General features: G+C 47.0%; 1 protein-coding gene across 1 annotated transcript; it reads right to left on the bottom strand.

Annotated features, from left to right (window-relative positions):
• Positions 1-319: 319 nt before the first annotated feature.
• On the bottom strand, positions 320-40,149 carry PAPLN (papilin, proteoglycan like sulfated glycoprotein; the record flags this gene model as incomplete). The annotated part of the gene is made up of 27 exons (XM_084262936.1): positions 320-495; positions 1,041-1,216; positions 2,548-2,656; positions 3,219-3,346; positions 3,982-4,119; positions 5,530-5,668; positions 6,574-6,698; positions 7,549-7,686; positions 8,330-8,978; positions 10,166-10,295; positions 11,204-11,321; positions 11,435-11,723; positions 12,240-12,326; positions 12,892-13,048; positions 14,357-14,533; positions 16,113-16,320; positions 18,322-18,387; positions 19,093-19,219; positions 20,338-20,461; positions 20,974-21,146; positions 22,382-22,462; positions 23,178-23,301; positions 23,603-23,733; positions 25,310-25,412; positions 25,691-25,751; positions 27,324-27,439; positions 40,093-40,149. 27 exons carry the CDS (start codon positions 40,147-40,149, stop codon positions 320-322), a joined length of 4,107 nt encoding a protein of 1,368 aa, XP_084119062.1.
• Positions 40,150-60,948: the final 20,799 nt, after the last annotated feature.

The following is a 60,948-nucleotide window of genomic DNA, read 5'->3' as shown; positions in this document are numbered from 1 at the left end:
GATGGATCTTGAATCTCTCCAGAGTGTTCCCAGTGTCATCTTGTTCGGCGAATGACATCAACTACCCTTAAGTGAGGAGATGGGTTAGCTACGGCAAGGCATACGGGGAGGGCAAAACCAGTCTGCAATAAACATGAGGGTGGTGGGTCTCCCACCTTCAAACAGTCGCACCCACCGCACGCTGTTCAGTTTCCTCTCTGAGGTTCCCAGCAGGGCAGAGCTCCCAGCAAGGTCTCATGCAGTAGAAGGACCGAGCTCAGACTTTCAGTCCTGCCATTGGTCACCTGTACATACATTCATGCGGCCACTGCAGCGTGCGTCACCCACGGCTGTGGGCAGGGCTGGCCTGCGGTGCATAGCGAGAGCAGCTGGCGCAGCAGAAGCTGGAGTAGTATTCGTTACTGCAGAGCTGGGCCTGCACGATCAGGTCACAGTTGGCCAGGTGTGGCTGGTCCACGCAGTCCCTGCTCAGGTCTACAACGTGATTCGTGGTAGCTGCAGCCAAGCAAAAGGTGAAGGAGCTGTAAATACCTACAGCTTATCCTCTGCTTTTGTTTCCCTCCCAAAAGATAGAGCATGGTTTTACCCTCTGCCAGTTCTAAGGGGATTGTTTTAACATTCTCTCTCATCTTTGATGCTGGACTAAAGTAACTAAAGCGACACACCTCTCACAGGAGGGGAATGTAGCTTCTGGGCCTGATCTCCCAAGGACAGACCACTCTGCACCCTTTGTTAAGCCAGCTGGACGGTGTCCAGAGTCCAAATATGAATCTTGCAGCCAACTACTTAGTCAAGCAACTATGACATTTTGGCCTCAGGAAGTTAATTTGGCTCCTTGGTGGAGGGGGGACGTGCTTCCACCATCCCGCTTTTCTGCCCAGGGAAAGCAGGACTCCTCGGGTAGCACAGCCCAGGGTGCCCAGCTGCTCCCCAAAGCCAGTGGTCGGCGGTGGATGGACACACACAATGGACAGACTCGTGACAGCAGCCAAGAGGCAGGCACGGTACTGGGTGAAGCAGGGAGGACGGGTTGTACTCACAGCGGGGCCTGCTCCTCAGAACTTTCACTTCCGTGCTGGCACTGACGGAGTTGCTGCTGCTGTAGGCGCTGCACGTGTAGGATCCCTCGTCAGCATCCTGAACATTGGTTATAGTCAGGCTTCCATCCTGGGACAGGTGGATGTGGTGGCCATCTGCCCGCATGGGGACTCCGTTCCTGTGGCGAAAAACATTTCGTACCGTTATTCCCACCCAGGAAGGGGGGGTAAGGACCTCTCTGTGTTCTTTGGGAACTGATGCTCTCTGAAAAGGGGTGAATTCTTACAAATTCAGCAGGAAGGAAGAAGAAATGTTATTCTCTTACAACCCAGCTCTACAGACGAGTAGTACCAGGAGCCTGAGTGAGTCTACATCCGTTAGCCCACTGTCTGCGTGGGAGGTAGCTAGCTGCCTGCTCTGCAGAAACCCATTGCCCTTTCCACTATTACACATTTTTGAGGTTTGAGGAACCAAGGGAAAATCCAGGGTGCCTTTCCCTCTCTCTGGATTGTGGTCTGGCAGTGCTTGTTTGGCTGGCACTGGTAGCAGCGCATATTGCTTAAGGAACATACCAGGTGGTAATGAGCAATGCACCCTCTTTCCTCTCCCTTAAAAGCTTGTTCAAAAAAACCCCCACCACGTTTAATATACCAGCAAGATTGTGTCTGTTCTGTTCTGTTCCTCCTGGAATACTCTGTGCCCAGTAGGAAAACTGCCTGAATTATGAACTCCCAGTTACCAGGGAAATGAAATTTGTTTCGCTGAAAAGGGTTCCGTTCAGCCTCGGAATCTTGCATCGTTTTGTTAACTCAAATACCAAACTGTGGCATGGAAGAAAAGCCCTTTGTGAGCTGGCCTGCTTCAGTCCTACCCCTTGGAGTAGAGGGACATAAACAATGACCAGCCCATCTCCCTGGAGCCTTTGCAAGAAGGCTCCAAACCAGAACTGATTAGTTTCAAAGAGGGAACCAAATACTCACCGAACACTTGCACGAATCCAGTTTCACTGTAAGCCATCAAGAGAAGAGGGGACAGCTTTTCCTTTACCTCTATTAAGACACTTTAAATTCTCCTTTGCTCCCACTTGACAGTAGAGGGAGAGAACTTCCCAGCAGGGAGCTGGGAGAAAAACTCCTGTTCTTGCAGGGGCTAAAATGTTTGCTTGGGTTGGGCAGAGGGAGTTTTATAAAGCCAACTAGAGGTCTTCCTCCAGTTACTCGCTTTAGTTTCTGCTGCTGTAAAGTGACAAGCTTTCCAGCACACAGCCCTTCTGAACTCTGGGAAGTCTTAACCTTGCCTCCTCATTTGGCTGGAACATGAACCTGGTGACCCCTACATCCCACAGGGATCTTGTCCAGGATTTTTAACAGGCAAGTTATTAGGAAAGTGTAGTGGACTCTCATAACTGGGTGTCTTTTACCTGGCAAGCACCCTGTGTTACTGTTTGGAGAGCAAGTGGTGAGGTTCAGGAAGAGAAGCAAAGGGAAGTCCTGTCTGATTTTTGCTCACCTTGACCACCTTATATTCACATTGCTGCCAGTCACTGTACAGTGAAGCTGAGCGGTTCCTCCCTCAGGTACCACGATGCTCGGCAGAAGACCGGTGATCCTCAGCTCTCCTAGACCAGAAGGGAAATGGTCACTAGCAGATAGACAGTGCCACTCTGCTGCGGGTGGTAGGAGCATTCCCTCATGGGAAAAATCCAACATAAACTGTGATGACCTGCAAGCCCCTAAGCCTTGAAATGACACATTTGGAGCTATGGCACTGTGGATTTCCTAAGGGCTTTGGCCCAAGCAAAGACAATAAGCAAAAGCCTTGAAGAGCTTTTTCCTCCAGCTGGACACAAATATCACACGCGCCAAAGAACCATCTTAGTTCCTCTTGCTCCAGCACCCATTCCACCCAGCAGTGTCCCAGGAACATGGCCCCGAGAGTGGCTGTTATTGTGCTCTTAGTCCCTCTCTCCATCTGCCTGGAGTACCATGTTCTGAAACACGCACAGACCACCACTGGGTAGACCGACTCACTCTTCCCTTGCCTCCAAACTGCCTGTTAAACATTAGGTGTGCAGCCACGAGACAAGAAACCTGCACCGCCCAGCCCTGCCTGCTTCCCACCCGTGTGCACATGCGTGACCGTGGACAGACATGTCACACATGCCTGCACCCACCCAGTACCTAGAGGTCGGAACAGGACTTGGCGCTGGTCCTGGTCACGTCCGTTCGAGGCAATGCAGGTAAAGAAGCCGATGTCTTCAGAGCTGACCAGGCTGATCACCAGGGCGCCGTCTGGCTGCTGCCTGTGTCTGGGGAGCAAGACAGACAAGAAAGCCCCTCAGCCGGTGCTTGGATCAGGATGGGGCTCCAAGACACCAGAGCCGAAGCTGAGTCTCACGCACAGTAACACTGAGCAAAGGTTTAGGAACAGCTCAGTTCAACCTGCAATGCAAGCCCTGGTTCTCAAGTCCCAAGAAAAAGGCTCTGGAAAAGCTCACTGCTAAGGTGGGCTTCTGGGAGCAGAGGGGCAAGGGGAGCTGCAGGGGAGCAGCACCAGTAGCTGTGCAAGTTCAGACACCCCGATTTCTGTCTTTGCTGCGAACCTCTGCCCGGGCTGACAGACCAGACGGGTTTTGGCACGTTTGCTTGCCTTCTGCTAATCTCATAGATGAACAAATTTCAGCTTTGGCTCATTAGTAGACCCAGTATCACAGCTGCTCACCGGAGGGTTCAGTGTTCAGGCTTTGAAGTGCAAGGGAGGCTTGGGCAGCCAGGCAGCACTGTCTGGCACCAATGGAGGAAGCTGGCCAGCATCAGGCGACAGGCCCTAGCCATGCAGCCAACAGCTCCATTCTCTCAGGAAGGAGACAGAGAAGGCATGGCAGAGGCTCTCCTCCACAAGGAGGTGGGTATGTGGGTACGGTGAAGCTATCTGGGAGCTCACCTGGGAGAGGAGAGGGGCTGCCCATCCTTCTGCCACTCAATGGTGAGAGCCGGCGATGCTTCCACTGTGCAGGGCAGTCTGACTCTCTCTCCGACGCGTGCCTCCACTACTGAGGGCTCGCTCTTATCCATTCTCAATCTGTAAAGTCCACAAGCACAGCAGGAGTTGCAGAAAGCCCATTGCTTAACATTGGACTTCAGATCAAGGCCTTTGCAATCACAAGCTTTATTTTTTGCCTCCAATGGTACGGGGCAGTCTCTGTGCTCCCGTCACAGCTCTGACTCTTGCCATCACCAATGTTCACTCACAACGCTTGGAAAAGAGCAGCCTCCACCAAATCCCGCTCCAGTGCAGCATAACTCGGTGCTGTACCCCTGCCAGCCAGCTTGACCCTTTGGAGACAGCAACCCCATTTCTTACAGCATCCCTCTGGATAACAGCCTGGGAAGTGTCAACAACATGAGCACATGGCAAATGGTAGAGAGTCCTGAACAAGGCACCAAGTGAGCTTCCCCCGAGGTGCTTGCCTGGCATGCAGAAGTGAGCAGATTACTTTTTGGGGTGTGAAGACCCCATCACAATCACCTGACTGCAGGCAAAGGCCCAGGAGCTGACCATCCACTTTGTGCAGCGGAAAGGCTGAGGTCAGGCTCTCACAACACTCATCTCCTCGTGGTCTTCGCTCCCTTGTAACTACAGCTAAACAACATTTTAGAAGAGAACTAAACCTTGATGTTCCCAGAGTCACATAAAACATCATTTCCCCCACCCCCATCCTCTGACCTGAATTCTTGATCTCAAAAAACAAAACCAAAGAGCCTTAATTCAATGCTCTTAACTCAATGAATCACTTCTTTCTGCTTTTAGGCAGAAGCAGCTAAGGAGGTTGCTGGGGAGTTCAGCAAATTGGCTGGGTTTTAGGCTGCAAACTCAAAGGGAGGGAGGGATCAGAGCACGGTCCCATTTAATCTGCTCCCCAACACGCTGCATTTAAAGCAAAAATACTTTGTACCCTTTTATTTCTGTGGGGCCAGAAACATGCAAGGAGCTGCAAAATATGTCACCCAGTACACAAGGAGATTATTTTTGAGCCAAATTGGTTTGTTCACAAAATATTTAAAATAAATGGGTGAGGGCTAAAGTAACAGGAGCTTTTTTAAATATAGGTATGTCTCCTTTGTGCTAGTTCAGCAGTTCCCATTCCAGAACAGGTTTCTCTTTCTGCCTACGTGAACTTGAGCAGCTAAGGATGCTGCCCCTGATATTTCTACTGCTGTTTGAGCACAGTTCCTCTGCTGTCAGCCTCCCTGCGTGCCTTTGCTCTGATTATCCTCCTTTCAAGAGACCCTAGGGGAGGACAGAAGACTCCCTGTGATCGGGATCTTCGCCCGTTCCTGTTGTCAGCAGCTCAGTACTGCTCGTTTCCCAACCGTTCCCCAGAACAGCTGACCCAGGACCTTTCCAATCTTTAGCCCTTCTACATGACGAGATGCCATATGGTTCATCAGCTGGACGTGGCGGACAAACCGTTGCTGCGTGTGACCGTACCTGTATGTGGATTGCTGATGCCCAGAGGCACCAGCTGCCTGTACAAGCTCCCTGCTTCTGGATCGCTCTCGAGGCTGCTGGTTTTCCTTGTGAAGGACCCGACCTCTCTCACCCTCTGCCAGAACAAGGCTCTGGTACTCTATTCAAAACAGAATGCCATGTGTGAATAAAAGAACCCTTCTTACCATGACCTCTCGCGTAGGGTTTCTGTGAGCTTGCTGAACCAGAGCCAGAGAGCCCTTCAGCCATCTGCTTCCTGGCTGACTAGTGCAGTAAGCCTGCACTGTCTACTAACGAGAGTCACAGACCGGTGGGCGAGCAAATTTAGACTCCTTTCCCTGTCAATGAGTATGTTGCACCATCCCTCAGGCCACAGTGCCTTCTGCCCCACGTGCCACTGCTGTGACAAAGTACGCTTCAGGGAATGCAGGGCATGGGATGCCTTGCTGGCCCATCTTTCGAGACTAGTCTTTCATATTTTTTTTTTAACTTTTTTTTCTTAAAGAAGACCTGTTTTTCAGAACAGGGAATCTGTTACCCAGCAGGACTTGTTGGGGTAAAACACACAACTAAGTGCACCAGCTATAGCAGACTGGTCACATTGTAGTGTGAGATGGCAAACCCAAGAAACCTCAGAAGAACCCTCTTCTGGAGGCTCCTTTCTGGGACGAGACAGCGGACGGTGGCAGTCAGGGAAGAAGGTGCACCCACTGTGCTGGAAATGGGGCAGCTTACCTGCAAGCCACAACTCAAGGTATGGGGCGACACTGTGGGCAAAGAAGCGCTTTAGGGCTAAAGTTTTATCACGAGGCAACAGCAAAAGCCCTGCTGCCTCCACACCCCCTCTTGGCACAGTGGGGGAGACTGACTGCTTCAACTCGCTCTTGGGACACCATTGCCATGGAGCAAAGGCAATGCTGCTAGCACAGTGCTACAGCAGAAGAGGTTTTCGTGCAGCTGGCTTTATAGCTTCTGTCATCAGTAACCATTAATGAGGAGTCCTAAGGTACCTCTCTGGTCCTAAATGGAAGATAAGTAAGTCACCTATAATTCGTAACTGAATCTGTCGGCTCTCCGTCCTCCAGTCAGAAATGAGGCATGTATAAGTCCCAGCATCCTCTGGTTTGACATGGCTGATCACTAAGGAGCTGTCAGACTGGTAGGTGTGCCTGCAACAGGAGCAAGAGTTAATCACCTCTGCCTGGACACGGACAGCAATGGGCCAGGGCAGAGCAGCCCTTCATGCTGACGTTACATAAACCACCACACAGTGCCCTCCCCACCCTGGGGAAAAACAAAACCCTGTTGACCACAGAGGGGTCACAGGCAGGGGAAATAAGTGCTGCAGAAAGGTCAGGAACAGAGAGGAAAATGAGATGGGAAAACAGGGAACTGCTTTCAGCAACCCTCTCCCATTGGGAAGCAAACTACCCTTCCAGGCAGGAGCTTGAGCCCTAGCAAACAGAAAAGCAGAACTGGGCTTTTCTTAACTGGGATTTCATAACACAAAGCGACCGGCTTTGTGTTATGAAAAAACTGTTGCTGGAAACAGACTCACCAGCAGAAACAGGCTTTGAAAGTAGTTTGGTTTTTAGAAATCTATCTTAGTTAGGAGAGCTACAAACTTCCACCTGGAGGAACACTGAAATACTTGGCTTCCCCCTGGACTGCTGAGTTAGCGCTGCCCTAAGATGAATCCAACAGAGATGACACTTTTCTGCATTGCTGTCCTCATCAGCTTCCATCAGTGCCTTGTTCTGAGACAGCACCTCTTCTCCCCGTAACACTAGCCCGCCCCTCAATACTACTGCAGGCTCTATCTGTTTTTGCTGTGCACGGACCAGGTGGATAGTTTGTCCTCTCAGGTCAACACATGGACTGGTTTGCTTACTGGCCCCTGGGTTTGGCAGGGTTTTTAGGAGTGTTAACAGCAATATTACAAAGAAAGCAGACAAGCCTATCTGGCGCTCTGGCCAGCAAGAAGTCCACCTGCTCTGCAATGGAGGGAGCTGAACTCACCTGTCAGAGGAGATGGGTCGGTTGTCTTTCTTCCATTCTACTCTGGAGAAGGGGGACGTGCCTCTCTTGCAGACCAGCTGGACATTTTGTCCCACAGCTGCTGTCAGAACAGAGGGCTTGGCTTCCTCCAGGACGGCTCTGAAAGAAAAAGTGATTCCATTGGCACCTCTGCTGCTTTCCTTTCCTCTAATGTGAAGCTCTCCCTTACATGGCAAAGGCTTCCCTGTGCAGACTGAATGCTACAGTATCTCCAGGAAGAGAGAGTCCTACCACCCCTCTCCAGTGAAGGAACTCGATCTAGCACTTTGCAGTTCTGATTTTCAGAGTGAAACTGCCTTGGATCCTGACCCAAACCCTGCATCTTAAAAGTCTTCTCTAGAACTACCTGCTGCTGCTCCACGCAGTGCCAAGATAAAGGCTCTGAAGTCGGAGCGTGAGCTGAATTTGTTGGTCAGAACAAGGGAAACATCTCTGGATTCTCATTTACAGTATAAGAAAGCCTCCCAGACAAAGACCCCAGGATCCTGCAGTCTTTTCACACACCGTACTTCCAGTGCTGCCAGAAAGCAGGAAGAGCACAAGGAAAGAGACAGCAGGTCACTCTAGGGCCTGAATAACTCAATTAACCGATGGGCCACATGTGCAGCCAATGCCTTGTGCGGTGTTCCCAGTTAGCTGGTCCCAGCTAGGCCAATGTTTTCACTCCAGGGGAAGCTGCACTGGTGCTTCACAATTTGCCGATAGAACGGGGCTGGGGGGAGGGCATAAAACAAATCATCACCTGTGCAGAGCCCGCGCTGAGAATGAGTCTGCAGAGACCTGGTGCCCAAATCCCTCTGTCATGGAAACATCCTCTCCGACAGCCTCGTGCCACCGCTTGCCTTCCCAGGGCAGCACCTGCTGGGCCCCGCTCTGCCCCTCCGAGGGCCGGGACACTGCTGTGTCCCACACATGCAGCTGGCTTGGGCGCTCCAGTCTGCTGTTCTGGGTGCCCCAGTGTGGGCTCTCCAGCACACCAGTCCTTGGCAAAGACTCTGCCAGCACCTCGCTCCTCCGGCTGTCCTGCCTGTGGCTGTCTTGCATGGGGTGTGAAGCCCCATGGGCTCTGCCCTCTTGACTGCGACTTGCAGATGCTCGCAGGGCTGGCCGCTGCTGACTCCGAGTATCCCCTGTATGAGAATGGGAGCCGGCGTGCTGGCGTTGCGGGGCTCCTGTGCCAGAGGAGGGCTGGTGCTCCACAGGCCTAATCCCACCAGGGTTGTGGCACACTCTCATACACTCCTCCTCTGAGGCAAAGCTGTTTTTATTGCCATGGCAGCCGCCATACCAAAACCGGTTGCACTTGCCAACCACAGTCACGAAGTACCAGCGAGTGGTCCAGTTGGCGCAGGGACCGTGGGCACTGGGCAGCAGGCACACCACAGGGTACGCTAACAGAAAGAGTGGAACAGAGGGAGATGTGAGGCTCTTCATGCACAAAGGTCTGGGTGATTCAAGCCACCCATCCAGATGATTTGATGGGCCTTGTATGCAGAGGGCAGGTGGGAAAGCAAGACGCTGAAGTGCTCATATGTTTCTTTCTGCCCCAGTTTTGCCACCAGTGGAAGGAGAACCCACCTCAGGTACATTTCTGAATCTAGATACTAGATGGATGCTCTGTGGGCTTTCTTGAGGAACCATGCAGCTGCAAGGTTCTGGAGCTTCCTCCTCTGCAAGGGGCATTTGGCTGCTGTTGGCACATTTCCAGCCCACAAAGCAAGCAAATTAGACCCAGTTGTGAAGCCTCATGCATTGCAGAAGTCCCCTCCACAGGAGCACAGCCCAACGTGTCTACAAATGGAGCCCTGTGCTCCGAGTCATGGGTATCACAGCCACATGCTGACAGACACCAAATGGGGGCTCCAACCGAGGGGTCTTTTACTAAGCTGTGGTTGAGCAGAGAGGACCCAGTGAACTCTCCCTTTCTGCACAGCAGCCCCACAGGGCTGGTCACCTAGCAATTTCTGTGCTGCAGCAGGCAATGCTGAAGCAACAGTTCTGCAGAGGATATAAAGGACCTGAAGGAGCAGAGGGACTTTTGCCCAGCAGCTCCAGTGCCCTCACAGTACAGTCAGGCACTGTAGTGAACTCTGCTGCCCAAAAGCATCCATGTAGCCCTGAGCAACACCTCCATCCTTAGCTGTAGCTCTCATTCCACCCCTGTCCATGGGCTGTCTGAAGGCTAAGCATGGCATCGATTCCTCAGACAGGTCCTAATTCTCCTAAACCCACTTAACTAATTTGGGGGACTCCAGCTTGGACCAGGGTGTCCTCTCAGGGACAAACAGCTCTCCAGAAGTCCTACAGACTGAGAGAGATCACACAAGCACACATCTAACTATCAGCAGAGGATAGCAAGAGTACCTGTGGTAGCTGACACAACTAAATCATCTGGTTGCTTTCCTACGTGCCCTCCAAGCTTCCCCTGCCCCAGCCACCAGGCAGAATTTCTTCTCAAAGAGATAATTTGCCACATTTCACAGAGAGCAGAGCCTCTACACAGGCAGCTTCCAGACACTACCGGATTCTGTAGGACTCTTCCTATATCTCTAAACCAAAAAGCTGAAGCGTCACTTACGGTCGTTGGGCCTATTGAGACATCCTTCCCCTTGAGGGCCTGAAGCTGAAGCAACATTGTCAAAACAGCAGCCGTACATGGAACCGCGGCACTCGCCCGAGGGGTGCTGCTGGGACAAGGCCTGGCTTGCCTTAGAGACAGGAATGGAAAACCAAACGTTACCATGCAGACATGAGGACAGTAGCACATGTGAGGCAGCGTGTCCAAGCTGTTTGCTGCAGAAGGCCAGATGTTAGAGGAACTGCGATTTGTGTGCCTCCTGGAGGCTTCCGTACTGGAAGAGGGTGGGAAACCTGATTGCCAGCCAGGAGCCAGGGCTGCACTTTTCTGCAAGACAGACCTAACCAGCTCAGCCACAGGACAGATTTTTCAGTGTGCTCCACCAAGTACCCTAAGCTATGGGAGGAATTACCTCCTGGACTATTTTGCCCTTAATCTGCAGAGTTGACAGAGGCAATAAATGGTGGCCATGTTTTCCCCATTTTGGTGAAAACATGGTGGGGGTTGGTCTCTTCTCTCATAAGAAGTGATAGGAGAGGAAATGGTTTCCAATTGCCCCAGGGGAGATTTAGGTTAGAGATCAGGAAGAATTTATTTACTGAAAGGGTTGTCAAGCACTGGAACAGGCTGCCCAGGGAAGTGGTGGAGTCACCATCCCTGAAAGGATTTAAAAGGTGTGTAGATGCTGTGCTTGAGGATATGGTCTAGAGATGGACTAGGCAGGGTTAGGCTGTGGTTGGACTCTATGATCTTGAAGGTCTCTTCCAACTCAAGTGATTCTGACTATGGTCTTCTATCTCTCAGGCATCCCCCAAGCACCCACACTGCCCCCTGCTTACAGAGGATCACAAGTAAGATGCCCCAAACTGAAGAGGAGTGAGGTGGGCCAAAGGGCTTGATGCTATGCATGGAGTGTTGGTCTCCAGCATTACTGACAGAGATAAAGCACAACAGAAACCCACAATGTGAGACACCAATGTCAAATCTGAACCTCTGTATCCGATAGATGCCTACAACACAAAAGGGGTTTGTTCTTACTGTTGGAGCAGCTGCAGTGGGCTGGTTTCTGCTTACAAGAACATCATCGTAATGTTGTGGGCATCCTAGGTTGTTTGGTCCCTGGGCAGCCGATACTCCATCAGGACAGCATCCATACCTACAGGCAGAAGGCACAAGGGCTGCAGCAATACCTGACCTGTACCTGGCTCAACAGGCACAGCCTGTAAACTTCTGTAACCCCCAGGAAAGGCAAAAAGTACTTCCAGCTACCTGTTTTGGTGACAAGTGCTGAAGGAACAGCCTCTCCCCAAAGGGCCCAGGGCCGCAGTGTGCCCATCCGGACAGCAGCCATGTGGGCTCTGGTGACAGTCCTGAGAGCCTGTCCCTGCAGTAGGGTCCTGAGAGAGGTTGAGCTGATGGGAACCTGGTGAGCGTGGTTGGGATTCCCAGTGAACAGGCGACAAGTTGATGCCACGGTCCTTGGTGGATGGGATGTGGTGATTCCCTGAGTTACTATGAATCACAGAGCTCCCAGGGAACATCCTTTCATCACCAGAATCTGTGGAGAGAACTCCTTAAAGCGTGTAGGTAAGCAACAAAATCTGGTCAGTTTTCCCCATCTCTGCTCTTTTTCACTTGCCCCAGGCTACAGGGCAGGCTTTTCCGTATCAGGATTTCACCTGAAGGTGTGTCTTCTGGCCTACTTTTCTGGATTTGGCTGTCTGCCCTGACCATTCTTCCTCTTGTCCCATGAGAAACCACCTGGCACATTACTGTGGTCCCCTCACATGATCCTTTCTCCTTCCTATGATCTGCTTTGGACAGCATTTCTCAGCCTGCACTTCAGTCGTGCTGTCAGAGCCTGGGATCTGTATACAGTACAGTGTCTTCTGTGTGGCCAGATGCAGGTACTGCTCACTGTTGTGGAAAAGAATCTATGTTTTGTCCCTGGCTCCACAGATTTCTAGAAGCCCACGGAGTGAACAAGAGAAATGAAGGAGCAACTTTTCCCTTACTACAACCTGTCTCAAGCCCACCATCACCAAAAACCCAAACTAACAAAATTCTTCCAAACCTGTGGCAGGGCTGTTGGGGTTGTAACGTGTCAGTGAGGACTGGCGAGTGACATCGTATCCCATAGTGTCCTGCATACTGGGGACCTCTGCAGATAGAGACATAGACAAAATAAGTGCAGATAGTTCAGCTCTACATCCTATGAATCCAGGAGCCAATAGGAGCCTGAAGTCAATGAAAATGTTTCTCTTCTCCTGGAACAGCTGCTGAGCAGCAATAGGATTCAATTAGGCTGTCAGGATAGCGACCTGTGGTGAGCAGGCAGACAGACAGAGGTCAGCGTTTCAGCTCTGGCACGAAGACTAGACACACACCAAGCAAAATCTTCTGAGCAGTTGTGCCTCCTTAATAGCTGATCTTAGCCCAGGTTGCCATCCTTCTTGATGGAGAGTCCCAGTCTGCAGCACACACTGGGACAGAGCCATCACAGAACACCGAATTCAAAATGGACACGCATAAGCGTTGTTCCCAAGCCTACATGCATCTCAAACAGCCCAGGTACTGGGACTCTGGAGATGCCATGGCCATGCACACAGAACACCAATGCACAGGATGGAGCCAGGCAGAGAACCTGAGCTGGTACAGAGCTGGGAACTTCTACTCCTAAGCAAAAGCATCTTAGGAAAAGCTAGGTGTGCAGCAATACCACTCACGCTGTGGCAGGTAGCAGGGCTGCACGTTGCAACTACCCAGGGTGGCTGGTTTCTGTGGCTGGATGGCTTTGCACGTCTCAGGACTGTAGGATTTGGAGTCGCCGTCAGCACAGATGACTTGGCGTGTCCGGATGCCTGAATTGCAGCTCTTGGAACACTTGGGCACAGAGAGAAGGCAAGTGAGCAGGCAGCAAGAGGCCAAATGCAGAAATCTCACAGACCAGAAGTGTGAAACAGCTGCATGATTAGCTGCAGGCTGAGCACAGCTTCCTCCACCAAGAGTAAGCAAGCAATGCTTCAGCTGGATTCATCCCAACAATTAGAAAACCATACTTTAAATCATTTGACCAAATGTCACACTCCGCCCTGAAGCATTAGGCTCTGAGCCTGTAACATCCAGATGATCTGCTGTTACCCACAGCGGTCTGGCACAGAGCTGGACTGAAGTGTTTCAGCCTGGCCTGAAGGCATCTCAATACCTTGGGGATCCACCAGCTGTGAGAGGGGCAGTTTTGAATGATTCATTTAAGAACAACAAATGGGAAAGCAAACTGGTGGCTTCCTTGTAAGCAGCTAACTGGAGATCTTCCCACTGGAAGCTGTGGATGAAGAGGGAGGAGTGAGCAGCAGCTCAGGGGAAGAGAGAGGATGAGATATCTGCATAACCCACCTGCTTATGGCAAGCTCTACAAACGTGGGAAGAGTATTTCTCTCTCTTACTCATGTGCAGGTAGGAGCCCTTCTGATATTGGAAAGTCAGGGGCCAGGAAAGATCAGATTAAGGAATGCAACTTACTTAGCTGTTATTAAAACTTGCCCCACTTCTTATGAAGAACCAGGTGTTGTAGTATGTTTTAACTCAGAACAAGCTGGTCTGACCAGCACAGAGGGAAAATGTATGTGGAAATCAGCTGATGCACTAGATCTACCCCTGTATCTCCTCCTCCCAGCACTTTTCCCAGGTAGAACAGAGTCTGGCTCTGTCCATAAAGACAAAACTAACCCAGCTGAAGCACAGTTCATCTGGACAATTACAAAAATACACATCAAACCATCTCACCAGATGCAATGACCAGTCCTTGAGCCCAGAATTCTAAGCTATGCTCAGCCAGAACTGTTCACAGCCACAGAGCAAAGATTTGGGAAAAAGCAGCAAGAGTGGATCATTTCAGCTTATTGGCTGCATTTTGCTACTGTCACTGAAACTACGGTCTCCCTTCCCTCCCGCCCCCCTCCCCCCAAAGGCTTTATTTTTGCAGCAGCTGCATACAGAGCAGGCAGGAGATTAACCAGAGCGTTACTAGTGCCAGTTACAATGCAACCGTGAGCCAAGGGCCTGGTAATGAAACAGCACATACTCCCAGCCTCAGCCAACGTGCAGACTCCACGCATCAAAGCTTGCTTGTGAGAGGCACAGCAGCAGATACAGCCAGTTATTTCCAAACCATGAAGGTATGGTGCTCACCAGGCCCCAGTCTCCAACGTGCCAGCCAATTTCCTGGATGCAGTTCTCCTTAAGGCAGGGCTGGGTGGCTGATGGCTTTGGCTCCATTAGGCAAGCAAAGTCCTGAGCCTGAGCACCCTGCTGCGTTCTGCAGGTGACAGTCCGGGTCTGGACCCCTTCCCCACAGCTGGCTGAGCACTGCACAAAGGGGGACAACAATTACAAGGAAGCACCTGGTTTCCACTTGCATTTCCAGGCTGTGCTCCCTAATGTTGGAGTAGACACCATGCCTAAAACCACCAACCATCATTAAAATCATCTTCTGGGGTGGGAGAGTTAGAGGAGTAGTTATGTCCTAGAAGAGACAATAAGGTGTGGTGGAGGGGGACTGAGAGATCTGCAGCACACTGGATGATTTTAGCCTAGTCACATGATTTCTTTTGATCTCCACCAAAGAAGACATGGAGTGTTATTTTGGGAAAAATATCAATACTGCAGAATATGTTGAGAACAATGAACAGCAGGAAGTAACCTGGAACTTCGTGTTATTTACTCCTGAGTAACTTCAGCTCGAGGTAAGGAATTCAAGGGAAGATAAAAAGATTATGCTCCTGTATTGCTCATGTCTTCTGCCTGAAGACCTTGTGCTCCATTTTTGTGGTGTGAAGCTGCGATACAACTTCTGTACTGCTAAGCAGTTTGTGTTATTTCCAATGTTCTCTTAACTTCACAGTGGTGTTTCCTGGAACCCAGCCTACTTCTCCATGAATTATCAAGGTCTCTTTCAGAGAGCATTAACTTGGGGACAGTCTGAATCACTTTAGATGAGCTTCCCAGCTGTGCTTCAGCCACTCATTTACTAAAGTGACCTTTTATCTCTGAGTACATGAAATGCAGTCGCTTTCGAGACCCCTGGAATGAATCACTTCGGAATCAGTTTGTAAGAACACGACATTTGGTGCCTTCCTCAAACGTGGTGCTATTACTCTGCAACCCTGAAGTCAGTATTCAGTCCTCCCATCTCAGAGGGAGGGAGGGAAGGACTCTGCAGCCTCGGCAATCATGCCTAAGCAAAGTTGCACTCTATGCTGCTGCACCGCTCAAAGTACCACCGCAGGACCATAAGGCTCACATTGCAAGCATCCACATGCTTATTCTGAAAGAGGAAAACTCACTTGTGTGTTAAGGACTAAACAGACACTACCTTTACTTTCTCAGCCCTTGGCCTATAAGAAGCCTTCTAAAAGCCTGGCTGACAGCACTGCATGCTGCTGTGTAAGCGGTTTCCTCTCCTGGAGATACAAACACACACAGGCAGCAGGAATGTGCCATGGAGAAAAGCTCTGCACAGCAGACAGCAGGTCACCAGTGCCTCAAGAGTATCCTGCTTACTGACTCTTGTGATCTTCCTACTGCTGCCCAGGGCTCGTACCACGAAGGCCACAGAAACACCACAGGCAGGAGGCTCCAGATCCTAATTTTAGGGAGGACAGAATGTCACTGCACACCATCAGGGGATGGAGAGTGGCTCTCATGCCTGCCCTCTGCCTTCACTGAGCTGGACTCAGAAATGCAGCCAACTGTCACATCTGGTGGGTCTGATAAAAAGACAGGAGTGAGGAAAGGACTGCAGGGACAAGCACTGTGCCCCCGCACGCCACCTATCCAGGTGCCTTTCGCAGCTCCCGAAAAAGAGCCTGGCACTTTGTCCCCAAGTTTTGGCAGATTCCCCTTCAACACATGCCAAGAGGCAGTGGCCTCCCAGGCACAAACTCACCTCTGACCAGGGCCCTGCACTCCAGGTCGCGCACTGTCTCATGTTGCAGGGCTGGCTGCTGTGAGGCTGCTGCGCAAACGCCATGCACTCAGCGCTATCCACCACCCCTTGGGAGCTCTGACCATCGAATGCCACGCAGTAAACGGAGCGAGTCTGGGTGCCCCCACCACAGGTAGCCGAGCAGGATCCCCACTCCCCAGTTTTCCACCTGCAGGTCAATGGAAACCAGCAAACACATGTAAGCCCAGCTAAACTGCCCAGAGGCACAGGGGGCGTCAGCGCTGTGCCTCAGACAGGGAGAATGTCCCCTTGCAGAACAGCGGAGGCGAGATCCCGTTTGGGCTGGCTTAAACGGCAGTGCAAGCGCGAGTCCCACTCCAGAGACACAGCCCCAGCAACAAAACACACATTTCTCTGGAAGTACAGTGATCTCCCAGAGGGGGAAGATTTCTCCCCCTGGGCTTTGGAAAAGTGTCATGCCTGGAATGGAACACCAAAGAAAATGAAATGAACCAGATCAGATCAGCTAGAAGAAGAGCAACCCACACCAGCCCAATGACCCACTGCACTCCAGACATTAGCAGAAACAGTAAAACTGAGCCAAGCCCTCACTCCGCCTGCAAACCATGCCAGGCACTCTCAGAAGTGCTTGCGAACTTTTTACTGGCAGCCAGTAGAAAGCTGGTTTATTTCTCCCATTGGCCAAATCCTCCAACGGCAGCACAAACAAAAACACCCCAAAAACTTTAAATATTTTGCCCTGTGTTTGTCTGCTGATGCTGTCACAGAAATGATACACCCTTGCTAATGGAAGGGGAAATTTCCACTAAACAATCTGACTGTTTGGATGCTAAAATCCCTGCCCTTGCCCACTCTTGTGTCTCAGAGCTGTCCAGGTAGCCAGCAGTACAGTTTACATGACCTGGCTTCAGGGACGACATGATGCTCCACTCCAACATGCTGCACAGTCTGAAGGCGCTGGTGGTGCAGGGGGAACATCCTGGTGATTTGTTTGTCAGCTGCTACCTCCCCTTTGCAGTCAGGTAAGCCCCAGCCAGGGTGTGAAGGTGGTTTGCGTTTTCTCCTTTAGCCTCCCAGCTGCTTCCCTGGTCTCCCCTCACCAAGTTTCAGTCAGCCAGTTCACACTCACACCCTACCAAAAATTCCACAGCAGACTCAGCCAAGAGAAGACATGTTCATCTTCTTAAGGTACCAATTTTCCCTGTTAATGGTGCAAGTATCAGCCCCAAACTCAATGCCCTTTGCCATAAAACAAGACACACTTAGGAAAGGGAGCTCCTACAGCAAGCAGAAGCCACTTAGCATAATGTAGTTGCAGGGCTCAGAACAATTTCATCAATCCAAAGTTTTTTGGAAGCTCCAGTGGGGATTAAAAAAAACCCTAAACAAAACCAAAACTCTTTTCTGCCTACTGTAAAGCAAAGGTGCTGTTTTAGAAAGGCTGAATCAACTCGGTGGGCTCACCTACAGCTTCCTTCAACTGTGAGTCAAGACGTCTTGTCTGACACTTGTCTGACACATTTCCAAAGTCAATCATCAGGCTGGGACTGTCAGAGGGCAAAGCACTGCAAGTCCTAAACTATTAGCAGCTTGCTGAAGGACAACTGTTTTGCTTTTTGTCACTTTCACTCCTCACACCTCAGCGTATGCTCTAAGTATTGTATCTGTCATATCTGTGTACTCATCACAGTACATAGGCATTTTTCTGTAGGGCTCATGCCAAAGAAAGAGCTTTTGAGGAACCCTGTGGCTTTTGCCTTGGCACTCTGGGATGCTGGCCAATGTTTCAATCTCCCAAGCCCTCATGCTCTTTTACTTTCTGTTCTTTTTTTTTGATATCTTGATAAACCAAACAACAAATCTTCTAGAGCATCCCTTCCCCTCTCTACCCTGATTCCAGGGAATAAACCTATTACCAGGATAAGCAGTCAGACAGTGAAATAGCTGTCCCCATATCAGCCCCATAAGAGCCAGGAGCATACACAGCCACCTAAGGAAAGCTGCCAGCCAGCACCCTCTACCATCATTCTCATTGGCAAGAATCAAAAGCAAAGTACCACGTACTGCTACCACCAGTACTGAAGTGGAAAGCCCCCACATCTCCACAGACTTCAGTGGGCAACCAGACGGAGAGCAGAAGAGAGCAGCTGCCTCTCTGTGCTTTCTGTAACCTCCTCCTCCTCATTACCTCATCATCTGAGAGCTCCGCGCTCCGCTGCGACTCCAGGCTTGTGGCAGATACACGTAAGAAGTCCTTTATATACAGAACAAAGGATTTAAAGAACTTAAAGCAAGTAACTACAGGTTACCATGTATTCAGAAATGTTCCCAGGCTTCCAGGTGCCCTCTCACCCACAACAGGACTTTCACAGGCCTCCACTGCACCCGCCAGATAATCAGTGAGATGCACAATTCAGGCTCTGGTTACTGCTCTGGATGCTTGAGTGAGCCAACTCAAGGCTCTGTCAGCAAGGGACAGGATGCAAACGGCTGGGTAAAGGGGTTTGAAAATGCCAGAGGACAAAAAGATTCCAGGGTTCAGCTCTCTCTAAGGGCAAGAACACTGGGAATGCAGGAATGACATAAAATGACACAAAATTACACCAGCTCTGACCTATTAATCTGCTTTTGCTAGCTCCAGTTGAAGAGAACAAAACACACATAACATGCTTCCTATCTCCTACATGGGCTAGAAGACCATATTCCACCATCACATGCCAAAAAGCAAATTTAATTGGTCTATAAAATGAACATAGGACACATCAAGCCTTATGCAACTCAGAAACGCTCATCACAGTGTTATCACTCGTATCCTTTGTCTTGGGCTTTCTCTAAGAAGTGAAACCTTTCCTTGGAGAGCATTATGGTGGGAAGGAATAGCAAGAGTGCCATTCTTTTTCCTGTCTCCAAAAGCACCTAAGGAAGAAGTCAGAGTCAAGAAGAGGAAAGGAAATCTTACCGTTTTGTCTGGGGACAAGTCTGACGGCCACATGTCCTGTTATTGTCTGGTTGTGGTTTATTCCTGCACATATAGTCTGGGTAAATTTCATTGTCTATGGTACAAAACACCAAGCGGGACTGGAAGCCTGGAGAAGAAGAGAGAGAGTATCTTGGTTCACACAAGCCACCCAGGACTGTGTTTGAAATGCACCTGTGTTGGTAAGACAAGTTTCTAAACTCATGCACAGTCCACACCTGCCCCTGCCAGCCTGGAAAAGTCAGGTGCAGCCCTTGGTCTGTCACTGTATGTATGGAAGATGCATCCCCACAGTGAAAGTCCAGTGGAAGGGCAAGAGAGAACAGTTCCATGTCACTGAGGGGCGTTGTGCTGTGATTCGAGTGGACTGTGACTCGTAGGAAGCACCCTACCCACGTACTGCTCATCAAGAAACCTTGCATGGCGTGTGCAGTATGCAGCAGCAGAACTGAGGGTCTCCTGTTAGACCCAGAAGGTCAGTCTTGTGAAGACTGAACACTTGCAACTCTTCATGCATCCTACAGGGTAAGAGCACTGAAAAAAACCAATATCAGCTCCTACAACCACAATATTGCAAAGACTATTGAAATGGCCAACAGCACAGAAGACCAGAAGAGGCTTACAGAAACTCGATGGACTTTCAGCTGGAGGTCTGGGGTTTTTTTCATTTGTTAGGAGTTTTTCAGTTTTGTTAGGGATTTTGTTGGGTTTTTTTGTTTGCTTGCTTCAAAGCCATAACTTTGTTCATGAAAGTATTTGTAAACTGAACATGATGTGACAGCCCAGGACATCTGACAGTCCCCCTGAAAAGAAGGAAACTTCCAGGCTGTGGTAGAGGGGAATGATGTGACTCAAGTTATGTGGGACAGGTCAGCTTGGAGCAGACCTCCCAAGTGGTTGAAGAGGCCTGAAAAGGATGTAAAGAACTGAAGCAGAACAAAATAAAACAAAGGCTACCTATGAAGAGCCTTTACAGATCCTAGTAACAAGTCTAAGGACTAGGACATGGAAGATAAGACAGAACAAGGCATGGGACGCAGTCCTGTTGTGAATCCATGTGAGACCCTCCCTTGACAAAACCTCATCTGCCCCCGACAGATACTGGTGCTGCCTTCCAGCAGGAGACGGATGACAAGCAGCTCCAGAGGGCAGCACACAGTCACCACTGTCTTCACAGTGTGGATACAAACCCTGCACCAGCCCAGAGACCAGGTCCTGTCCCCTTACCTCCGCCGCACTCGGAGCTGCACTCACTCCAGGAACCGTAGCTCCAGCTGTAACCAGAGGCCTGTCCTTGCACGGGCAGGTGGTACTCGTACTGTACCCCTGGGTTTGGCTCCTGGCTGATGAGCTGCGGAAGCACGGGATAAAAGCAGGGACATAGCAGCAGCAGCACTTCTGCCCTTCACAGCACTTGCCCACCATGTCGAAGGGTTCAAGCTGACCTGCCTCCCTCCTGTTCATGGAGCACTTATTCTCTAGGCTGCATTTTCTCCCCACCTTCTATGCTGCTCTGGAGAGCATTATTTTTCAGAGAAGAGTGTGTTCATCCCTCTCAGAGACAGAAGATCCATCTGCTTCAGTAACAAACAGCAAGTACCCTTGCCTGACTTGCAGCACACTCTAACAAGCAGAGCCTGTCCTCACCCCAGCCTCGTTTGGTGCTGACTTTTCACTCCCTTAAAGTCAGAGCTCAAGGGAACAGGCAGGAAGCCAACATCAAGCCTTGCCCTCCACCTTTCTGGGCAGCAGAACCAGAACCCCATCCAGGTCCTGTCACTTCTTCCTCATGTTGTCCCCAGCGATGCATTCCCACTGCACAATGCAAGGGAGCACAAGCATCAGCAGGGAGCAGGCACTTACCTCAATGACGAGGGGTTCTGTGGTGGGGCCCCGGGCATGGAGGAGCTCTGGGGCCAGATCACCCTCTAAGCCACGGTCATAGTGCATCACTGTGCTGGCTATGTGCAGCGCCCGGCTGAAGCTGATAGTCCAGTGCCCATTCAGATAGTACTCCCCTCGCACGTTCTTGACAGCTGGACAAACCCACATGCCGGAGAAGAGAAGGCAGTAAGTAACACGCCTACAACTGGACACTTGGCTCCAGATACCAGGAGTCAGGGCCTGCTCTAGATGCTCAGGGTACTGGCAATACACAGAGCTCTTGGCCCTGCTGTTTGAACCCCAGCTCCTTTACATCAGTACGGTAACCCTTTAAGCGTGGTGACAACCTAATATGGCAGCATCTACCAACACAGCAGAAATCCATGCATCAAAAGAGGACCATAAGAACTCAACAAGGATGCTCCTGTTTGCACACAACCCTGCATCAGAGGCAAAAAAAGAAAAGGAAACAAACAAAAAAGACTATTATCCTCCAACAGTACTGTTCCCCCACAATGCTCTTTGGCAAGGAGCTGCTCCATGTTCAGACAGTGATTCTTGCCAGCTTTGCTGCAGACCAGGCACTTTTTTCTGTACAACCAAATGTATCCAGTATGTTCCAGCCCTGACTGTCCCTTCCCCACTGTTAGTCACGGAGGCAAAGCCTATGCCAGGTTATGTCCCTCTTGTGATTAAGGTGTGGGGTTCACACCCCTCTGCACCACAACCCAGTTCATTGAACATTCTACTGAGGAGACAAAGACTTCGGTGCTGCATCCTGTTTCCTACAAAGGAAAACCACCAGACTCACTTGTCCAAAGCATCGTGCAATTGAAGAGGCAGAAAGCAAAAGAGTATTTGCTTTCTCCACTGGGATTTCCTCAGCCCTGCCAACAAAGCAGTGAGGACGTTTCTCCCTCCTTGTTACCCTCTGCAGCAAGTCCAGAGTTTGAGGTTGTGCAGACAAATGCACAAAAGATATCTATGGGGAAGGGAATCCCATCCCAAACACTCAGGTGACAGGAGGAGTTAGGGTGTACATCCACCAAACAAACAGCAGAAGTCATAGCCAAATTTTGCTATATCAACTAGACTACATCTAAATTCCAGGTGGATAGTCTGAACATGGTTCAGGTCTTTTTATTCCCCACCCAACAGCAAGATCTCACTGGAGAGAAAATGAAGTAAACCTGCCAGCCAGAGCTGAGCATCACTAATACTTCTAGGATACTCAGTATTCAGACCATGATTTTCAGAGAGCTTTTCCCTCTGCCCTATCAAGCCCTCGAGGTAAGCATCCCAAAGCCCCATGTACCTGAAAACCAAATGTTAATGCACTGGCTGGAATCCAAATGGACTGAAACACAGGTTCTGACATCAGTCTTACCCAGAAAGTTCCTGCTGGGCTTAACCTCCTTAATTTGGATGCTCGTGGCTCCCACAGGGATGATGAAGATTTGATTGTACCCTGAAAACAAAAACAAAACAAAAGAAGGAAGGGGATCATTTAATATCTATGAATGCCACACAGTCACTCTTCTGTGCCAAAGATGCTCCTGTTGCCTGGACAATTGGATGAGCTCTTTGGCAGTGTCCTGAAGCCTTTCAGCCCTCACTTTACCTGCATTCTGAATAGCTTCACCCAAAAGCATCCACAGTTCAGTTCATGGGTAAAAGGTTCCAACTACACCTCAGAAAAGTAAGCTGGGGGGGGCAGAGAAAGGACCTTTTTTGGGGGTTTTAAATTCTTTTGAATTCCATCAAGTCTTATATTGGAGGCCAACACAGAGAGATTTGATCACAAGTGTAGTAATCTTGAAATTACTCAAAATTGGCCAAGCACAGAAGATGCAGTCCTGTTCCTAGTTTTGCACTAATCCCGGTGGGGCTGTCAAGACACTGGACAGGAGATACAAAACTACATTCACATGTTACATTTACAGCACCTGCTGGAGACCAAGCAAGGAAAGACACCAACTGAGACCAAGGAAGGATTGCCAGGATAAGGCCATTGATACATTTGCTGATGCTAAATCAGCTAAAGAGCCACATGCCATGCAGACATCTCCAGTGAACATCCAAGCCTGCCTAACAACAATCATGTGAGCAGATGTCTCCACCAGACCTTGCAGGAGCCTGAGTATAGGTTTCTTACCTGCCCAAACTACTTAAATACTCTGTACCTTTGGGGAGGCTGGGCACATCAAAAGTGCCCTTCACACCATAGCAGGTGCTGCCATCTCCTCCACACTGCAGACACTTGTCCTCTTCCTTGGAAGATTCCAGCATGTTATCACAGCCCACAGCCTGTCAGAGCACAGGAGCATTGATGTGAATAAATTGTAATGACAAAGGAAAGAAATTAAAAATGGCCAAATGCTGGACTGATCTAGTGAGAAATCATGAATCTAGAGAGTCTGGGAAGTCAGGACACCTTCTATGTCACATTCAGAGACAGATAAATACCGTTCACATGCTGCTCAGAACCTTGGAAAACAAATTATTCTCCTTTTCTGGTGCTATTTTGAATGGCCAAGTAGAACAAGGGGAAGGGGCAGGAAGACTGACAGTCACGATGGTGAATGAAGGCAGCAACAAGATGACCAACCTTACAAGCTCCCTCCACACAGATGTCCCGCTTGCCAGGTTCACAGGTGGTCCCATCTACCACTGCTTCCCTGTGCCTGTAGTAGAAGTTTTCTCCTTTGGGAATACAGTTTAACTCGCACTTATTAGGTGCTGGTAGGAGAGAAAAAACAAATGTTATAGAGTAGCTTGATGATATTCATCAGGCTCCTCTATCAGAAGCATGGTTTTAGATTACAGGACTAGAAAGAGATGAGTGGAATGGTATTAAGTGGCAGATATTGAAGAACTTTCTGGGTCACAAAGTGCTGGGGGCTAGAAAAACACCCTGGTAAAACCTCACTGTATGCAACCATTTCCTCAGGCACCTTGGATGGACAGTGGTGGAGCAGGGCATGTTGGGCCAGCTGGATATTTGGTTATTCTTTAGTATTCCTCCATTGGAGCACAAGGCTTTCTAGGTTGAGAACAAGTGCTGGTACAGAACACAAAGGAGCTGTTATCTTAACAGCCAACCAACAAGACTTTAATCCCTTATAATGTGTTAAACCACTAGGAATAATCACAGACTGGTCTGTGTTGGAAGGGACCCCAAGGATCACACAGTTCCAACCCCCCTGCCACAGGCAGGGACACCAACCTCCAGGCCTGGATCTACACAAGGCTGCCCAGGGCCCCATCCAACCTGGCCTTGAACACCTCTAGGGACGGGGCATCCACCACCTCTCTGGGCAGCCCCTTCCAGCACCTCACCACTCTCTCTGTAAAAAACTTACCCCTAATATCCAATTTAAACCTTCCCTCCTTCAGCTTCAATCCATCCCCCTTTTCCTGCCATTGTCTTCCCTGTTAAAAAGCTGATTTCCCTCCTGTTTCTCTGCTCCCTTCAGGGACAGGAAGGCTGCAGTGAGGTCCCCCTGCAGCCTTCTCTTCTCCAGGCTGAACAAGCCCAGCTCCCCCAGCCTCTCTTCGTAGGGCAGGTGCTCCAGCCCTCTGATCATCTTCGTGGCCTCCTCTGAACCCTCTCCAACAGTCCCACATCTTTCTTGTATTGGAGCCCCAGTTCTGGACACAGGACATCAGCTGGGGCCTCACGAGGGCAGAGTGGAGAGGGACAATCCTGTCCCTGTCCCTGCTGCCACCCGTCTTCTGATGAAGCCCAGGATCCCATTGGCCTTGCGAGCTGAAAGAGCACACGGCCTGCTCATCTTCAGTTTGTCATTCACCATGACACCCAGGCCCTTCTCAGCAGGGCTAGGATAATGATAACATACCAAAGTTCAGAGCAAGGACCTGTGGTTCCTACAGTGCCTTCTGAGCTGGTATCTCAAGAAAGCACAGGCCAATTGAAAGAGATGTCATATTTCCTGAAGCACTCATTAATTATATGTATTTGTTTCTTCTGTGCCCTGCTAATATTCCTTTGCCAATATTGAAAAATACAGCAGAGCTTTGGCACCTCTAGTACTTTAGGACCTAGCTGCAACCAGCTCCAGCTTTCTTGAGCTGGAAAGACTGGCTCTTACAAGAGACAACTATGTGTTACTGCAATGGGAGCTCTCTCTGGGTCCATGCATCCAGAGAGAGCAACGTTTTGCTGCTGGCAAAAAGATTGTTTCCATGCCACCTGCTGCCTCACCACTAAGGAAGTACCTTACAAGGTACAGTCACTTCAAAACGTACTGTTGGTAGTTAGGGATGAAACATAACCCTAATTGTTTATCATTACCTCCATAATACGGAAGCCATTTGTATTTCTTTCCTTGGAATTCAGTCCCATCGAACTCTGCACACTGCTCTGCCCGAAAATCCTGTGAACCTTCTGGGCAGCTCTGTTTAGAGGAGAAAATATTTGTGTTGGGCCATTATAAGAAGGAGGAAAATTAAGTGTACAACAAAAAATATATGGTTTTGATTCATGATTGCTCCCATATAAAACCAGGGGCATATATTGAATATGCTTTTGAAGGGGTGCTGTTAACGAAGAGCATTCAGCGGTGATGTCAGAGAAAGAAAAACGAATCATGACATATTCCTTGTGAAGAAGAATTACGTTTGTCTGGGGAAAAGGAGCAATAGCCAGGCAAAAACAAAGCACAGAGCCCTGTACCTGAATGTTGCATGACTGATAGCTTCGAGTTGGTCCAACACAGCTGGAAGCACCTTCTGTCCTGGAAGACAGAAAACCAACATGAAGCTCTCTGAAGAATACACACACAAAACCCAACTTATGGCAGACTTTACAGATCACCTTCAGATGGAGTTTCTTGAAACTGAAAAATATCTAAAATGCCCTTCTTTTCCACTAAAGCCAGCTGGCACCTTCTAGTGCCATTTTCTACTATGGCTTGTGTTCTGGCATTGCCCTTGTCATTGCCCCTTGTCCTGTCCCCACAGACCACTGAGAAGAGGCTGGCCATTTCCCCCTGTGTCCCACACTTCAGATATTGATAAACCTTGATCCGATCCCTTCTCAGTCTTCTTTTCTCAAGGCTGAACAGCCCCAGCTCACTCAGCCTTTCCTCACAGGGGAGATGCTCCAGACCCTTAATCACCTTCGTAGCCCTTCTCTGGACTCTCTCCAGGAGATCCCTGTCTATTTTATACCAGAAAGCCCAGAGAGTATAACTCTTCAGGGTCATGTTTCCATTAAATAGCAGAAGCAGAGCTTTCAGTACTTTGTCCACCGCTAAACAGTTGAGGCATCCATACCAAACCAGAGCAGCAGGACGGCAGTGGCCAACTCAGAAAAGGTACATGTCATCTATCATGCTGTTTACATGCACGCTAAACCCATTAGCAGGAAGAGCTAAACATGCCAATGGGAAATGTGCAAGACCCTAGTTCCATCAATGACTACAGCTGAGAATTATGGAGAATAACAGTTATGGAGGAATTGATCTGAAAAGCCAACCAATGTCTAGTATCTAAAAAGGAGAGAAAACCTCCCCAGGGATGCTGGCAGGTGTCTACCATCACACACAGCTTTACACCATCACACACACCATCACACACAGCTTTCAGGAAAGACCTTTCTTCACTCTGTCTGGGAAGCACCAATGCTTCATAACTCTGGATCCTTCTACTTAAAAGCCTCTCTCATTTTTCTAAATATAAAGAGGTTTCCCCCCTCCGTGGGATATTACTGAGAGTTTGGCTTCTCCCCCACCCTACCCCCTCTTCGTTTTTATCCACAACACAATCTCTCAGGCCCATCATTCCCAACAGGGGCAGTCCCAATAATCATCCTTACCGCATCTAACCCAGCTGCAAATGAGATGGCACAGCATTACCACTGCTTGAGCCAACTCCACTCTTCCGTTTCTTCTGGGGCAATTTACCTTCCTGGGAAATCATAAACCTGAAAATATCTTGGCACAGCCACCAGCTCTCAGGAGAGAAATCTGCTGCTCTGGGCTGCTCTCTCTCTCCCCCAGGCCTGCTGTGCTAGACCTGACCGAGCTGCCACACCAATCACTCGACTGCACAGCCTCTGATCTCACAGAGAAACCGCTGTGCTCTAGCAAAGGAGCCAAAAGCAAGAGTGTGTGGAAGCGAGTACTATTCAGAACAGCAGTGACCAGACCAGAGGTGAGGATCATCTCAAGGAGACTCGGTCATTTACTTCCCTGGAATCAAACGCTACGCCGTTTCTGTTCTGGGTGCATATTGGAATGTAAGAGCAGGAACTCAGTAACAGAAATAAACAAGCTTAAAGACAGAAAAAGGAGGTTATCTCTTACCTTTGGGAATAGCAGTGTCGTTGCCGAAAGCTGACTCCACCGCCACAGCTCCGACTGCACTTGCCCCATTCACCCCAGCTCCCCCAGACATCAATCTGCCGTTTCCTCTGGTGGCCCTACAAATAAAAAACAACCCCACAGACATATCAGACATGACAAGAAAAAACCCAGTGAAAACAAAGGAGAGCTCCCATATGTTCTCTCAGGAAAGACACTGCCTTGCTGGGCTGTACTCCTAGTAGGAGAAGTGGCAGAGAATAATACACCTCCAGTACAGCTTCCTGAAGCCACACAGCACATCCCACTTTGTAATACCCCCTACACTGTTAATGCACGTCGATTCACAGAACCTCAGCACTTGTGAATAACTATCTGAGAGGGTAACATCTCCAGCAAGGCGACGAAGGCAACCCATTACTTCAGAGACTGTGAGCACCATCACTCCACTCCTGATCAACAGAGCCACTTAATCCCAAATCCTTGGCTCCAAGCCATGTACTTAAGAGGAAACACCAAGGAACCCCCTGGAACAAACTTTACTGGAAAAAAAATCCATCCATGGACTTTTTTTGCCCCTTACTTAAATATAACCAATGATGAGATCTGACTGGGTCTAGGCCATCATTAGCTGCAGCCTTAATTAATTCTGCATTGAGAAAGTCTGAATGGAAACTGACATTAATATAGCAAGAAGTTACAAGTGCAATGGGACCAAGTGAAATACACTGCCTTGGAAGCCCACAAAATAATATATTTTCATGAAAAAAGGTCCTACTGCAGCTGATGGGATGCACATACAGCAGGACATGGGAGGTTAGCAGGATGAACAGCAATATCCCGAGAAAAGAATAATTGCAAGACGCAATGGGTTTAAATCTGCTTGGGAAAAGAAGGTAAAAGCAGGGTTACGCAGGGAGGGATGCTGTGAACACAGTTTATGTATGTGTTACACAACTGAGAAGGTAACACATATCATTTGGGCAGTTAAATATTTATGGTAGTGAGGAGTGGGCACGCAGAGAAATGACAGGTGACAAGTTATTAAGATATAGTCCCATTCCCTTCTTCACACGCAGTATCCTACCAAGTCTACACAACCCCTGGGTCTGGGTCCCAATCTGTCCTCTAGTTTCACACACCTCCTTTTGGCTCGAACACAGTTCCCATCCTCTACATTTCCCTGCTTGTGCTCAGCTTCCATTCCTTCCTCCTCACTTTAAAAGCACAATGTCCACTTCAGTTAACAGGTAGCTGCTTATACATAACCCATCCAGGTGTCCGCTAGAAGTAGGGGGTAGCCGAATAAGCTATCCCAGGAAGCCACCACGGGTAAAATGGCTGCCTCAGTCCTCCCGTCGTTTAAACAGCTTTTGTGAGATTCTACATGAACTCCCTGCCTGACGGGATGTCCCTGAGTCAGTCTTGTTTCTCCCTTTCACCCTCTTCTAAGGACTAATTCCCCGGTCCTGGCAGAGTAACAGTCAGAGATATCAGCTGATCATACTTACGCACTCCCTATCAAATTACCCACAGCTATCTCGCTGCAGGGTCACTCCAGCTTCTTCCTGCCTGTATCACCCTAACGTGAAATACTTTCTCCATGGCCAGTGCTATTTGATTCCCGTCACACAGGTTTTGTGCAATTCTTTCTAATATCTCAGCAAGCAAAATCACATAATCACAGAATGTGTAAGGTTGAAAGGGACCTTTAGGGGTCATCTAGTCCAACCCCCCTTGCAGCGAGCAGGGACATCTTCACTAGATCAGGTCACTCAAAGCCCCATCAAGCCTCACCTTGAATATCTCCAGGGATGGGGCTCCACTACCTCTCTGGGCAACCTGTTCAGGTGATCTACCACCCTCATATTGAAGAATTTTTTCCTAATATCCTACCTAAATTACTTTTTTCTAGTTTAAAACCATTACCACCTTGTCTTACTGCTACATGCCCTCATGAACAGTTAAAAAAAATCCTTCAGGACAAGTTCTGGTTCAGTCTAACTCTGTTTGCTGTCCCTGTGCTCACCCCATGGTACTGCCCAGCTCACAGTCACTTCTACATTCCTTCTCTCTGCCAAGTCAACATCCCCCTGACCCCCTGCCAAACCCTCCTCCCATTCCAGATACTAAGCTCGTCTTCTGCATTCTCATTCGCCTTTGCAGGAGTAATCCCATCAATACAGATACAACTTTCAGCAAAGTATCTTACGTTCCCTAGTTTTTCTTCCAGACACCTAATTCCTCCCCCTGTAATCCTTCCTCCCTTACTCTCAAAGGAATGAAACACTCTACCACTCTGCTTCTCTGCAGCCTCATTCCTCTCTATCAGCTGAGTGATTTAGGAGCAGTATTAGCTCACTCTGGAAACAAGGGACCTTTCAGACAGCATAAGAGAGAAACATGCAGATAAAAATCCAAAGGAAGAGCATTTGAAAGTCAGATTACTGGAAGGCAATTAGGATAGAAAGCCCTTCCCTGACATACACCCTCCAACCCGATAAATATTCCAATATCCCTCCTACAGAAGCAGCATTCTTTATTCCTTCTATAGAGAGCAAAATCTGCAGGGACTCTTTGTTGTAAGGCTTACACATAGGTAGAGCGCAGACACAATCATTTTCTCAGTATCCCTCCATTTATTTATACCCCAAAAGGAGCATTAATCAGCAGCTCCCAAAGCTGTACAGTAGTAGAGGAACATTTTAATAGGGGCCAGGCTCAATATTCAGAAATCTGTGCACAGTCCGCACTACTTCAGCAACCGTGTGCGTGCATTTGCTTCAGCAGGGACAGAGGTCATTTTCTTCCTAGTAAAGAGGATAGTACCATGTTTTGGCTTTAGTGTGAGAACAATGTTGATAACCCACTGGTGGCTTTGAGTTGTTGCAAAGTAGTGCTTAGTATATACTAAGTCAAGGGCTTTTCAGCTTCCCAGGCTGTGCTGGTGAGGAAGTGCCCAAGCAGCTGGGATGGAGTGCAGCCAGGACAGCTGACCCAAACTGGCCAAAGTGATATCCCATACCATCTGACATCACACTCAGTATCTAAATTGGGGGGGGGGGGGGAGGGGGAGTTGGGCATGAGGATGTGCTGGGCATTGGCTGATGAGCCATCATACTGTGCATCAGTCATTTTGTATATTCTATTATTATTATTTTGTCTTTCTTTGCTCTCCTTGTAAACTGTCTTTAATCTCAACCCATGAGTTTTATTGTTGGTTCTCCTCCCCATCCCACACAGGAGGCAGGGAGTGAGAGATTGCATGGTGCTTGGTTGCCAGCTGAGGTTAAACCATGACAATATGCAGGCAAATATAAGGCTGCATATTTATAACAAATAAGAAATCTAGTATTACATAATCTGGTAACAAGATGCTCTCAGCTAGTTTCTGTTCCAAAAGCCTCTTCCTGATTTCTTTAGACCCTGGAATAATTTTATCTGTCGGCAGCCAGGAGGACTAAATCCCAGTTCCTCCTGGAGCCCAGGACTAAAAATCTACCAGCCTCATGGCTGTTGCAAATTCACTCTGCTGTGTTCCCCCATGCTTCAGCAAAGCACACATACAAGAACGCAGTTCCTTTATCTGCAACAGGTATTTCATTTTAATGTTTCAGGAAAAGCCAGAGGAGGCATACAACCATTGAGTTACTTGACTTCTAAAAGCTCCAGAGCAGAAAGTTAATGCCCAACTGCTCTATCTAGTTTTATTGCTGTTGAGACAACAGCAGCTCATGCCCTCTGGGGATACTGATGATGCACGCAACCCTGGTGCCACACGCACTCTGTGCTCAGTGGTAAACAGGCTGCTGTGGTACAGAAGTTTAGAAGGCCAGTAATTTAATGGACTTTTTTTTCTAATGAACACTGTGTTGTTTCCATCAGCTCCTAGACAGATGCATTGCTGATGTACTTGCAGCATCTGCTGTTATCAGGCCAAATGTATGTCATATAACCGGCAAGTAAAAAGTCCTCTGAGTCACTAGAGCTCCAGACTTTAAAGGCAAAGACAATTCCAGTGTGCATCAGGCACACAAAAGAATTATGGAACAGGGCCCTAGATGGCATAATTAAATACCATATAACATTTATTTTTGTATATGAAACATTCACTTGTGGAGGAGTTATCAATGGGACTTGACATAAAAAGACAGAAAACATTGGCAGCATGTAGGAACACTTAAAAAAGACTTCTCAGTCAGTCTGAGGAGATGGCTATGGAACTGTGCATGGGAAGAGGACTGTGCTTCCCAGAGAGAAGTGCTGCAGGCATGCAGTGATCCCTCAAGTTCATATAGCTATATGCAGACTCAAAATTCAGCATGAATAAATTCCTGGTGCTTTTTTGCAAGCTAAATGCGACTGAAATACTAGCAAGCTATCAAAGCAAACATCACTTTGCTAGGCAGTCCGAAGTGAGCAGTGAAGGTCTGCAGTCACGGGTTCAAATAACCCAAATCCCAGCCAAGTTCTTACCCCGGTGTTTCCCATACTCCTTGGGCACCTTTGTGCATCTAGAGATGGTCAACCTGAATCACAGAATCATAGGGGTTGGAAGGGACCTCCAGAGATCATCGGGTCCAACCCCCTGCCAAAGCAGGGTCCCTAGGACTGGTCGCACAGGGAGGGGTCCAGATGGGTCTGGAATCTCTCCAGAGAAGGAGACTCCACACCCCCCTGGGCAGCCTGTCCCAGGGCTCTGTCACCCTCACTGGGAAAAAGTTCTTCCACATGTTCGTGCGGAACTTCGTGTGCTCCAACTTGAGGCCATTGCCCCTTGTCCTGTCCCCACAGACCACTGAGAAGAGGCTGGCCATTTCCCCCTGTGTCCCACACTTCAGATATTGATAAACATTGATCTGATCCCCTCTCAGTCTTCTTTTCTCAAGGCTGAACAGCCCCAGGTCACTCAGCCTTTCCTCACAGGGGAGATGCTCCAGGCCCTTAATCATCTTTGTAGCCCTTCTCTGGACTCTCTCCAGGAGATCCCTGTCTTTTCTATACCAGAACTGGACACAATACTCCAGGTGGGGCCTGACCAGGGCAGAATTATTCTGTGATTCTGAATGCTGCTTTTCCAGTCTGAGAAGCACTAATAAAACATCATGTTACACTCCTCCAATAGTCGCTGCTCAAAGCACATGGTTACCGATACCCCCGCTATGCCTGAGAGTCTTTGAACAATGGTTGTGCTTGCTTTTAGCTGAGCAGGTCACATACCTTTAGCCCACTGAGCTGCAACTGAAGCATGTTTTTGGACACTGAAAAGTTTACTGTGATTCCTTGAGCTGCATCACATAGTTACTAGAGTCCATTCAGACCTGATGCAAATCTCATTGCCAGCACTGATGACATAGTGGGAAATCCTTGACACTGGAAGTTGACTACAAATCCCTGTGTGATTCTTACTCACTGAAAATAGACACTGTTGTCAATGGGTGAGTGACGTGACATTGATTTCCCAGGTGCCACTCACTTTATGCAGTATTTCTGGCGTTTAAAACTGTAGAAGCAATCAGACTATTTCTTTAACTATTCTTACTATTTCTCAAACAACACAAAGTCTTTTTATCTGAAATATATTCTTTCTGGGGTTTACAGTTTCTGATAGAAGGTTAACATTTCTTTTGACACACCCCTGAACTGTAGACCCACTGATGAAGCATGTGTGAAAGAAGGGTGACTTTACTTTTGTTAAGTGTTTGGTTATCACCAGAGTAATTTATTCTGCAATGTTTTCATTGCCAAAGTCTCAGCAAGTAATAAGTCTCGAGTGAAAAATGCTGCTTTGCTAAGTTTGACTTCTAATTGCTTAGAGAAAAGTTAGTAAGGGAAGGGGGAACCCCTCTCCAAAAACAACTGTTACAGTGCCCCAAGGGCTGGCTGCTCCTTGTGGGCTGGGGGCCACCACCACAGTGCTCTCCCAGGGCAGTGGGGCAGGCTGGGGGACAGCCCCAGCCCAGGGGAGTCTGGCCAAAGCCAGACCAGGACATGGGCCGGGCTTGTCAGGGCCCGAGGCCAGGCAGGGCTGTGGGAAGCTGGAGACCATCCCTGCTGCAGCGTCACTGGGGCAGGGGCTGACAGCCCCAGGCAGCTGCAAAGGAACCCTGGGGCTGCAGGCAGACAGGGCCAAGACCAGTCAGGGCCAGTAAAGCCCAGTAGCGCTGTTAGGGCCCTGACAAAAACAACCCACATGAAGTGCCTTTTTAGACCACATACTCTTCAGGACAGGAGCCTTCTCCTTTCCATATCCAGAGGAGTCACACAGTGCTACAGCAATGATGCCTTATAATGTTTCCATATAGCTATGCCCTGCAAGACATGTGACATTCACCACTCAGGCTTGATTGAAAGGCAGCTGAAAAGGTATCTCACACATTTAACCTGCAGACAGATGCTGCTATTCCAATACATGCATTTACCAGATCAATCCACCTGCAACCAGCTATGCTATTAACTGAAAATGCAACAAAAAGATAAGCGAATGAATCAGACACACATCAGCAAAGCATTTTTTTATATGATTCTTTCTTAACCATTGATCTTGGCTCAGGCACAGCAGGCTTGCAAAGAGCTTTGAAGATGAAGAATGCCAAGTACCATTTTTATGAATAATGAATAAGCAACCAAAGAATTGCATTTGAGCAAAAACTAGAAAAACAAGAATGAAAGAGAACAAGATGGTGACAGCGGGAAACGACATGCAAAATGGTACAGGAGAAGAGAGCATCTTATTAAGGCAAACAGCTTCACAATGAGGAGGAAAAAACCCAGGGCTTCATTAGTTTTAATGGTTTGTGGTTTTTAGAGTCACTGTGTATATCTCCTTTCATTCTGCTGTACCACCCCAGCCATGGCTTGTTAGCATATCCTAACAAGTCCACTAAAACCCATCATTTCCCTTACATCTTCAGCTCCCCCAAATACCTCAGGTTCTCCCTATATCACCCACTCCCTCAACTCTCTTCCATCCCACCCCCCCACCATGTTCCACTCACCATGGGAGTCATAGAATCACAGAATGGTCTGGGTTGGAAGGGACCCCAAAGATCACACAGTTCCAACCCCCCTGCCACAGGCAGGGACACCAACCTCCAGGCCTGGATCTACACAAGGTTGCCCAGGGCCCCATCCAACCTGGCCTTGAACACGTCCAGGGATGGGGCATCCACCACCTCTCTGGGCAGCCCCTTCCAGCACCTCACCACTCTCTCTGTAAAGAACTTCCCCCTAATATCTAATTTAGACCTTCCTTCCTTTAGCTTCAATACATCCCCCTTGTGCTGTCATTGTCTGCGCTTTAAAAAGGTTTATTCTCCTCCTGTTTATAAGTTCCCTTCAGGTACTGGAAGGCTGCAGTGCCCTCACTCTTCTACTTTGTTATGGGCTGTACATATACCTGGCTCCTTCCACACCCTCTGTTCTTCTGTTCGCTGTGCAGGATGGGGTCCATGCAGGATTAGGTATATGCTGCCTTGCAGGCAGAGCAGACAAGGAAGTTTTCAGAAAAGTAAGGCCTTCCAGAAACTCTGGGTGGCCTAGAGCTGACTGGTGTGAAAGAGAGCTCTTTGAAGAGATACAGCCATTGCAGAAAAGTCAAATTAATTCTTGGAATCCTCGTGGAAGAAACTGGGGACGTTCAGTAATCTCCACAAAGAAGAGGATTGTGAGAAAACTTTATGACCCCAAGCATATTTGGAGAAGTGCACAAAACGCACAGTGTGAAGTCACCAGAAGTTGTTTATCCAAGGGACCCAACAGGAACTCAAGGTTGAAATGGATAAGCTGTTACATACAACCCTCCCAGCTAAACCACTTTGGCATCCAATAATTGGGAAGTGGAAAATCTGACACCAGTTTAGAAAAGCGTCCCTGGGGACCCCAAGGAACTGGACACCCACACAATGTAAAACTGACATCTACTGATACATTAATAGAAAACATAACAAAGAACAGGCACCTGCATAAATACAGTATATCTGGGGAAAAGTCAACAAAGGCTTTTTTTAAAGGCAAATCTGACTATTGCAGCTCTGAGAGATTCACAAACATGTCATCAAAGGTAACCTGTTGGATATACTCTGATTCCCAAAAAGCTTTCAACTAAATCCTTCACCTTTGAAAGAAGCTGAGCAACCAGAAGAAAAGTCCTCGTATGGATGATGAGCAGGTGGCCTAAAGACAAAACACACAGGTAGGAAATCGCCAGTCACTGCAAGAGCTGGTATCAAGGGCAGAATTCTGTTAGGAACCTGAGCTGCTCAACACATTCCTCAGTTACACCAAAAACACAGGAGCAGCGAAGGCAGCCGATAAGAGTAATAAAGGACAATAAAGAACCAGGAAGAGACTGGAAAAATATTGTAATGCCCTTTCATAGTGAAGTGACTTGTCACTAAATGATAGTTGAGATGTTCCATAGGTAACTTCAGTGCTGTGCAGGAGAAAACACAAATCCTACCCAAACAAATAAAACTATTACATAGGAGCTGACCTTTACTACCAAGGAGCAGCATCTTGCTGTCATGCCAGAAGCCTGCACGGCTTTAAGGAGATGCTGGCCAAATTTAGGGAAGAGAAATAAAAAACAGCTCAAAGGGTTCATAAACTACAAATACTGGGAACACACTGGAAGAAATTGTGCTTAGCTACCAATCTTATAATGTTTTTCCCCTAGACATGTTTGTGACATGGCTGGAGACAGGATATAGGGCAAAATGAACTGGTCTTACCCAGTAGGATTATTCTCATGCACCTTGTTCTACCTTTCACTCACCAGGAACATCAATAAAATCTCTTTCTCCCTCCTCACAGTAATTTTCACTGTTTCTGTATGACCTTGACTTTGAGGTCCTGCACCTTCTGCCTTTCCTGTCAGATCTGGTTAAGGGGGTTAGAAGTTTAGTCAGTAGATTAACAGTGTCAAAACAATAACAACGTTAATTTCTTTAGAAGAAAGTGAAACCAACATTTTGACCTGGAGATATTCAAGTCTCGTCTGGATGCCTATCTGTGTAATATGAGATAGGGAGCCTGCTTTGGCAGGGGGGTTGGACCCGATGATCTCTTGAGGTCCCTTCCAACCCCTAAGATTCTGTGATTCTGTGATTCTGTGACCTAGAAATGCAGGCTCATAGAAAGCAACACTGTCCAGTTGAAGTGTATTTGAATACAGTTTTCAGCCAAGCCTCAGACCAGCCTTCACTTTAAGCACACCTGCAGTACAATCTAGGAGCAAAGATAAGTGTTGGACATGGTCTATCCATCAGCTAACGCCTACAGATTGTACAATATTAAACACTTCCCTTGATGAGCAGCTTTTCCTTGAAATAGTCTCATGGTACAGACAGGTAAGAGGTTTCAAAGCTCAAAAGAAAGAATTCCAGATGCAGTAATTTGCCAACATGAAATCACACTTGTAAAAACAGAAGTGAGATGAATGCCATGTTTACTAAACATAAAACAACCCAAAACATACAACACACAATCATGCCAAGTACATGCACACAGAATAACAGCAGAGTTATTCACAGGGAAAACCTTCAGAATTTATTTTCTCTAAGTCATGAGAAGTACCATTTCATTGGCAGTAGCCCATGGACAGGGCTCAGGTAGTTTTACATCATTTCATCCTTCTCTGAAAACCCAGGAGGAATCATGACACCGACATTTGAACCTGGTGTTTTCCATTATTGCCACCACTAACACCCTTCACAGAGGCAATGGTAGGATGGCCTGAAAACACACTGAACTCCTCTGCCACTGCTCTGTGTTAACAGCTAGGGTATAAGATGGCAAGATGTAAGATGGAGAGACATGTTGGTGTTCTGTTGTACAGCCCCCCAACAGAACTCTTCCCGAGCATCCAGCTGTATTTTCTAGTACTACAGCACAAACAATAAAGGAGCTACAAGTAATGGCTGACCTCCTTTTCCAGATCCATCAAAGCTTGGTGAAAAAAGGGATGGACACAGCAGATGCTGTATGGTAAGACCCCTCCATGTTTTGTCAGGAAAGAAGAATGGCTAGTGCATCCCATCGAGGGTGGAGCACTGGGCACAAAATTCTCACCAGCCAGTGGCTTTGATAAGCAGGGGTCACTCCCTTGCTCCGAAATGCTACCTGCCATGTCTGGCACATAAACCAGCACTGTCAGACTGCAAGCAGAGAGAAGATGCAGGCAATAGCCTCAGCTGCTCTTAAAGTCTTAGCCCTATCAACATTTCTGCCCTTATTCTGCTTGCTGCTTTCCCTAGCCTAAAAATCAATAAAATAAAAACAAGTTCAGATACTCCACTCCAAAAGTAGGCGATGAAAACCAGCAGGCATCAATCTACACCCTTTAATCACAAGCAGACAAGAATCCCTGTAGACCCTTCTCCACCCTCGCATAAGCCCGCAGCTCACACGTTTATAGCTGTACTCCCATTAGCACTATCAGCCTGTGTTTTTGTAAGTTCAGGCTTTCCTGTGCCTGGGGCAAAAGGTGTCCAATCGTGGTTTGCATCAGTAGACAGGATGTATCTGAGAGATAAGCAGTTCATTCTGGAATAAGCCCCACATGTGTTAGTACGTGCCTTTTTTGCTGTTTTTAGTGTTCCCATCACCTTCCTGCGGTGTACGCTGTTCACTGTTTAGCTGGAGGTGACCCACCTTTCTACCCATGTACTGCTGCTAACACTGGCAGCTCATTTGGTACCAAAACAACTGCAAGGCTGCTCTGGATCTAGTATTTAGCACAGTTAAAGTGACAGAGCCTCACTCTTTCAGAGACACTGCTATGCATTAAAAGAAGCAGTTCTCCTGTGTGGTGAAGTGCACCACGCTGCCTGACAATCTCTTCTGCCACAAAAGAACAGCACAGGGAAGGGACCTTTCCAATACGATGGATTAAAGTTAATTCTCAACAAGCCTGTCATCTCAGATGAAGCCCTGGAGGAGCAGGGAATGGTGTAGAACAGCAAGCAGTTCTCAAACTTATTTTCCCACCATGCAGCATTCCCTACCTCAGCTTTCAGACTCACCCACTCCTCCTTTCCCCCCACCACACATGCGTGCTACTTGCATTTATAGCAGCAGATGAACCAGAGGCATGCAGGCACTGCTTTCCCAGAGCTGTCCCACCTGCAGGAGTTCAGGCAACTCCACTACTCTCTTGGGGTATAACCTGATCTACCAGAGACCAGACTCGACTTCTCCAGGGAGGTGGCTGAGTCACCATCCCTGGATGTGTTTAAAAAAAGGATAGATCAGGTACTTCGAGATATGGTTTAGCATAGGATGGGAACGGTTGGACTTGATGATCTTAAAGGTCTTTTTCAACCTTGTGATCTGTGCCATCACTACAACCAATCCTGCCAGCTCCAGCTCTCCCAAGCTGACTATGGTTCAGCCTACTTGCACTAGCATCTGGTAAGAGAGTGCCCCGTATGAAACCAACACTGTTTTTCTTTCCTCCCCTGGGAGAAAAAAACCCAACAAAACAAAACAACAACAATAAAAAAAAGAAACCCAAACCAAAACACCACACACTAAAAAAAAAAAAAGACGAAAAAAAGAAAAGAAAGAAAAATAAAAGAAAGAAGAGAATTACCCCAGCAGAGTCCCTCACTGCTGCTGGATCTTCCTGCTTCCTCACGGCTTAGACAACGTCAGGGAAACTTAAATTAAGCAGTGGCCAAGCAAAACCTTCTCCCTTCAGCATGCCCTCAAGAGTAGCTACTAATTGCATGCAGGGGACAGATTCTAACACGAAAGAAATGTCAGCCTTCACTGTTGCAGGGTGTTGCAGTCATTTCCCTTCCAAAAAAACCCATCACCTGGTTGGAGATAGGCAGGTGAAGAGATAAACCAAATATAGTATCTTCTGTTTCTTGTTCTTTTAACGTACAGTACTATCTTCTATTAGATGTGCAGTACCATGCCCTCATTTAGGCATATTTCCTTCTAAGACAGAAGGTGACTAAAACATTGGCCTCCCATCCCTGATCTTCAAGGGTGGCCTAGAAAGCATTTGCAAATGCTGAACCTGGGAACAGAAATTCACGATCGCACTAGAAGTTAAAAGTTATGGACTCATTAGTTTTAATGGCATATTTATAATTCCTCACTACTTCCACAAGACACTTACTCCAGGTGGTAATTACCTCTTCTTTTTTCACCCCCTCTCTGTTCCTTTACACCTAACAAGCACAGCATGGCTTCCTTTTGCTAATGCTTCCACTCAGCAGGCCACCCTTTACCTCGGATGTCCGACTTATTAACATAATTGAAGTTAAACTCAGAGATACTGTCTTAAGTAAATGCAGCTTCAGAAAATATCCTATTTCTATCTCAGGAAGGAAGAGGAATCCCAGTTCCTAATAGCTGCCTTCTTTTCCTGACAATATTGAATTGGCTGAACAAAGACTACCTCCCCCAGTACAGCTGAACCACGTGGTTTAGACCACTAAAACCAAAGAGAAGAGAAAAAGGGCTAACCAAAGATCTGTTTTTTCTACTTGAAGTGACAAATATCTGTAGCTTTGAAACAGAAGGCAGCAGTCACTGCTTTGCACGTAACACCTCTAGAGCCAGAGGCACTACCACAACATTGTTATTTCATTTCCAAGTTAGACTTTCCATAACGTGTACTGCAATAGGCCTGACAACTGGAACCCATTAGCTCTTTCAGGAATGCTGTCTACAAAATACTTGAGTTACAGATGTCGTCAGTCCTTAACAGAAGTATATCTCCTTACTCCTAACAGTGTTCAGAAGAGCTTTTACTTACTGAAAACGCAGAAGGTGGCACCATGGCTAGCATAAGCAGAAGGAACACGTTCTTCATCTTTGCCTGTGGAAACAGAAATATTTTTGATCAGAATCTCATGCTGCTTTGCCGCTTGTACTGCAGAAAAGCCAAGATACTCTACAGCAAAAATGGAGGTGGAACTAAAAGCAAGGGGGAGAGAAGAAAAACAGTTTTAGCACTACACTCCCAGGATAGACAAAGGCAACTGCAAAGCCTGAAATTACCCTGCACAGAGAGCCAGAATGTAATTACTGAGTACAAATACTTCCCTGAACTTTCCTCTGGTATTGTGAGAACACCATCCCCGGGCACAATGGAAGATGCAAGCTGTTGCATGTCTGCCCTCCCACCCTTTTACATCCACACACGATAAAATTCTCGAAGATTGCAATTACTTCAAGCAACCCAAGGTTAAAAAAAAAAATCCCACATTTCACATTTCTTTACCCTGTATTCATCCTGTGGGGTCTGGTGAAGCTTCATGTCTGTTTTTGTGTGATCTTGCTTGTTTAAAATCCTACAGTTTATCACTGACAAAGCTAGATTCAACCATCAGTAAGCACAGCCCTGCTGCAGAGCTTGGAAGGACATCAGGCCACACAGACTGATGTACCAGCATACAACAGGGTACAAGAGTTCCTAGAAATCAGGGCATTATGCATATTTGCAACCACAATACTTTATTGGTGCATTGCCTGTTGCTACTGTATTCTTCCTCTTCCGAGCTGCAGCAACCAAGCACACACCAATTACCACTCACCAACCTTTATAGCTACAATCACGGACACTGTAGCCAAGGGAGACTGCTTGTTTCTTACAATCATTCTCTCTCATGACCAGTTGATTGAGCCCAGCAAGAAGATATTGGCTGGGTATTCCTAGCAAGCCTTTATCTAGTCTAAGTTTCTAACTTGGGAAAGGAAATGGAAACAGAAAGATTGAGAAATCTGCCTTTCACAGTACATAAAATCATCAAGGATGAAACATTTATCTCATCAGTCATTATAACAGCATCTGTTTTAATATTAAAACATTATATATAGCTCCTTTAGCCTGGACTATATATCCAGATAAAACACAGAATGATGATAATCTTGATAGAAAGTCATTGTTGCATGAGAACGTCAAATCAGAAACAAAGTTTGCCCCAAAATGAAACCTGCTTGATTTGGCATTTTCATATTTTGGGTTACTTTATGATGGGTAACCATTTTTCTCCCAGTGCGAGGCCTTACTGAATCACAGCTTGTTACAACTCTAAGTCCATAAATACCATGGATTTTGACACTCCCACCATTCACTGTGCTGGGGATAAAAATCTTGTTCTTTAAAGTGTTTTTTTTCTCTCAGATGTGAAAATTACTAAAGTGCTGAAAATCTAGTTGCACCAAATTCAGTGTGCAAAAAAGCAATGAACAGGGAAAACAAGCACTGATAAGCTTTTCTTCCCATACACTGAGTGCAAATCATATGACTCGTAAGAAAATGAAGCTGCGGGAGCTTTTTATATGAATAGACTTTCATTAATTTTGAATTAATCCTTCTTAAGAACCTAAGGGAAGTCTATGTACCTCTATCACCCACAATAGGGTACTACTACTCTTGCCATTCAAGTCAAGGAAGAAACAACTTGGAGATGCTCTCCACAAGAAGTCGAGTAGACCCTCTGTGCCCTGGAGTCAAAAAACAGGCTGGATCTGTGTCATAACCCTATCCAACTGCCAAATCCTTTCAGAAGGAAAGGACAGCCAGGGGAGACCTTTTTGCTACAAGTTACATGCACACAAACAGAAAAGCTTTCCTGAAGCAGCTTGCAATGTCCTCACCCCACTAGCAAAGGGCACTTTGAGAACAGCGTCTTCCTTCAACGTTACCTGTGTCAAACAGAGGCAAATTTATGAGGCTGATCAGCTCCTCTTCCTACAGCCCAGCACAAAACTCTCTCCCTTCCACAGCATTCCTCTCTCATCTTCAATTCCAGGCACCTCTCGGATTCACAGAGAAGGCTGTGGAAATTGCATCGCTTGCCCTCTGCTGATGGACTGCCTGCTTAGCTCCTTCTGACATCCAAGCCAAAGAGACAGAGTGGCAGCCGGGTTCAAACCACATGAGGCTTCTGGAGAGGAGGTTAGACAAGCAGCTCATCAGAGCTAGCACTCTCCAAGTGGTATCCTGGAGGCTTTTAGCCAGAGAGGATAAAAAGCTTCTGTGAGGAGATGACTAGAGACAGCAACCAGGGTTTGAGAAAATCCCCTCCATCAAAGCAACAAGAGGTTACAGCTCTGGTGCTTACTTCCGTTCTTTTGCCTTTCCACTTGCATGGGAATTGCTGACACATGTCCCAAACTTAGCTTTAAAAACGTTTAGACTATCCAGGCCTATAAAACTAGTCAACAGATTCCAGGATAGATAGTCAGAAGAATGGGGCCTTCTGTATCCTATTAAAATCTTCAGTGCAAAACAAATCTTGTGTCTGATTCTCTGGGCTTCAACCAACTTGTTATTTTAAAAGCTTCCTCAGGTGTAATACTCAGTGCTGATCCTCTCAACCAGAACCAACACAGATGGGACAGGGGAACCTGTCTGAAACCTTGGAAAAAAGCTCAAGTTCTGTTTCCGGATTTGACTGCTCTTTCGCCCCTCATCTGACCTGAGATACAGCAGCATATGTTTATTCTGATTGCCTGCCATTCTTCCCACTGAAGGCTGGGTGTGCGGGGGAAGGAATGAAAAGGACAGTGTTTTTCAGTGCTTTAACTCATAACAACAGCAGCTGTGGCTCCCTGTGCCCCTCCTGCCCTTCTTCAGTTCTCTTCAACCCTGCCCAGCTCCCTTTTCCCACACCGTGTGCTAGAACAGCATCTCCACCCCCTCCGCCCCAAAACAGCAGCAGGGCCTGAGGGGAAATGGTGACTTTATGCTCAAGATATGGAACAGCTGCTGGAAAGTTCACACAGAGGAATTGCTGTTAAAATATCTGAAGTTATCTCAGCGAGATGGACTGTGAGAATCAGTTCACAGTAAGGAACAACCAGGATCTTCAACCAGTACTAAAACTGTGTCCAGCTGAAACCTCTATTCCATACACCAGAGAAGTTTCAAATTGTCTAGCCAACCACATCTGGCATTAACTGCTCAGGTTTGGGGGATAAGAGGGTTAAAGTCATGACCAGTTCCAGCCATCTGTGAGCTTGGTCAAAGACAGTCAGTCCAGACCTGAACTGTGAAGCTGTTTTCTCTGAAAAACACTGACCCAAAGCTCCTCTGAACACTGAGAGGTTCAAACTTGAATCTGACTTGAGCAGCTCAGGACCTTTACTTCTATTCCAAAACAGTATGGAGCAAGTGATACGCTGTGGAAGCTTAAGGAACTTCTGAAGGGATGTTCTGGTGCCCTTTCTGAATTGCCTCCACAGCACCTACTTCTCCCTGACACTGCGGAGTGGAGGGTCCAAGGGCCACAAAGGAGATGCCTGGAATTTCCTAACTCTATACAGAACACAAGAACTCCAGTACAACAGGAAAAGCAGGATAAGCACCTTTATTTCAGGGCTTAACACCAAACCCACTCATGCCTTAACAAATAGGAGGTCTAGAAGAGAAAAATGGGCAGTTGTGGAGATTTCTCTACAGTTAAGTCAGCGGTCTACTGCTATAAAAACATTTTATTTAGTTACAAACTCTTACTCAGGGTCAGGCAGGATTAGCAAGATCAGTCAAATCTTCCTCCAGACCAGGAGTATGTTCCAGAACCAATGACAGCTTTAACGACTCCTATATTTACTTTGTGCGTGCAAATCCTGCTTTCCACTGTACAAACAAGGCTCAAGATTGCTTACTTAAGCTTGGCCTCTTTTCTAAATAACCTCTCAACTTCCATGTTCCTTGGCAAACGAGTCCTACATTGCCTGTATATTTATCTGTAAAAAACAACTCTGAATCAGCTGGTGAATGTCAGGGTTCCAAAAGCAAGACGTTAAACTTTGGGGTAAAAGACATAGGGCTGAGATCAAGAGATGTACTGGACTTTTAACCCATTTAGACAACAACTTTTTCTTTTCAACAGAAGGGAATCCAAGCTTGAAAGAGATATTAGGAATAACTCAGTCTTACTTAAACAAGGGCTTAAGCTGTTCAGACCCTACAGAATCAGATCATAAAGTCAGAAGAAAACAGGTGTCTTGAGTTCCATTGCTCACAAGTTTATTGTCCTGACTTTTTCTCTGTTCTTTTTGAACATAAAGAGAAGAACCATGTTGCCTGACTGACTAGCACGTAACACAGACCAGTCTTTCTTTTGCCTGGCAATCACATTTCTAAATCATCCTTTGGCCAAAGACATATGCCACACATCTGGGTCCAGGACTGTTCTGGGAGTGGTCAATAGGCAGAAGATAAAAAGACCCTATCTGGGTTGCCCCACCTCTGTCACCACACAAGATTTAGCTGGGCACGTGGGTAAGTGGCAAAGCCACCCAGCACCGCTACCTACAGTTTACAGCTCGCTCTGTCTGCCAGCTGGGGATTTGGATTACCCAGCATGGATCTCTCATTCCCATCTGAGCTAGTCCTGGCACAGAGGCTGCCCTCACAGGGGTTGTGAGCCATAGGCTGGCCACCCCTGCAATAAATATTTGGCTCCAGCAACGTATGTACAAATTGCTTATTGCCAAGTTCGGCACCCCCAGCACTAAGGCAAAGTAGCCACTGCGTCCCCGCTGCTCACATCTTTGCAGAACCACCCTCCCTCGCCTCCGCTCCCAGCTCCACCCCCCTTTAACACATCCTATCTCACTCAGCTGTATTTTTAGAAGTTTGGCTGAAGGAGGTGGGAAGCCAGAAAGGATGGTGATATGGTACCCAGTTATCTCCTGGCATAAATATTTCTTTTTTAGCCATTGACTCAGAGCAGAGGCTTTTAGCTTTCAGAATCAATTGCATTTTCTAATCACACAATGGTTTTTGTTTTGCTCTCAGAACAACCAGCATAGCTTGTTTCTGTTTGCCTCATTGTCTACAAAAAAGCACCTTTTCAGATTTTGGTGAAAGGGTTAAAATATAAATATACAACAAAAAGATGAGATTAAGACAAGCAGAGAAGGAGGCTCCATGAAGAGTGATCGAGGGTAGGAAAACTCTTTTTATTTAGGTTGGGAACAGAGTTAGGAGAGCAGGACCACCACATCACACAGCCCAGAGGAGCCAAGGGTTTGGTTAATCATCGCCCTTCAGGAAGGGGGTACCACATTCAAGATACTTCTTAATAAACCCGTTTTCTTCCCTGACTATAGCAAACCATCTTCTGTTTGCTTTTTTCCAAGAAAAATCCTGGGCTTGATGGCCTTTTGGCTGGGGTGGATAAGCCAATTTACGTGCACATGTGTGGATAAAGCGTGAGGATACTGGATTTCCTTTGCCTTGACTGCATGGTGAGCCACATCCATAGAGCTGTTTGCAGAAAAAGCAAGGGAGAAATGTTTATAAACATGTGTTTAAATACAGGACCGGTTGAAAGGGCTTTGTGGGAAGGGAGAAAGCATAAAGAAAAACAAAAGAGAAGTTGTCAGACTAAAGGTTTTACAGAGATATTTCTACCATTTGTATCTGGATTTATTGGTTTGCTCTACATACATGCTAGGAGTTAAACATCAACAAAGTGATTCTGTTAAGACAGACTGTCAGCCATGTGTTGCATGGTCTGAAACACAAACTTTCAGCTAGAATAACTTTAAAATTCACCTCGTTAAACCAAACCCAAACTTACTAATGAGCACAGCAGCAGAGCACCAGCTGGCTGGAGAACGGAGTGGTGTAACACACAGGCATCTCTATCAGTAGGGTTTCATCTCAGCATTCAGCCTGATTTGTAACAGACACGTACATCTGCACCAGACCATCACAACATAGCTGACTCAGGCTGACAGTTTTTTTACACAGGACTTCTACAGCAATGCCAAGTTCAGCAACACCCGGGGAAGCTATAGATGCCTCTGTCACGCAGTTATACTCTGAATACCAAAAATCACATAAATTGTAGATGAAAAACCATCAGGTGCAAGAGCAAGATCAGACTGGGAAACACAGAAATTCTAGTAAGGCCTCACACTGTGCTATAATGGGGGTGGGCAAAGAGGCAAATGGGCTTCTTTCCCACCCTCCAAAATCCACAATGAAGTATCTAAGGTTTGGTTAGGACAGTGAAGCACTATCTTCCAAATCAACAGGGTCCTTATGCCAGTCCTTCACAGTATTTCATGAGGACAACTCTCTTTCAACCTATTAGCATCAGCTGAGATTCAGTTTTCAGCAACCAGCCCCCCACTATCAGGTGTGCACCTTGAGATCCATTATGAGGAGTAAAAATAGGATTCTGCCTTCTATTTTGGTAGTCTCACTGTGCTTAGCTGTTAATTAAATCAGGGAGCATGTAGGGATAAAGACAAGTGCACACAGACTAATTTAGGCGGTTAACACAGCAATCAGAAGCTACAGGCTGCCTATGGAAGACACACAACAGGGATATAATATCCCAAACACTGACATAACTGAAGGGGAATGGGTAACAACCTTTTACTGTCTCGTCACAGCTCAAGTTTCACTTATATAAGTTATTCAGCCTTATTCAGCCTTCCTTACAGAAGGAAAGGAAGCCATCCAGAGGGATCTTGACAGGCTGGAAAGGTGGGCCTGGGTGAACCTAATGAGGTTCAACACTGACAAGTGTCAGGTCTTGCACTTGGGCTCGAAGAATCCCAGACATAGATGCAGACTGGGAAAAGAGCCCCTGGAGCACAGCCCTGCTGAGAAGGGCCTGGGCGTTCTGGGGCATGAGAAACTTAACATGAGCCAGCAGTGTGCTCTTGCAGCTCAGAAGGCCAATGGGATCCTGGGCTCCATCAGAAGAGGGGTGGCCAGCAGGGACAGGATTGTCCCTCTCTACTCTGCCCTCGTGAGGCCCCAGCTGATGTCCTGTGTCCAGAGCTGGGGCCTCAATAAAAGAAAGATGTGGGACTGTTGGAGAGGGTTCAGAGGAGGCCACGAAGATGATCAGAGGGCTGGAGCACCTCCCCTCCGAAGAGAGGCTGGGGGAGCTGGGCTTGTTCAGCCTGGAGAAGAGAAGGCTGTGGGGGGACCTCACTGCAGCCTTCCAGTCCCTGAAGGGAGCAGAGAAACAGGAGGGGAATCAGCTTTTTGAAAGGGCAGACAATGGCAGGACAAGGGGGATGGATTGAAGCTGAAGGAGGGAAGGTTTAAATTAGATATTAAGGGGAAGTTTTTTACAGAGAGAGTGGTGAGGTGCTGGAAGGGGCTGCCCAGAGAGGTAGTGGATGCCCCGTCCCTGGAGGTGTTCAAGGCCAGGTTGGATGGGGCCCCGGGCAACCTTGTGTAGATGCAGGCCTGGAGGTTGGTGTCCCTGCCTGTGGCAGAGGAGTTGGAACTGTATGATCCTTGGGGTCCCCTCCAGGCCAGACCATTCTGTGATCTAAAATACCACCCGACACTGAGCACCGCTGTTGTTTACAAACATGTTAGCCCGCTGAGACTAATCCCTTCCAATTCAAATTTTGGAGAATCCTTTAGGAAAATAAAGGATTTCAATGCTGAAATATTACTTTAAATTTTATTTAACTTCATTCCATCCTAAATATGGCAATCTTCTGTGAGGTGCAAGGAGTTAAGATACAATTTTTAAACGAAAGTTATCTCAAAAGGAAGCTTTAAAACAATACAAATTGGTTTCTGACTCTTTTTGCAAGATCTACGGCTCTGTCTGCTGAGAGGATATTAGCACTGCCTTCAATGGTATATTTGTAGTGTCTATAGGGAATGCCTGTGTTACCTTTAGCTAAGTTTGCTTGGGGAATAACACCACAGATAGTAAAACATGAGAGTATTTACCCTGAACCTCATGTGGGGTTTGATCATTGCTGGCTTTACATGTTTCTGGAACCTATGGTACCATTTTTTTTTTTAAGCTAACTCAGTTTTAACTCTCTCTATACATGAATGGATCTGTAGACATGCCAGGCATGCCAAACTTGTATGGGTACATCTTTTCCCTAAGGAATCACCCTCACTGACTGTGACGCAGACATACCTTCAGTGGTACGGGGCAGGAATTCCCCCAGAGAAGCCAGTGGGCTTGCTTACATTACTCTGTAAGGGAAAGGGGTATAACATGAGGGCAACTAAAAGAAATTAAGAGAGCGGACACAACATGGACACACCCCAAAAATCCCACAAACAAATCCCCCCCCAACTTTTGGTTAATAAACTTAGGAGGCAGAATGCGTACTAGTGGAATTTGGGCTGCGGGCGCTAAGGAGACAGGGCCTAGCATCTTTCATCTAAAAATAAAACTTATTAAAAAAAAAAATTATCTGAGGAGGGTGCGATCACACTGCAGTGCCTGGAGAGATCTCAAAGGAAGCACATGCTCGACTGTGTGATCACAGCAAAATGACAACAGTGTGATCTAAAAATAAATTGGTTCTTCACTCTGAAGCTGGTTTCTCCCACAGACGCCCAAGCCAGAGCCTCCAATTACTGCTTTAAGGGCTAGGCAGGGAAATAAACAATCTGTGGATGGTGCTTGCTTTCTATACATCATGACTGCATGTCAGGAAGTAAAGCTTGTCACTGTGCAAGAAAGCATAAACAAGCTGTTTGTACACAGAGGATACATATGCGAGTAGGGACCCACTCGAATCCTTTTATAGTAAAGTCCCTTCTCAAACAGCTAGTAATCTGTGTTATTTATCATGCACGAGAAGACCAGACCACTACAAATCACTTTTGAGATCCAAGAGAGTTAAAGAAAAAATGACACAGTGAAACTATCCAGCAGAGCATTGTTTCCAGTGAAATAAGTTCTTCTGACAAGTCCATCATACCACAGAGATAACTGCAAATGAGTGTGCTGGATCAGAACAGCCATCCATCATCATCTAGGCTCAGGTGCTCTGAGAGGTGTTTCATCAGTTTTGTGTAATCCTTCCCACCGACCTAAGAGCAAAGCAACTTACAGTCTCTGTAGTTCACTGAGGGTCAATATGCCACAGGAGAACATTCCTTCCCCCCCCAAGCTAACAGTAAGCCTGTAACATGAATTGTGAGGACTACTGTAACTGCGTCCTATGTATTCTAGGTGCTGTTCTTACACAAACCATCAGCTCTCACCTTCTTTTAAAAAAAAGCTGTTTGTTTGCTGTGTATTGATGAGTCATAGGGTACATACATGAACTAATAAAGAAGTTAGCATTTTATTAGCATTTAAAGCCCCCCTCTGAACAAAGGGTAAGCCTTTTGGCAGCCTAAGCCCTACCTACTGGCACACACTGGTGTTTTGCCTTATTTACATCAAATTCAGAGGAAAGGGCCATCAATCAAGACTGGAGAGGTGTCCCCCCCCCCCCAAGGTTCCATATTTTAACAGAACTTTAGAATAAAATTTGCTCTTTTAGCTTGAACACTACCAAGAAAACCAGTTGCAACAACAGCACTCCTTTCCCATTTCCTAGACCCCATCAACAAGTCAGGGCACAGCCATTCACACAGACTCCAGCTGAATCTCGGTGCTTCATTTGCAAGGCGAGTAATCCCTGAAGCAATGGGACCTTGATGAGCTCTATCGGCATCCTCTTTCACCAAACTGGTAATCTGCTGGATCTGTGAGAGCGCCCATCCCAAAAAACAGAGACACACTCTGCATCAGGAGTTACTACACTTACTGTACAGTAACATTTGAGATCATCCATTCTCTAACTTAATTCTCTAGCTTATTAATTAAAATTATTATTAAGTATAAAGCTAAACAAAAATCTACATCCCTTCTTGAAAATTACTTCAAATAATTCATCACACACCTTTTCTCAAATGCTACATGCACTGTTTACTAGCACACAAACTTGGAATATGCATATGCTACAAAGAAACTACCCGAGCATTGCATTGCTGGGAAGCCATCGAGCATTTACATTCAGGAAGCAAAACACTTCAAACCCAAACATCTCTGAGGTGTCAGGGTGCTCCTCAGCGTGTGAGAGCCTGACAACATGCTTGTCTGTGAACTTCAGAATGAGGTTGCCCAACATACCCAGGGCTGCATAGCACATGCGCTCTTCAACACCCTGTACCTCAGAAACAATGGTTTGTCACAGCCATTTTACCTACAGAGACTGGGAGGCACACTGGCACATCTCTAAGAAGTCAGGAGAAAAACATGTACACTGCAAGTCAGCTTACAGAGATGCCCTTAAAGGGCCCTCACAAGCCCAACACAGCAAGGGTAAAACTAACTCCAAGTGTTGTAAAGACACTCTCAAAGGTAACAAGCAAAGGTGTTTACATGCCTGCCTTAGGGTCTCTACAGACAGATCTAAAAACCACACTGCCTCCCTAAGCTCCTATTATTCTTAGCACAAGGACGCCCATTCCAAACTACCATAATCTTTGCCAAAGCATTGAGGCTCATTTTTTAAGTCAACTGCTCTCTACCTCCACCTAACCACTCACAAGGAGCACCAGGCAAATCTACCACCCTCCCACACTGCCACTGACTCCTTACCATCTCCATGCCAGCACAGGCCCCTGAAGCCACCTTCCCGGCCTGCCTCACACACCAGGCTTCATCAGGGACGAGCCCCAGGCCCACCAAACTCCCCAGGCCTGCAGAGCTCACCAGGCCCAACCTGCTCTGACAGTGGCATAGCCAGGGAGAACTGCCCCAAGGGCCCTTGTCTGGCCCAGCTGAAAGCAATGCAGGCTGGACTGGGAGACACTCCCTCCCCTCAGTACCTGCTAGCACAGCAGAAGGGTGATATTGAGGGGGTACAAGGGTCTCAGCTCCCAGGCAGGCTTTTACTCCTCCCAGCAAAAATTATGTTTCTTCAGTCAATATCCCTGCTACTTTGCCTTGCTTTTTGTGTTCTTTCTGGCAGAGCACAGATGTCTGGCCCCAGCAGGCTCGTCCAGTGCCTTCCGCTTCCCTGCTCCCCCAGCCACAGCATCAAGAGCAGAAATGTTGATTACGTTAGGTGCCAATGTAATTAACTTCGAGTGAAAGGGATTAATGCTCACCAAATGCATAGAGCGTCTTTATCCCTCTCTTCTAGAAAGTAGGACTCGTGTCTCTCCCCGTACTCTTTTTAAGTGAACAGAAAAAATGACAGGAAATAAAAAATAAAAAGCAAAAATGACGCTGAAAAGAGTAATGGGAAATAGATATTCAGGTAGAGTGATCAGGAGATAGCCAAGAACACAAAGCCAACTCTTACCTTCTGCATGTACCTGTGAAAGGTGATTACAAAAAGTTGGAGACGCTTACATCCCTCTGCAGCCAAGCTCCAAAAACCACTTTACTATCCTCTGGTTCAAACAGTGGCTCTTAAGTGCTCCTCTCTCCAGCTTCTGTTTGGTTCCTAATCCTTACTGCACAGGAAAAGGAGAGTTGTGTTTCATTTAACCCCTTCCTCCTCTAAGTTCCTTCACAAAAGTTTTTGCTTTTCCTCGGGAAAGCTGGAGTCGCTCACATACACACATGCTGTGGAATTGTTTCCAGCTCCTGTAGTCTGCGTGTGAGCACTGTGCCTTAAGTTGCTGCAGGGGTGGGGCCCTTTGTGACTTGTTTTATTTTAGCTGTAGGCAGCATATCAAAAGAGAGGCAGTTATCCACAGATCCCCGTGGTGTTCGCTTTCAGTAAGTTCCTAACTCTAAAAGGAAAAAAACAAACAAAAAAAACCCCAATACAAGACTTCACATTTACTTTAAAACTAAAGCCTGAATCACAGTTCGCAGATACGCTTTTGACCAAAGAAAGTTTGAACTTAAATACAATCCATAACTAGATCTGTCTCTAGGCAGAGTTAAGCAGATCCCTGAGGTCTGAAAATACTTTGCATATACAGATCTGATAACAAAGACAAGTGTCGCTCAGGTTTCTCTATTTCTTCCTCTGACAAATGCCAGGCAATTCAGAAACCCTCTGAAAAATGCCATGAAGGGACAATTTAACAACAGCGTAACTGTTAAGAGGAAAGGAATCTAGTTGGACGCATTACAAGGAAAACTTGTGCTGTTAATCATGTGGATACTACAGAAACCATTACATAATGACTTACGTCTTGCTGTCGTTGTTTTAATCTGAAAACAGATAACACTTCCCCCCACCCCCACTGATTTTGTCCTCAACATAAAACAAACAATAGTGAAATACTGAGACCACTGATCTACAACAATACATGCCAGCAGTTAAACAGATACCAGCATTTCAATCCCACTTAATATTATGGCGGAGGTCTCCAAGATTAGGCGAATACCTTTAAAGTCTCACACTTGGGTAGGTCTTTTTGTTTGCCTTCCAGCTTGAGAGTCCTTATTCATCATTTTTGAAACCATGAGAAACAGAAACTTGCTTTCAAACGGGAGGATGAAGCTTCTACCTTTAGGTAACTCCACATGCTGGATCTTCCAAGGAAGACATCAGGATGTGCAATGAAATCTCAAGAACTTGTATCACTACTCTCTTCCTGGCCACACTACTGCTTTATATGATAAAGGAGACAGTTTCTTGGCAACTGTTGACAAGCCTAAACACATGGAGCTCCAAACAGAAAAGAAAGTTTCTAGCAGCCTCATAAACGCACCAGAAGCAATTTTACTTGAGGGCTAAAGCTTTTTCTAAGCCTGCCTGTCCATCCCTGTCTGGCAACTAGCCACAAAAGGTGCACAGTACTCAAATCCTACCATTACACATCCCACAGGGGACAGAGTTCAGATAAAAGTCACCTCTTTTCCACATGCCAAAGCAATCCTGCACTTTCCTGTCCAAGCCACGCTCTGCCACAATGAACAAGGAAAAAACCCCAACAGAAAAACCAACACAAAATGCCAACAACTACGCCAAGAAGCAGGGGAACTACAACAGGTTGAAAGATACAACACAGCGCACCCCAGAAAGATGTCTAATGGTGATGCTGACACATGGCTACCTATGGTCCCTTTGTCAGCATACCCAAAAATTGGACAAGAGCGTAGAATTCTCCATTGGAGAGAAGCACCATCAGCACCTGCTGTTCCTCTATCCACCGGTACTCTCAGTTGGCCATTGAGTACTGCCATCCTGCCCGCTGTCACAATATATCCTAAGCTTTATTATCAAACCAGAACCTGAACCTTGTGTGAATAAAGCACAATTTCAGATCATATTAAAGCTTTCAGCCTGTATCATTGGCAAGAAAAGGCTCGAAATCCAGTGCCAAAAGTCCAAAAGCTGTAGGTGAAAACCCCACAACTCCAGATGAATTTATAAATACTGATTCTTCTCATGGCAGAAGGATGCTCAGGGTGTGTTTTCTGGAAATACTAAGGTTAGTAATGTTCTTGTGGTTCTTTTGTTCTTGTTGATAGTTAGAACTACAAGGGAGGTGGGGAAAATGTGACTGCTCAGGTTGGAATCTAGCCAGCATACATCCAAAAAACAGCTGTGCCTACTGCATTAAAGTGAATACTGCATAAACACATCTGGATCCATTTTTAACCGCATGAAGACTTAATAGATAACCTCTTGGGATGCTGAAACAGAACAGGAATTGACCAGACTTTCACCACAACTGAGCACCATGAAGCACTGGTGAAACTCCTTTTATTAACAAAAGGAAAGACAAATTTGCTCATACTTCCTGGTTCCAGTAGAGACATGACAAAAATCAGAAAGGTGGCATTTGAACTCCTGGCCAGGCCTTATCAGGAAAAAGACAGTGCAAATACAGGGGAAACCTTTGTCCTGCAGTTCCACAGGAAGTTTTGTGTGTGTATCTTTACTCCGGGAGAAGGGCCATGATCCCTGTGTTAAAATTGTTTTCAACACCTACCATTCAGTGAAAGTAAGATAATCCACTAAACCCAAACCATTCTCATCTCTTGATAGGCCACTCACAGTTCCCTTCGGACCACAGGCATTTTCCTGTAGCAGTTAGCTCTATCCAGTCGGAGCCTGGAGGCAACGGCATCAAGAAAAAACAGTTGAGGTGAATGCACAGTAAATGGATACTCCTGAACAAGATATCCCATTTAATCTCACCAGTGAAGTGGTTTTTGGCAAGAAGAAACCTCTACAGGAGCTGCAATACTGGGATTTCAACAGTTCCATGGCCAGAGGTCAGTAGTAAAGACTTCTGCTTTCTCTTTTGTTACACACCAGAAGTATCTTCCATGGAAACTTCCTGGAAATCTTCTAGGATTCCTTACTGCCAGAGACTGTTTTCAAAGTAGATATAAAGATCTGCATGCTTTACTGGACACAGCTCCAGTCTAACTAGCTATAAATAGAGTCTAACACAGCACCATGGTGGGTTGGCCTTGGCTGCTCACCAGATGCCCACCAAGCTACTCAATCACTCCTCATCCTCAACAGGGTAGGGAAAGAAAATATGATGGGAAAGATCATCAATTGCAATAAAGATAGAACGTTGTGGGCAAAACAGACTTGACTTCAGGGAAAATAATTAGTGAGAAGTAAGAACAAAACTAAAACCACCTACACACCACACCCCTCCTTCTTCCCAGGGGGTAACTCCACTCCTAAGTTTTCTATCTCCTCTCCTCTCATCCTGAGCGGCATCCAAGAAGTTCAGACAGGATTTACAGAGCCTCCAGAACAGAAGCTGGTCTCAGTGGTGGTTGAGCATTCCCCCGAGGAAGTGAAGGATCCATATTCAATTGTTTAGATCTGAAGCTCCCAGGAGAATACTGTGATCAGGAAACCATGATATATAGAGACACATTTCAAACTGGTTCCCTTGATCACTCCCTTAGTCATTTAGCCAAAGAGCAAGGATCTGTGATGGTATGGCTGGGTCACATGCTTAAAAACAGGATGTTTACCTTGCTCTGCTTTCAGATTAATGTCCAGTTTCTTACACAGGAGCAGTAGCCTAACCAAGGGAAAGGGACAACCATTCATACACTGTAGCACATGTTTTATTCAGGGGATATACCCAAATTCTTCTGAGCACCGGGTAACACTGAACAGCACTCTGACATCCCAGGTAAGTGTACCAGGTGCTGAATGACAAAGTGAAGAAATAATGGTCTATGGGATGTCAAACCAAGTCCACTGCTACTGAGGACACTACAGCATATCACTCCTTCCCTCGGCTGCACAAGGGTCTGAAAACACCCTGAAAAGAACACATCTTTTTATATGCTGATTTTTTTATTATTATTATTTTTTAAAGAAAAGGCTGAAAAGTAAAATTTGATTCATCCTGAACTGAGTTTCTTCTGAACTTGAATAGCTCACCAATAACTTCCCCGATTCTCACTATCGCAGGACAGATGTGTTGTTTAGACCTCTAAATCATAACCTCTTAGTACATGGAAAGAACCCTTGCCAGCCCTTGAGGAAAAGCAGGATTTCACGTCCAGGAGACACTGCAGAGTCCTTAGAGGAAAGGTGGAAAGCACATTATACACTGAGGGGGCTCTGCTGTACAGCTTAACTATATCAAAGCCTGTTACCCTTTTGCAGTGACTCTTGCACTGGTCTGTGCCTGCTCCAGAGACCCAGCCACCTGTGAGCTCTTCCAAGGGCTGAGGACTGTTGCAATGGAGTTGACCCTGTACAACTTTTGTACATGCCCTGCCACTAGCAGAGACAACTTGATTGTGGTTTGCCATCGAGCAGGTACTGCAGTCAGCAATGCAACAGAGCAAACTGGAGTAAGAATCATGGAGAACAGGCTCCAGTACTGAAGGAGCTGTTGGGACATAACTCAAGATGCCCTAAGCCAGGGCTTTGAGGATTGCAGAACTATCACTACTGAACTTTAAGGACTGCAGAACTAGACACACAGAGACATAGCCCAAACAGACTTCTGAAACAATCACCTTCTACACTGTATCCACATTTCCAAGTGACTCAGTCTAGAGGATCAAACTCCATCTGCTGACCATTACAAGTTCTCCTGCAGATGCTGTATCTCTAAAATCTGGAGGTCTTCCCAAAGTCAGGTTTTCACGAGCAATGACAGGCAATGAATCAAGTATCATATAAGGCTCTTTCACCACTTTCACAAAAGGGCCTTACAGCCATGTTTTTCATGAAGTTTTAAAGACTTTAAGTCCACTTTTGGGAGACTTCCCCATCGTTTTCCGGGCTGCACAGAAGCAGCCCACTTTAGTTCGTTCAATAAGCGAGTACAAATTTGTGCTTCTCTTCCATATACTCCTTACAAATCCCAAGACACCTGTAGCTTCACCAGCACGATTTCCCATCCATTGTGAGCTACTAAGCCCAGGATTCCCATCCATCAGCTCACACGTGCATCATCAAACTCACTTCCCCGCAACCAAGCATTCATGCTGAATGTCCAAGAGAGGCAGCAGCTTCTTTCCTATCCAGTCTCCCTCCTTGCAGGCTCCCGTAAAATGCAGCCCAGAACAGTGAAAAACAATGCAATTGCAATTTTATTATCATCTGCTACAGGAACGGACCAACTCTGTTGGTCTTCTTCGCACAGGTCTGTTTTTGACAGCTGAGCCAACTGCTGTGCTGTGCTCTCCAAGAGCCCTGTTGTATTTGAAGAATTAGATACCTCTCTTCACCCCTTTCCAAGATGAGGGAAACAGTAAGCCTGTCACTTCAGATTTGTTTTAATTCTCACCCAAATCAGGTGAGACTTTTATTCAGGCCAATTTTCTGAACAAGCTGCTGCTGCTGCACACAAGCCTCAGCTCTTCAACCTAGGCTGTTTAAAGAAGAAAAGCAGCAAACACTGATAATGTCGGGGTTCGAAAAGCAAAACCAAATGCAAAGTCCTGTGACTAATGCCAGGAGAACTTTTTGCTGTGAAACGTGCTCCAATGACGCACACCTCAGGGTACAAGCAAAGGCTCTAATCCACTGCTAAAACTACACTTGGATGCACAAAGGTTTGCAGAGAAAAAACAGAGGACCTACATGTAATGGAGCATACATCGATTTTTAACTAGTGTAACTATTCCCAAGTTTAACCCATGTAAGCAAAACCAGGACACAGCTGAGTCTGTTAGAAGGGAAGAGATGTTATATTTAATAACACATCCAGGTTTTTGAATGTCCCACCCCAAATCTTTGGATATTCCCAAAAAATCATTCTCAGTTTGCCTTAAAATTAAACACTTTGGATCCTGCTACTTATTAAGAAACCAATGGCAAGGACACTGCAATCCCATTTTCTTTTTCCATATCCATGGATTTAAATACTGCATAGGGTGAACTTGGCAGCCACACAGAAAATCTCATTTAGAGAGATTAACCTGAGAACCCAGAGAGATCTGGAGGGTCTCCATTAGTCCATTCCTTGCAGCACAGGATTTAAGCAGGGATAATTATAGCAAGCATACATACACACACACACACACATTCAAAAACTAATATATACATACATTAAATGAGGCAATGCCTTATCTAGAACAGACGCTCCCTCAGCTGTTTGTTTGCCTTTTATTGTTGGGTTTACATGTTAATGATATATAAAAAGTAGATAAAATCATGGGTGGTAAGCAGATTCAAGCTAGAGAATTAATTTCAAAAGAAAATATTTTCAGTTCTCATACAAACAAATACAGTGATTAACGTTGATACCTCGTGCTCCCCAAGCTGTCACTGGTGAGCCAGGAGCAATGGGTCAAGGCCAACCATTTGTATTCAGGTTTCATTTGAAAACATAAAGCACAGTCCCCCATCTTCCAAATGTTTTCCAGATAGTCCAATCTGCTCCACCCAAAATAGGAAAAAATAAAAGTCTAGCTCATGCAAATTTCACAAAACGTGCTGTCAGAGCTCCCACCTACAGTGATTCACTGAAAAAGCTGTTCCCCCTGGATGTCCCAGGTGTGCCACACCAACAGCCCAGAAGGTCAAGCCCAGAAGGTCAAGCCCAGAGCTCAGTCAAATTGATGGGAAGATTTTAATCACAGGATCACAGAATCGTAGGGGTTTGAAGGGTCCTCCAGAGATCATTGAGTCCAACCCCCCTACCAAAGCAGGGTCCCTAGGACAGGTCGCACAGGGAGGCATCCAGATGGGTCTTGAATCTCTCCAGAGAAGGAGACTCCACACCCCCCTGGGCAGCCTGTCCCAGGGCTCTGTCACCCTCACCGTGACAAAGTTCCCCCACCTATTGGCACGGAACTTCCTGTGCTCCAATTTCTGAAGTGTTTGGATCAGGCCTAGACTGATGTGGCAGAGAGGGGCGTGGAGGAGGAACAATGCCTAGCTCATTCTAGGCCCCACCTCAGTACTTTCATAATCAGTGACAAAAATACCTCACCAGTGCTGGACTGCGTCTCGCCGCACTGTTCTGGTCCTGTCTGAATCCCCGTGGGGAAACCAAAGCAGGCGAGATTCCCTTTCCCACTGGGCTGACGCTCTGCTCTCCATCAGGTTAGTCCCCTCTGCCCCCCAGGTGTTGCCTGGGCTCCCAATGCCACACGGATCCCGAGGGATGGAAATGGCTCCCCTTCTTCTCCCAAACATCAGCCCTTGCTGGGAAGTGGGAGCTTGCTGGGCAGAGGTAACAGTACAGCAAAGCTTGTGGGGAAGAAGGTGGCTACATCACAGCCGACATGAAAAGAGATCCTCCTGGAACTATTCCAGCAATTCTCCATTTAAACATTCAGGCTTTTTCTCTCAGCATTCTCTCCACTCTTCCCCCTGCCCCCTCTCCCTCTCCTCCAAGAGATCTCCCGCTATTCACTGTGGAGTCAAAAGTCACCTGCTCTCAGCTGGGCTTGGCACTGACTACCCCAAGTACTGCTTAGGGGTAGAAAGAGAAGGAAGAAAAGTTGAAAGCAACCCTCCTGACAAGCAATTCTCACCCCCCTACACCCCACATACATTTATTCCTCCTAATTCCTGGTCCATTTTACATATTATTTCTGCTTACAAAAAATAATTCCAGTGCCAAAACACAGCTCTTCAGTTAAAAACGTGTTACGTTCAGCAGAGGCTTAACTCTAGCACACTAAACATGGAGTCATTAGGATTTAACGCAATTGAAATGGAAATTGAGATGGAAACCTTTCCAGTTTGGAATTGGAAGAGACAACACTGACTGTAATAGCATTAAAAGATCCTCTGGACCGACATGCCCTTGATAGCAAGTACTTGGAAGAATGAGGCACGACGTAAGCTCTCGCTGACGTCTTCCAGCATCAGGCAGCGAGGAAGCCGACACCCTACTGACGACAAGCATCCCAGCCTCGCTGTGCCATGAAGGAAAGTTAGCAGTGAAATAGAGCAACAGGGGCTGTCAAGACGATGATCTTTCCCTCCATCTCGGCAGACTCCCACGGCACAACTCTCTCCAGTGGCTCAAGGCAGACACAGGTCTTTTCCTGGGCTCTGTACTTTTGCAACCCCCACGGGGCATGAGAAGGTGCCCAGATCCTGGCAGCCGTTGCTGTACACCTGTGGCTTAGATCTCTGACAAGGGATTCTGGAGTGAGATTTCCCTCCCAGCATAATAAGGTATTTAGTCGTTCAAAAAGGAGCCTTCTGGGGCAGAATTCCAGCTGCGCTGGAGATCTTGCCTCCACAAAGAGATGGCTTTTTCCAGCACACAGGTTTAGTCTGAGGAGGAAGGGAAAGGGTTGCTTTATAATACCAATCCAGGGATTTTTGGTTGCAGCAGTGGAAGGATTCTGTTTACTCGTAGATCAGGTTAAGAAATCTCTTGCTTCTCTTTCCTGCCACTTCACAGCTGCCGGTTGAGCTTCTGTGCTTGCCGCTCCTTTGCCTCAAAGGCAAACTTGGTGTCCTGCAGCTGGGCAATGGCCTCCTTGGCCTCCTTCAGCTCCTGACAGATGTGCTCGTACTTCTCTGTCAGCTCCCTGTTCTCTCGGCGCAGTTCCTGTACCACCTGGTTTACCTCCTCTGTCTGCTTGGTGCAGTGGATTTTCAGCTGCTCCACCTCAGAGAGCATGATCTCCATGTTCTTGACCAATGACTCCAGCTTCTCTTTGGACATGGTGTCAGGGTTGGTTCTACTCAGTCTGCCTAACCCAAACCCAAAAGGGACAAAGAAAGCCACCCTGTGTAACATGCACCGGGAAGCCTGGCACTCACAGTCTTGTGGTCTCTTTTTATACTCCCTCCTGCTCAGCCTCCTCCCTTCCCTTTCCTTCCCCAAAGTGTCTCTAATCTTCTTTGCCTGGTTAATCTACTTATTTTTATTGCGCTGTAGAAACCTACCGAACGGCTGACAATCCCGCAGTAACATATGTGCCGTGCAGCAAAAGCCAGAGCAATAATGAGACTCTCTGCAGCCTGCCCAAGGAAAAACAGCTTTCATCCCAAGGATTCTCTCGGGAAGCCCTTGCAGTGCCCATTAAAGTACAAAGAAATCTCTTCAAGCCAGACGCCTACTCTACAGGTCTTGCGCACCCTGTCCCGAGAGCACAGCCTGACTTTTATCTTACATATACTGAGGTAAGGGAGCTTAGCCAAGTATAGGCAAAGAGGCGAATTAGCCTCAGTTTCTCTTCCTCTCTCCTAATCTTATGTTTGGGCAAGATGGAAGGAAGAGAACATGAATTCCCTTTTTATTTTCAGGGGAGGCTCTACCCAACAACTAACTCCACAGCAGCCTGTACCGCATCTTCTGTTGAGGGAGCTCACAGCAGTTATCACAGTCATTGTGGCACCATTTGAAGATGGCTCATGTTCTGTTAGGGACATGCAGGCTAGAGGCTTTAAACCCTGGCCCCATTCCCCTCCCAAAACCACCTCAGCTTGGTCAGTAACGCCGGCCCCTGAAGTTGCCCCAAACCAATTTGTTGGACACACGTCA

This window comes from Gallinula chloropus (genome assembly GCF_964237585.1).
Source record: "Gallinula chloropus genome assembly, chromosome: 4".
Lineage (NCBI taxonomy): Eukaryota > Metazoa > Chordata > Aves > Gruiformes > Rallidae > Gallinula > Gallinula chloropus.
This window is presented reverse-complemented; position numbering and strand designations above follow the sequence as displayed.